A 72,089-nucleotide genomic window follows, 5' to 3' on the forward strand; every position below is an offset into this window, starting at 1 on the left:
GAGAAAAATCTCCACGATTACATCTTTCTTCCTAAGACTTGTGGAAGGTAGTTTCCATGTAGGACTCGCTTGGAATGAGAGTAACTATTAAGGGAGTAATAAAGCTTAAATGAACTAAAAAATGGAGGAAAGTGATGGAGGTTGGAGATAGAAATGGAGGAAGATAATGTAATAGTCTATTCATTAAAGGGTAATAATTACCCACCTCCCCCACAAGTAATGCATTACCTCCATATGGAGGTAATAATTCCTCCCTCACCACCTCTTTCTACCTTCTACAACCACCACAAATCACCAATCTCCTTCCATTTCTTCTTATTTTAGCCTCTATTACTCCCTTAATAATTACTCCCATTTCAAGCGAGCTCGTAGTATTACTTGCTATCCATGAACACTTGTGGTAAGAAATTGCTCTAACTTATGGTAGACAGTCATTTTGTTAGGGATGCGATCAAGGATTTAATAACTCTCCCATCATATGTTGGTGCAAATCAGGTACAATTTTGAGACAATTACCAAAGCATTAGGCACAACGTGATTTGTAAGTTAGACGCTCGTAATCTACACTCTAAGTTGAGGGGTGGGTATGACAGAAATCATACAAGTCATATCTTAAATTGACATTTTTACCGAGTAACATTATAAGGTAAAAACATTTTTACAAAGAAAATTTAAGGAATTAATTGAGATATCCGTTAAAATAACATTTATAAAATAGACACGAACATAAAACGTATAAAATCATATCTTAAGTTGACACAACAAAATGAGTACAAAATAATATATCTCCATTTAAGCAAATTAATTGTATAGAAAGAATTTCGATTTGGCACAATTCTATTCTATTTTTTGAAGATTGTATTCCCCCTATAAATTGACAGCTTTGGAGTACCCATTTTCCATCACAACTTTAAAACATAACATACTTATCTTTCAACATTCATAATCATGGCCAACAAGGTGATTGGCTTTGCCCTGGTGGCGGTGGTGGTTGTGGCAACACTAATGGCAGCGACAGAGGCGGCAACATGCAGCCCGGTGCTTCTAGCCCCATGTGCACCGGCAATACTATCAGGAGAACCACCATCAAAAGAGTGTTGTACCCAATTGGCATCACAAAAATCATGCCTATGTGAGTTTAAGAAGAATCCTGCTTTTAAGAAGTACGTTGATTCTCCTAATGCTAAGCGTGTGGCTTCCACCTGTGGTGTTACTGTTACGTGCAATTAACCACATCATATCCTGTACTTGATTAAATCTTAACAAGTTTATAATGCAATAAAGCAGAGCATCATAATCGTGATCTTGATCTTGATTTGTAGGGCGCATGTTCTCGTCTTCAATAAAATTGTTGTTACCTTTGTATGCCAACCAGACCTATTAATGTTATCAATATATAAGTCACAATCATCCAAGTGAAGCAATTAAATTTAACCACCCATCAAAGAGTAATATGCAAGTATATTTATAATAAATAAACTTTTATTACTAATAATGTCAGCTAAGAAATCAAAACTGGAAAAAAACTATATCCTACTATAATATTATAATCCTAGGAATGAGGAACCCCAAAATCAATCCAAATTGAACCAATTCACATCCTAATTAGACATGTACATAAAATTTGAAATAGATTAAACTGAATATGGCATAGAAGACTCCAGAATTATCCGATCCAAATTACACATGAACTAATAGAGTCAAAACTAAAATAGATTGAACTAATAATTTGAGTTAACTATGCAAATCTAATATTAAACAAATATATTTTTATAAGCAGTCCAAATTGATAATCTTTTTGATTTTTAACACTATTTGTGTAAAATGAAATTCAAACAATTTACGTGACTTTTGTGGAAGTAAGAACCATTTAAACCCCAAATGGGAGTAGGTAAACTCGTCAGGGTTTCGGCCATGTGTCTTGGCAGTGGTATAAGTCGTATGACAATATAAGTTACCTTTTGAAATTGCAACAGCATACTCAAAAGGGTGGACGTGTGTACCATATAACAAATTCAAGTTCCATTCTCTACCCATGTTCCTAGGCCGACCTAATAAGGGTCCTTAGTCAAAATCTTGTTCATTAATCAGCTAATACAAAAATTATTACAAATATGTGCCAACGCCAAAGAACAAACAAAAATTTATAAAACTGTATGCACACACATCTTAAACCCGAAATAAATAGACTACTTTATCACATATACTCGGTAAAAAACTAACATCTTAACCAACAATTTAGCGGAACAAAAATAATTCAGATCATTAAAAATTGCAAATCACGAATTCTTGTTTACCATCTTAAGCTTAAGATGGGTGAAATGTGATCGAAAAAAAAAAATTGCCTAGGAACTAAAAAAAATAACACAAATTCTCATTATAGACGGACACTATCCGTCTATACGTATAGACGGATACCATTTCCCCTCACAAAATACCCATTTGTCATAAAGTGGGAAGCACATGGGGGGTGCCCCACCTTGTCCCTCCTATCCATTTTATTAGAGGTCTTTACCCATTTATACGCCTCACCCGTCTATACCAAGACCTATTGAAAAAATAATTGTCTTATCAATACAAGTGGGACATTACTATACTAGGCTCATCATTCTAATTTATACCCATCTTAAGAGAGACTAATTGAGTATAATTAAATATAATATTGTTCACCTCTCCATTTAGTTTCTATTTTTTCTTAGAAAAATAAGAGAATATTGGCTAATCATTTTCTAAATGTCATATAGGCTCTCAATTGCACTTAATAAAGTGACTAATTTTAATTTGATTAACCAACACCACTAACACTCTCTCACCCATGCGCATCAGTTCATCACACAATCCACAAACAAGTGTCCCCTAATCATGCTTTCTAGCAGCACTCATACTCCACTTTATTCACACAATTCCTCTATAAATTCCGACTTCCACTACTAATCTCTCTACTCATCACACTCTCCTAAATACTTTCCTACACCAACTTCTAAACTCAACCATATTCACTCAAACCTAACTATCATGGCCAAGAATGTCGCTATCCTCACCATAATGGCGGTTATGGTGGTAGCGGTGCTACTAGCAGAGGCACCGATAACGGTTGAGGCAGTGACGTGCAGTCCGATTCAGCTGAGCCCATGTGCTCCGGCAATTGTGTCTAACAAACCACCAACAAGCGCGTGTTGCGCAAAATTGACACAGCAAAAGCCATGCCTTTGTGGTTACAAGAAGAACCCTGTGCTTCAAAAGTACGTCAACTCCCCTGGTGCTAAGCGTGTCGCTGCCACTTGTAGGGTTCGTGTTAGCTGTTAAATGTAAAATGCTTGACTTTACTACTACCGTTATAATTTACTGGGTTACGAGTACTAGTTACTACGGTACCACTATAAAGTGCTAATCAAGTGTACTAAGTTATGCCCTTGATTACAATCATATCATTACGTTGTAATCAAGGATGGTGTGTGTTTTCTACTATATATACTAATAAAACGTGAGTTCTCTTCTTATGTTTCATGTTACGCTGAATTATGTCATTTGTTCGTTTCAAGGTGGGCCACTAAACAACGTAGACGATAAGTAATCCACAAAAAATTCAAACCTTGTAAAGTCATAAGCTGTACCATTGAACAACCTTTCCACACAAGGGCGGACGCAGGATTTTCCTTTAAGGAGGCACGATTTTTTTTTTTCCGTCGCGGAAAATATCTTTTAAAAATATGGTTGCGATAAACTCGGAAAAATCGATTATCAAACAATGGAATTTCACGGTGGATTTTTAACATCCTTGATGCAGAATTAGTAAATTTCGAATGAAAATAAATTATGATTTAAATATAATAGAAATAACCATAAATTTCTGGTTTATCAATTTTAAAATTCCTCCTATAAACAAGAATGAGAGTTGTAAAAGTGGTACTACCTTGAGAAGGTTGATAAAGACGGTGGGGGTTCGAACCCCACCACCAGCATAAACATTTAATTTTATAACCGCTGACTTTCGAGCTACTTGCACTCAATTCAATTGTTCACATTAGAATCATCCACAAAACAAAATAAAAGAAAAAAATGAAGAAGTTGGTATCTGAAAGGCCTTTAACTCGTTGTTTTATTACCTTTTTTAAGGCCGTTTAACTCTTTAAGCAGAGTGAGCAGAACAATAGACGCTAGTACACTACCAGTCTACCACCCCATCCAAGCAATGCGAAAAATAAAAAACTGAATTCTTTGTTAAATTTCGATTTTTTTTTCTCTAATTTTTTTTATTGCGGTATCAAGTTGCCTTCTGAATTTCAAAAAAATGTTTGACCATTCTAAATTTCTAATTTTGGCTCCACTATATCTAAGCTCTCTTTTTTACAAACAAAAGGATAACTGTAAACAACTCATACGTCTTCTTTCAATACCAAAGGTGAAAAAAAATTACTTCTCTAGACTCCCTATGAATAGACAATTGTTCTAGACTAAAAACTTGTTAACAAAGTTTGGTGTTTACTAGTAAAAAAAAAAAAAAAAAAAAAAGAATTACAAACCAGTTGATCTCTGACTTTTCTCTATGTGACATGTTCCTAATTTCCATTCAACTTCCCAAGTCTATTAGAGCATCCACAATGGTAAGCTAGTTGCTACTAGTTTACCATTGTCACATAAGTTTTTCAAGCTACAACATTTTTAAGCTAGAAACTACTACAATGGTAAGCTACTAGTGTTGTGGCTTAGATGGGCCCATATGCACAACAACATTTCTGAAAATGCAATTGTACTTTATGCCTATTTCCACGTGTATTAGTTTAGTTGGTAGATTTTTTTTGTATGACCATTTGAGCTACTAGCTCCATGGAGCTAGTTGCTCAATTTAAGCTAGTTCAATAGGAGTACTCCAATGGTTAAGCAAGTAGCTTGAAATTTTTTTTATTTGCAAGCAAGTCCTTTTGGGTAACCATTGGAGATGCTCTAAGACTTAGCTAAGCACCTAATCTTAAGATGGCGTAACCTGACTTTCAATCAATCAAGACTTGATAGTATTTAAATGTGCATCATTAATTCATATTATAGGTCAAAGATAAGTAGGACCAATGTGACATCAAAATTGAAAAGAATAATGAAATGAAGATATCAAAGTTTCAGACATAAATGGACTACAAAAGTAAGCATTACATGCAAAAGAATAACTTACAGATTCAGATTTCACACATATATCAGAAACCTCCTTTGTTTCCATGGATACCACCTACATCATTTTTCTGGTGGCCTTAACCATCCTTCCTGCAACACAATGTCAACAAAGCGACGAGTTCAGTATATGTAGTAAAACATTCAATTGTGGGAATATAACAGGTTTAAGCTACCCATTCTATGGTGAAGATAGGCCACAGTATTGCGGTCATCCTAAGTTCGAGCTCTTGGGCTGTAACCAATCTATTGAGCCTATTCATATGATGATCTTATCACAAAAGTTTTACGTGGTAGGCATCAACATCATGTCTTCTACCATGAATGTTTCTAGGGAAGACTACTACAAAGGGTCTGGATGCCCATCCTCCACTCTAACCAATATTACAATCGATTTCTCTATCTTTCAGTACACGCCTTCAGATACAAACATATCCCTTTTCTATGATTGTGCCTCGAAATGCCGATTTTACCCTTGTCCTGTAAGTGGAGGAAAGTCTAACCCAGTTTGTTTCATGACTCAAAAAATGATGGTCCAAGGTAACATCTCCGGTGTTATATGCCCCAACAATCTTTTCCTTCCAGTTCACGTTTCAGATAACATAGCTATGGACGAAGAACAAGGTTACTTGCCTACAGCTTCTGTGGATGGTTTCGAGCTTAAATGGAGTGCAGACAATGTCTTATGTGAAGAGTGTCTTTACACACGAGGGCAATGTGGCCATGATACCAACTCGAATAAGTTCGTCTGCTTTTGCCCCAATGGCTCCAACTGCCCAGGTACTACTAAGTCTTCTCATTTCTCTACCAAGATTGTTTCTCCTTTATTTTTATTCACGTTCTAATTCTAATGGAAGATGACACCAGGACCAATAATAAAGAGGAGGCACAGAAAGCTCCATATCGTACTACTCGGTAATATACCTAATTTCTAATGTTATGTCAATTCTATGTTTTACATGTTTGATGCACTCCCTCTCTGTCATTGATTTCCTCCACTTCCAGCGATGGCATAAACATTTACGGGAAAAAAATAACGCACCAGTAAAGAGGAGAAAGAAATCAGAATAAGTGTGCCGCTTAAAAGAGAAATAATTGGAAGATATCAAAGAAATAGGCTGAAAAGAAAATTTGAAAAATATCAAATAAATAGAGGGACTTTATGTAGAGTAAAGTGATGTAGATAAAAGGATAAAATGAGTATCTTAGTTTCTCTAAAGGCTTTTATAAAAATTGTCTTGCAGCTTGTTTCTCAGCGTCAGGGGTGTGCATTGTACTAAGTTTACTCCTGTATGTCAAAAGAAGAAGAAACGCTTCAAAAGACCGAGAATTACAGGAAAGAAAGGTTGATGTCGAGGCTTTTCTGAGAAGTCATGGATCTTCAGGTCCAAAAAGATATACATATACTGATCTTAAGAAGATCACAAATTCCTTTCAAAACAAACTTGGTCAAGGAGGATATGGCACCGTCTACAAAGGACGGCTTCAAAATGGCAACCTAGTTGCAGTAAAGATGCTACACAAATCTAAAGGAGATACAGAGGAGTTTATTAATGAAGTTGCAAGTATCGGAAATACCAATCATGTAAATGTGGTCAAGCTCTTTGGGTTTTGTTATTCGGGTCATAAACGAGCTCTTGTGTACGAGTACATGTCCAATGGATCTCTAGAAAAGTTCCTATTCACAGGCAACAACTATCATTCACTCGGATTGGAAATATTATTCGAAATTGCTATTGGAGTCGCAAGAGGATTAGAGTATCTACACCGAGGGTGTAACACTAGGATATTACACTTTGACATTAAGCCTCACAACATTCTTTTAGATGACAACTTTTGCCCAAAGATTTCCGACTTTGGACTAGCCAAGTCTTGCCCGCAAAAAGACAGTATTATACTATCGATCTCTGAAGCACGGGGAACAGCAGGGTACATTGCTCCAGAGGTATTCCTTAAGAGTTTTGGTGGTGTCTCCCACAAATCAGATGTATATAGTTATGGGATGTTGGTCCTAGAGATGGTTGGTTGTAGAAGAAAAGCTAATGTTGAAGGTGAACTTAGTAGCGAACAACATTTTCCTCAGTGGATATACAATCAGCTTGAACCCGGGGAGGAGACTAACCAAGAAGGGATCGTAAGCAGTGAGGAAATAGAAATGCAAAGAAAGATGATTATAGTGAGCTTATGGTGTGTACAGACCAATCCTTCGAGCCGACCAGCTATGAGTAAAGTGGTGGAAATGCTCGAAGGAGGCCTTGATTTACAAATCCCGGCAGCATCCGCCCTATTATCAGCTTCTCTAAGGTCACAACACTAGATACTAACTAAGCGCAGTGAACTGGCAAAACGAAACTCAATTGGAATATTTGTGAACTGATTGATATGGTATTATTCAATTCCTAGATCAACTGGTCTAAATTTAGTAAAATAAGTAGCTAGCTACAGGCTGCTTACATGATGTAAATGTGGGAGAGATTATGCATTTTGTTTAAATTTTTCTTATAGAACTCGAGATAACTTTACCTATTTGTATAAATTTGACTATTGAAATCATCAATCAGTTTCTTTCAAAGATCTTTTAAGTAACTAAAGATCATTCCGAACAGCCCACTAGCTGGTCATTGCATAACCAACCATATCAATTGCAAAACATTTTAAGGCTTCAAACCAACAGCTTACTGCCCGTCTACCTCAATTTTACTCAATTACCGAATTTTTGTTGAGCTTTATGATACCGTTTCTAATCGCGTCAAGTATAATACCACTTGTTTATATAAAACAAATTTTTTTTTCCTATGCATTCTTATATACACAAGTGATATGTACTTGACCCGTCTTAAGCTTAAGATTGATAATCTTTTACCTTGTATATTTTATTACGGAGTCTTTCCTAATCTATTATTCCTTAGAGCTTATAATGTATCTCCGACTTATTTTATTTCCTAACACCCTCTCTTACCCACTTTGTAAAAAATTATAAGCTTGCAACAAAATAAAATAAAATAGTACTCCATCTATTCCACTTTTATTGTCCTCTTTTCTACAAAACAAAATAAAATAGTACTTGACCATGTCGACCTACCAACTTAACGGTGAGACATCGCAGCACCCGCGTACCAGCTAGGGCAGAGTACGGATCGGATATCCATATTAGAAATCCTGAAGTTAGATATCCAATATCCAAACCAAATGTCTCGGATATCCAATGTTCGGGTATCCAAAATAATCGGATCGGATGCGGATATCCATATTTTTGAATTTACTTTAAAATTAAGTTTGAAACACGATTATATTCATAGTTTTACATGATGGATTTTCTTTCGTATTCTTATTCCAATGTTCTCGCTATAAAATTGAAGTATCACCTAGATATTTCTCTAATATTTTAAACATTAATTAAGTTGTTGTATCACATAAAATTTTATTTTCTCGAAATTATACTAGAAACTATAGTTTCGGATCAGATCGGATATCCAAATGTTTTAATTCTAATATCCATATCCAAACCAAAACCAAAGATTTCGGATCAGATATCCAAACCAAACTTAACTTTCGGATCGATATCGGATCAATTTGGATAATCGGATTTTTTGCTCAGCCCTAGTACCAGCTCCTCTCCGTGTGCAAATCTCCCTAGGACTATCACCAACCATCACCACCCAACGCCCCTATTTGTCGGCGCTGGCAAACCCTCTCACATCACCACCGGCGAAGCCCAAACAACCACCGCTGGTGCCTAAACAACATTTGTTTTTGTTTCCAATTTCGTTTTCAAACACTACTAAAGCTTAGGGTATGATTATTGGTAAGACTCCCCAAAATCTTAAAACTCTGCCACATCATTTTTTCACTAACTTTTATTATTTATTTATTGTTCAGACTCACCTCAGACTTAACTCAGATTTTATACATTATCAGTCAGACTCACCTCAAACTCTACTTTTTCACTTTACTTGAGAAAATATGGGGTTTAAGAAAAAAAAGACAAAAATAATATAACACTTGTCTTTCTTTCATTGGATGTCTTCTTTTAATAGTGGGGTCAAGACTCATGTACAGTCTTAAGTTGAGTCTTGGATTTCCAAGACTCAACTTAAGACTTTGTCAAGACTTTATTAAGACTATGATAGATTATTGGTAGTCTTGAGTGAGTCTTGACTTAATACTCACCAAAATCTTGTCTCAAGACTACCAATAATCTTACCCTTATTTTCCCCAAATTTTGTCAATTTACCGACGTTAATTAATTTATGGCGTGGGTAACTTATAATTTAGTCTTCATTCTCGTTTTTTACTTCCTTTTTTAGTCTTCATTTAAAACAGCATTACAGTTTTCTCTCCTACTCCACTACTTTTCTATTTATCTTCTCACTCCCCTCCTCTTTCTTGTGTTCTTCCTGTGGCTCTCATCCATACAGTGTTCTAATTCCAACGACTTAGGACTTGTTTGGTTGACATAAGGGAATTAAAGTTCCCGGGAACTTCAAGTTCACATGAATTTCCAATTCATGTGAATTCTCAAAAAGTGTTTGGTTTGCATGTGGGAAGTTAATTCATGTGGGAAGTTCCAATGACCAAGGGGGGGCTTGGTGAGTGACTTCCCACATAATGGAGGAAGTAGATTCATGTGGGAAGTTCTACTTCCCATGATTTTGGCAACCAAACAATATCATGGTTTTACACTTCCTAGGAAGTTTAAAATCCCATGATTTTAATGGGCAACCAAACAAGCCCTTACTTAATCCAGAAATGTCAATCATGAAGACTCGTTATTAAGACATATTTGTTGATGATGACATGCCCAATTTAATCGTGTTTTTAAGTGTACCATTTCAGAAATAATGCAACCTCCTAAAGCAAGAATTAATCAATGTCAAAGTCAAGATTGGTTGATAATTTGTTACCCAAGATTTAGAGTCGTTTTGTCAACCTATGCAAAGACGAAAGGGTAGAATACATGTAATGGTAACAGTCAAGCATACCGTCATCACGGGTAACAGTGTGATTGACTATCGCGTTTGACCCGTCACAGTTGAAGCAAGTCTTTCATCTTGATTATTTCACTCTTATTAAAATGGGTTTTCCTAAAATGTGTTCAAACTTATCTTTGCTTTTGTAAAACAAAGTTTGTTTTTTCCCATTTCTACTTATAGTTAGTTGACAGTGTATCTTCTTATGTTTAATACCCGTCTTTATTGGAAAGAAATTCTACTTGGTTGGTGTGCACGCCTAATTTTTACCAGAGAAATGATAAGATATTGAAACTTAGATTGTGTTTTTGGAATGAGTTTGGCAAGTGTAGTTGTATGATGCTGTATTGTCATACCACAAATTAAAATTGTTCAAAGTTCGGATCCATTCACATAAGTGCTATCTCTCTTATTCTGAGTTGTAGATAAGAAGTGATGAATAGTGTTATGCTAGTAGTACACACTATGGTTTCTGTTAGTATAAATAATTTTCGACCATTTTTTTATGACGAGCGTTTCATTTCTAGTCCGGAACTACTATCTTCCTGTATGTCTTCTCACTTGAGTTGCTATGTTACATTTTGAATGCTCAATTCCATGCCTGCTTTTCTTGTTTGTTTGTCTTGGTAATTTTTATGAATTATATTTGTAGGGCTATTTACTACTTAGTTGTTGGACTCAATATAAGTTGTATGATGGATTCTTTATATTTTAATGGTTGGGCTAAATACATTATATGAATTGGGCTTGTTGTGTTGAATTTGTTGGATTTGACATGAGTAAATTGTTGGTCTTCACATGACCAATTCTTTGGGCCTCACATGGATAGGTTGCTTGTTGGGCTCATAAATGATTTACTTGAGTTGGTCATATTTATATTCCGTAAATTTCACATAACGTAAATTATTCATTATCGCTTATTATATTTTATATTTTATTTTAATCGGCATGTTAAAATATGAAATGGAATACTTATTAATATAATACAAGTATGAGATATTTATTATAAGTAGTTACTTCTAGTGAGTCGTACTCTAGATAATGTCTAGTATTGTTCGGTTGTGAGAGTCTTGGTTCTACCGGAATACTAGGGGTGAGCCTGAGGCCCTCTAGTTGCGATATGAACGTCGGGAGTGATGTTCCCATCCGTACTCATGGTGATGCAGACCATAAGTATGAATGTGACATTATCATCTCGACCCTGAGTCTTGGTCCTATCGGATACTAGGGGTGAGCCAGAGGCCCTCTAGTTGCGATATGATTCGTCGGGAGTGATGTTCTCATCCGTACTCATGGTGATGCAGACCGTAAGTATGAATGTGACATTAATCATCCCGTCCCTGAGTCACGGTCCTATCGGATTTTAGGGGTGAGCCATAGGCCCTCTAGTTGCGATAAGGTCGTCGGAATTGATGTTCTCATCTGTACTAATGGTGAGATGCAAGCCATAAGTATGAATGTGACATTAATAATCCCGTTCTATGTGCTTGTTTGTTGTGCTTGTTTGTTGTACTTGTTTGTCGTATTTGGCCATGTTTTAAAGGTAACCGCTGAGCCAGATACTTGTTTGTTGTGCCTCGGACACGTTTTAAAGGTAACCTCTGAGTCGGGCACTTTTTTGTTGTATTTGGCCATGTTTTAAAGGTAACCGCTGAGCCAGATACTTGTTTGTTGTGCCTCGGACATGTTTTGAAGGTAACCTCTGAGTCGGGCACTTTTTTGTTGTATTTGGCCATGTTTTAAAGGTAACCGCTGAGCCAGATACTTGTTTGTTGTGTCTCGGACATGTTTTAAAGGTAACCTCTGAGTCGGACACTTGTTTGTTGTATTTGGCCATGTTTTAAAGGTAACCGCTGAGCCAGATACTTGTTTGTTGTATTTGGCCATGTTTTAAAGGTAACCGCTGAGCCAGATACTTGTTTGTTGTGTCTCGGACATGTTTTAAAGGTAACCTCTGAGTCGGACACTTGTTTGTTGTATTTGGCCATGTTTTAAAGGTAACCGCTGAGCCAGATACTTGTTTGTAGTATTTGGACATGTTTTAAAGGTAACCGCTGAGCCAGATACTTTATGTGTTGTGCTTCGGACATGTTTTAAAGGCAACCTCTGAGTCGGGCACTTGTTTGTAGTATTTGGACATGTTTTAAAGGTAACCGCTGAGCCAGATACTTTAGAGGTCGTGCCTTGAACATGTTTTAAAGGTAACCGTTGAGGCAAGGTACTTAAGGACTTGTGTCTCGGACATGCTTTAAAGGTAGCCTCTGAGCCGGATGCTTTGCTTATTATGTGATGTTAGTAGTCCTATTTCGTGTATTGTATGTTATCTGGTTTTCAAAGTTCATGGTTAGGGTTTCCATTCACATGTATTATTATGTAACCTTGTTTATCCGTGACATATGATATTCTATAGTGTTTATAGTTGTATTGTCATTTATGACGTTTCGGTTGGATGGTTTCACATGGATGTATCATATGCCTTATCTATGATTTACTATGCATGTTTTGAATTATAGTCTGAGTGCTTGCATCAAATAGTTATATTCATGATGTTCTAATATGTTCTTGTTTATCTGTGTTTCGACATTTTGTGGCTGGGAGAACCTTGAGTTACTCCCCACTGACTGTGGCGTTCATGTTTACATGAATGACAGGTTGTGAAGACGCTTACGTGGGGAAGACGTGTGGGCTAGCGAGAACTAACCCTTGGACCTTAGTTTGCTAGTTTAGGAACCCTTTATTTGTTTATTCGTGGGATATCTTTTCCCCGCTTTCTAGACTTGGGTTGTAACTTAAGTTTGTCTATTGTAGTATTTGTTTCATTTCTTTTTGTTACCCGCGTGTTAATCTTTAACTAGTAATTTAAAAGTTTTTAAAATCTCATAAATTTACGCTTTAATTTATTGGTTATATTTTCCGCTTTATCGCGGGGTGTCACACTTTATACATAAAAAACTAAAATTTACATAAAAGTTCTATTCACATAATTTTGAACAATTTTAATTGATTTTGAACATAACATATGATATAATTTGAGAACTTAGTATTGATTGTTGCATTATTCGAATAAATTTTAACGTTAAACCTAAAAGAATTAATTTGAGAAAAAATAATTTATTTTTATTTATAAGTAAAAATATTAAAGCTTATATATAAATTATATTATTTTTTTTTAATTATAATAATAAAATTATAAAATAGACCGCGCGAAGCGCGGAATACTACCTAGTGTATACTCCCTCTATTTTTCTATATATGACTTTCTCACATTTCGAGACACACACTTCTCTCTTCAATATCTCTCAAATTATATGTTTAAATATAGTGATATGTATACTCATATGAAAGAGTTTTTCACAAGGAATGTAATGGTATAATTTTTATAATTTTTTACCAAATATATTTTTGTAGATATTAAAGTCAAAGGCTCGCCTTGAAAAAGCAAAATGTCATATATTAAAAAATGGAGGGAGTAGTATTCTTCACTCGTATCGGCGACTTTCACCGCAGGAATATTCAAAGTAGAGGGACTTTTATATTTGGTAGTTAACCTTTGACTGCCACTACAAGTCCACAATGTTATTGTCTTCTTGCTGGGGTAGGTGAAAGTCTACAATGTGGTTGGCATAATTTCAGTTTCCATATAATTATGGAGTATACTATATTTGTTAAATTAGCTTTTTCAAAGTTACTTTAATAATTTCGTTTTTAAGTTCCAACCTTTTAGAACACTAATGTCAATAATTTACTGCTTAATTATTGAGTAAATTAATAATTACTTTTTTTTATATACCACTTTTCTAAAATAACTCACTTATGAAAACTTCTTAATAATTTATTCTCATAAAATGTTCTCAGGTCAAATATTGCACCCATTTGCACTTTAAGACAAAAAATATTTTTTTAGGACCGTTTTGCCCCTGTCTTCTTCCCCTATTTGTAAAAGATGTTCTGGACTTTTAATTTTGAAGAAGCATAAAAAGCCAAACACTGTTACATCAATGTTAACATCCAAATAACAAAAGTAGATTGTTCTTTCACTAATGTTCCGTGAAATTCCCTGCCAATCAAAATCCATCACCATACTTTAAACTTATTATTATCCTAATTTTCAAGCACCATTTTCCACGCCCTCTTCTTGCCTCAACAACGCATATGCACAAATGACACAATACACCGACCGTGGTCCATTTCCACCGTCTGAAGTCGATTTGCGCCGGCCTCTGATACGCCGGATGAAGCTTGATTGGATGGGGATAGCTCGTGGTGAGCACGAATCTGGGCTGCTTTGTGCTCGAGTTTGACACTGTTACGGTACTTAAGTGACGGGGTGTTGAATTGAAGGTGAAGGAGCTGCTCATGTCGGAGTCGGGTGGCTGCCTAGCTGGTGGATGTGAACGGAGGAGTAGGTGGTGGTTGCATCGCATTGAAGCGGTATGGCAATCGAGGTTCGATTTCGGCAGTGGAATGATGGCTTCGTGGGTTGAATGGTGGATTAAGTGGTTAATTGTGGGTTAATAATGGAGATTAATAGAGTTTGGGATTAAGTGGAAATTTAGTCAATTGAAATTGAAAATGACGAAGAGCTTGGAGTCGCCCACCGCCGGCGATGGGTGTTGGTGTGGTAGTGGTAGTGGTAGCCGCATATTGGTGGTGTATGGTTATGGAGGATTGGAGGAAGTAAGGGAGTTAAGGAATATGAATGATAAATGAAGAAGATGAACATAGAAAGGTATTTTCGTCATAAAATTAGGTTTTAAATCAGAAAATTCAAAAATTGACGGAATATGTCACCGAATCGTCCAAACGGGTGTAATTTTTGACCTGAGAATATTTTATGGTAGTAAATTATTAAAAAGTTTTCATAAGGGAGTTATTTTAGAAAAGTGGTATATAAAAGGGAGTAATTATTAAATTACTCTTAATTATTTGTTCGTCAAAATAATCCAAATAGAGCATATGTACACAATCTAATACGGAGTATTACAAATTTAATTCGGAGAACATGAGTGAAGAGTTTAGGATTCTAAGTACCTGCCCGAGATTTTTATTTTCATATTATAAATTAGTAAATTTACTAACACAAATTCTTATGAGAGATCACCACTCTCATAATATGTAATTATAATTTAATTTAATTTTTATCTTTTTCTTTTTGATTACTTTCTACGGGATATGGCAATACAATTTTCTTTTTCATTTCCATATCCGTATAAAAATTTGCCCTATAATAATAAGCAAGATTTCTGCCCTAAAATACCGCTCAATTAGTTCATAATAAACCGCGTATAAAAACAATAAAATTCCTATACCACATACAACTTCAATCATGTCCGTCGTTCACAATTAACCAAAAAAAAAAATACCAAACTAAACTCTTAATATGGAGTTTTTGATATAATATTCATTGATTAAGTCTGGATCATGCTAGCGGGCACAATATTTAATAGCCCATATTATAGTTAAAAATTTAAACTTAATTAAAAATTATTGTATCTTAATTATAATTAGCTACATTGATTTAAAAATTTAAAAGTTTTTGATATAATATTCATTGATTAAGTCTGGATCATGCTAGCGAGCACAATTTTTAATAGCCCATATTATAGTTAACAATTTAAACTTAATTTAAAATTATCAATTATTAGTATGAAAATTTATGAATCAATTAATAAAAGTCTCCATTTTGGTGAGATCCGATTGTCTGTCTCCAATTTCGGAGTTTTTTTCTGTCCTTTATATCATTCTAGTGTTTTGTTTTATTGGAAATATAGATAAGAGCGATTTGTTGATGATTTGTCATACGATTCTACAATTGATACGCGTTATTCGCCGACGATCTATGGTGCCGATAAAAGGTAAATTTTCTCCATCAATGAATCAAACGAAGGATCCCCTTAAAAGTTACATGAAGAGAGCGATACAAGGACGAGCCGAATTGTCATATCATGTTTTGAGATCCCTAGTTTTAAGAGAGAAATTTGTCCTTTGGCTTCTATTAGATTTGTTGTTTTCGATTATACCTATCTCTTGTAGGTGCCTTTTGAGGATTTATTAATGAATTAATTTTTTTGTTCAAAAAAAAATTAATTATATCTTAATTATAATAATTAACTACATTGATTTAAAATTTTAATAATACACCCGTAAATTTCAGGGGTTTAAAACTCGTTTATTTACATTTGAATACTCCGTTAATAAATAAAGAGAAATGAACAGATGATTGGGAGGGAATGAGGAAATAATTCCGATTGTCTGATTTTGTTGTGTTCTTTAAACTATCCCGCCTTATCCATTCTTACGGCAATTTAAGCAAATGATCCCCTACAAACTCCATATATTCCCTAATCTGTACGCCATGATCTTAATCATGGTTTATTTCCGGTAATTCGGTTGACTTTTCTTTAATCAAGCTTCTTTAGTACGTAATTGTGATTATGCTTTTTAACAATGCACTGTAGCTGTTCGACGATTTGGACCTCGTTAGTCTCTGTTTAGTTCCCGTGTTGAAACCATGATCTGTATCCACCTGCTATTAACTTATTATTACTACCATCGATCTACATAATACGGAGTATTATTTTGTACTAACTCCTAAACTACTCCGCATTAAACTTTTTCCCATGTTCCATAGACTCTGGTCTGTTTGTTTTTTTCCCTTAATATTAGCCATCTGGGTATTACTCCCTCCGTCCCGGTCATTTGTTGTCCTTTGGTTTTGGCACAAAGACCAAGGAAAGGGGAGATGACCAATTACAAAATGACAAGTGGAATAAATTGAGTGTAAAGGATCAAATTACTCATCAAATTCATTCTTAAAATAAAAAGGATAACAAATGACTGAGACACCAAAAAATGGAAAAGGACAACAAATGACCGGGACAGAAGGAGTAAGTTTCAGTGGGATGTATCAATCATGATTTATTATTGGTGGATAAAATAATTTTACTATTATATAAGAAAAAGAAACACAAATAAAATGTAAAGAAGTCTTTAGTAAAGTTTATTCCAATCACATAGTAGTTTGTAGACTATAAGCAGTATATACAATAAAACAAATTAATTGAATCAACTACCATGAACCAAAATCTCACCTCCTTTCTTCTCTTCCATCTCTTTCTTTGAAAATTCCCTTGATACACAATAATTCAGAATATGAACTTTTTTTATAACTTGCCTCTAATAATACTTTATCTCTTGATATTTGTTTTTCCTATATGTTTCAGCAGTAGTAGCCTACAATGGTATAATAGTTGTGGGACAAACTTTACTTGTGGCAGTGTAAGTGTTGGTTTTCCGTTTTGGGGAACTAGTTCGAGGCCAAAGGAATGCGGGTATCCTGAATTTGAGCTCAGCTGTGAGGGTGAAATCAAGTCGACCATCCAAATTGCGGAAACCAAATTTTACGTGTTAGATATCGATCAAACTGCTAAAAGCCTCAAGATAGCGAGGCAGGATTTGAGTGAGGGGCTTTGCTTGACGAATTTTCAAAACACAACCATGAATTTCGACCGATTTTATTACCCTCAAGCATCACATAACATCACACTTTTATATGAGTGCCCTCCTCCTCCTGGTGAAACTCCTAAGTATTCGGGTCAATTTTATTGCAACATTAATGGTATTAATGAGACAATTGGATACTGTCAATCCGGAGCTACTGGCCCAAATGGATGTAGTAAGAGTGTTGTGGTTCCAGTTCAAGCATCATTAGAGGCAGATATACTAAACGGTACCTTGGATTTGAGTACAAGTCTTGATAAGGGGTTTGTAGTAAATTACAAGGTATCAGAAGAGGATCAAGATTTGTGCAGTAGTTGTAATGTGTCCAAGGGTCGATGTGGCTTCAATTCGAGCAAGAATGATGCTACTTGTTTTTGCCCTGATGGAACTTATGGAGATGTACCTTGTGGAAATAAATCACAGGTTTCAGGTTTGTGTTCGAGCAAGAATGATGCTACTTGTCGCTCATCCCAACCACGTGAGTATTATTTTTTGGAAATGAATTTCCCAGGAACTAAAGCTTCACACTTTTCTAAAGATGGTCTTTCCATTTATTTTTATTTTTTCTTTTTAGGAAATTCCACGTTATCTCCCTAGGTTTTTGGGTTTCCTAAATTCTACCCCTGCCTTTTATATATTCTAAATTGTACCCTTGAACTTCTTACTTATTCTCCATCATCCCTCCTCAAACAACCATACCTCAATGACTCACTAATGTCGTATCACCCTCCTTTCTAAGGTAAATAAGTAGGTTTAATGGTAACTCGAATGGTAAAAAGTCGATTTAATGGATCAATTAACATACTAAGTTAGCAAAGGTATCAATAATATCACGGTATGGATTGATGTACAGAGTTGAGGAGTATATATAAAACTTCAAAAAGGCAGGAGTACACAGAGAAAATCAAAAAACTCGGGGGTATGGCATAGAATTTCCCTTTTTGTTTTTAATTGTCTTGCAAATCTTTTGGGACTAAGGTTTTGATGTTGCTATAGTGTCTTTCCATCAATTTATATACATTTGTCTAATGGAAGATGACACCAGGATCAATAAAACAGAAGAGGAGCAGAAAGCTCTACATTATGCTGCTAGGTAACAACCCAATTTCCCATGATATGTCAATTCTATGTTTTACAAGTGTGATGTTCGCAATTTCATTGATTTCTTCCCCTTCCAACTACGGCACAATCTTGAAGGAAAACAATAAACGATGCACTAGTAAACAGGAGAAAGAAATCAGAACAATTGGGTCACTTATATGAGAAAGAACTGGAAGTATCAAAGAAATAGGCTTAAAAAAAATTTGGAATATATAAAATAGATGGAACTATGGAATGACTGCATGTAGAGTATTTTCTCTAAAGGCTTCCATTTCGATTGTCCTGCAGCTTGTTTCTCGGTAATAGGGGGGGTGTGCATGCTCCTAATTGTACTCTGCTATGTCAAAAGAAAGCGCTCGTCAAACGACCGAGACCAAGAGGTTTCTCAACAAGAAAGAAAGGTTGATGTTGAGGCTTTTCTGAGAAGTCATGGATCTTCAGGTCCAAAAAGATATACATATACTGATCTCAAGAGAATCACTAACTCCTTTAAAAACAAAATTGGTCAAGGAGGATATGGCTCTGTCTATAAAGGACAGCTTCAAAATGGCAATCTAGTTGCAGTAAAGATGCTACACAAATCTAAAGGAGATACAAGGGAGTTTATAAATGAGGTAGCAAGTATCGGAAATACCAACCATGTAAATGTTGTCAAGCTTATTGGATTTTGCTATTCGGGTCATAGACGAGCTCTTGTGTACGAGTACATGTCCAATGGATCTCTAGAAAAGTTCCTGTTCAAGGGCAACAACTATCATTTACTTGGATTGGAAATGTTGTTTAAGATTGCAATTGGAGTCGCTAGAGGGCTAGAGTATCTACACCGAGGGTGTAACACTAGGATATTACATTTTGACATTAAGCCTCACAACATTCTTTTAGATGAGAATTTTTGCCCAAAGATTTCCGACTTTGGACTTGCCAAGTCTTACCCGCAAAGAGACAGTAGTACACTATCGATCACTGAAGCACGGGGAACAGTGGGGTACATTGCTCCGGAGGTATTTCTTAAGAGTTTTGGTGGTGTCTCCCACAAATCAGATGTATATAGTTATGGGATGTTGGTCCTAGAAATGGTTGGTTGTAGAAGAAAAGCTAATGTTGAAGGTGAACTTAGTAGCGAACAACATTTTCCTCAGTGGATATACAATCAGCTTGAACAAGGTGAGGAGACTAACGAAGAAGGGATTTTAAGCAGCGAGGAAATCGAACTGCAAAGGAAGATGATGATAGTAAGTTTATGGTGTGCAAAGACCAACCCACATAGACGACCAGCAATGAGTAAAGTTGTGGAAATGCTCGAAGGCGCCGTTGAGTTAGAAGCTCCTGACGCATCTTCACTATCTGCTTCTCCAAGGTCACAGACAATTCCAGATCAATTGGTCTTAAATGCAGTAAATAAGTAATAAACTATTTACATTATGCGCTTGTTGTAGTTTTTCTTAAAGAACCTGAGCTTGAATTAATTGTATAAATATGACTACAGAAATCATCAATCAGTTTCTTTCAAACTTGTTCTAACCTCTAAGCTATCATTCTGAACAACCAACTAAAGCTGATCGCTATTAGGGAACATGTTATTGCTATACAATATATTACAGAGATAAATAACTATGTATCTTGTTTATGTTAAGATAATATTACGATATTTATCTCTGTAGTGTATTCAGAATAATATAGTCCCTACTCCCTAATAATCACTGCAAAAAGAAAGTACTGTACTGCAGATGCATTTATACCATGATTTAGGACGAATGATTTCAGTGAGGGACAGGCATGATCAAAAGCTTAAAAAATGCCGCAAGAGAACTTACTGATAGGAGTAATAGTTTGAGACTTTGAGTTTCCATTCTGAGGGGGATTTCGTACAAATCCAATCACTCCTTAACCATAAATATTACTCCAATATAGTTCCCAAGCCGCAGATTCTTGCAATTCGTAGATCTGTTAAGAAAAACTCGTTCAATAAGTGAATGACAATTGACAACAATCAAACAAAACAATAATAGACATCTCAATTGAAGGTAAATCCCAAGTAATGGAACCAAATGGGTAGAATTAATATCGACTTTACACTAAAAAAAGTGACGCTTAATTCGAGATCATTGTGAAAAACCCAATTATATGGAGTAGGTAACATGACAAATTGTTGACAACAGCCCCCGTCAAAACCGCAGCCCAAACTTGTTTTTTCGTTGGCTAACATCTTCATCTTGAGCTAAATAAATTAACATATGCAGTAGTTAATAAGCAACCTCCGAACAATTTAAACGTTTGGTATTAGTACACAGTCGTCTTAAGGCTGAATATAATCACATGAATACAACAAAGGATTGAGTACTATAGCACACAAATTTCGACCAATTAGACACATTGTTACCAATTCATTGATCACAAATTCACAATAAGCTCCCAACATCGGACAAAATGAAAGTGCCAAATCAATCAATTTCACAGATTGTATATCTATACACAAGCGGCGGCCAAGAAAAAATGCAGCAAATTTATATAATTCTCCATTGTTCCTTGTAGGAGAAATACAAAGGTAAACAATTGACTGACACGCCAAAAATGGAATAGGTAAAAAATTGACCGGGAGTGGGACGGAAGGAGCATTATTACTTTTGGTACGCTTTTGTATTTCTCGTATAAAAAATAGTACGGAATATGAAAATCAAACAAGGAAACTGAACGAAAAAAAGGACCTTACGCCATATAAGTATCAACCAAATTAATCAGCGTTACTATCAACCATAAAACGAGCCCATATACCGATATACGCCACGGAGAGGTATTGTCAATGATTCTCGATTATGTACACCATCCGACCCAATCATTTGTTTACGTTTTTTTATTCTTTGCAAGGGGTATTTTGATCAAATGTAAATAAATGATTGAGATGAAAGGATTATTTTTTAATCATCTGTTTTTTTTTTTTTAATGAAGGAATAAAAGTTTTTTTAGAGGGTGGATTCGAAGTTGAAGGTCGAGAAATTGGAGTCATTTTGGGGGTAAAATTAGGGGTATGTAGAGGAATGGTGATGGGAATCATGATTACTTGAGTGAAGTGAGAAGAACTGTTCCAACATCGTGGAGTGGGAATTTCAGAAACTCAGAAATGGAGGGAAACACTCAGCTTGTCAGCTATACTACGTAGGCCAACTGGCCAAGCAAGTTTTGGTATATACTGTACTTCATTACTTCGTATCAAACAAACAACAGCTACTCCAACTAGAGGACGCAACGGCACGGCCCGGGTCCCGCCCCGTCATGCCTAGCAACAATTTTGGCTCGGCCCAAGCACTCGTGCTTTCGGGCCGTGTCGTATCGGTCCGATTTTCCCTTCCCCCACCGTGGCCTGCCCCTTGGCCCGGGCAAAGTCGAGTGTGCTGCCCGTCGTGTTTCAGGTATTTTTAATGATTTTTTAATTATTCACCCCTAAAACCGTCATGCCTGGCCCATCGTGCCTCGTGCCGGGCCTAGGCACGGGTTTTTTGAAAATCTTGATGTCGCGGCCCGCCTCTTACCCGGTCATGCCGGACCCGGGCCACCACATTTTCTTCATTGTGCCGTGTCGTGCCCGTGCCAAACTTGTGCCGAATTTGTGCTGCCCGCCTTGACCCGGCCCAAAATGCCTACTCTACCCCTATAGCATAGGAGATATAAGTCCAATAAATGGGTGCAATTTTTTATCAGAGATTGTGATGGGAGTAGATTTCAAAAATTGGTTAATATTCTCCACAATTTTGAATGGATCAAAAAATGAGTTCCTTCAACTTACATCTAATTCTTTATCTGATCTTATTATGTATTTTCCCTATATGTTTTAGCAGGAGTACCTTACAATGGTATGATAGTTGTGAACAAAACTTTACCTGTGGCAATGTTAGTGTTGGTTTTCCCTTTTGGGGAGGTAGTACGAGGCCACAGGAATGCAGGTATCCTGAATTTGAGCTCAGCTGTGAGGGTGAAATCAAGTCGACCATCCAAATTGCCGAAACCAAATTTTACGTGTTAGATATCGATCAAACTGCTAAAAGCCTCAAGATTGTGAGGCAGGATTTGAGTGATGGGTATTGCTTGACCAAGTTTCAAAACACGACCATGAATTTCGACCGATTTTATTACCCTGTAGCATTACAGAATATCACACTTTTATATGGGTGCCCTCCTCCTCCCGGTGATCCTTATAGTGGTGAAACTGTTAAGTATCCGGGTCAATTTTATTGCAGGATTAATGGTGTTAGTGATACATATGGATACTGTCAATCTGGAGCTACTGGCCCAAATGGATGTCATGCGAGTGTTGTGGTTCCGGTTCCAACATCATTAGAGCCAGATATACTAAACGGTACCTTGGATTTGAGTAAAGGTCTTGATAGGGGGTTTATGGTAAATTACAAGGTATCGGACGAGGATGCAGGTTTGTGCAGTCGTTGTAATGTGTCAAAGGGTCGATGTGGGTTCGATTTGAGTGAGATAATATTACGATATTTATCTCTGTAATGTGTCAAAGGGTCGATAGGGAATATGTTGTTGTAATAAAATATATTACAGAGATAAATAACTATCTTGTTTATGTTAAGATAATATTACGATATTTATCTCTGTAATATATTTAGAATAATATAGTCCCTAATAATCACTGCAAAAAGAAAGTACTGTATTGCAGATGCATTTATACCATATCAATCGAAAAAATTAGGAGGGTTCAAACAAGCTCCATACTCCCAGTCTCCCTCTATTTTACTGAATTGGCCAGTTTTCCAAAATCTTTCTCACAATTATAGCGTTTGGGACTACTTGAGTGAATTACGGGGTTCATAACATTCAACGTGAATAAAAGAAAACATTACATATACAGAAAGATGCAATAGCTGAAAGCCTGAAAGTACAAGAAATTAGGAAACAAACATTTTGCTGTCATCAGAATCATAGTCACCCCCAATACCCGATGGTCACTAACTCACTATTGGTGCAAGCTTTACGGCTTTAATCTGAAGCATTTCAAGTGCTTGACCTACCACATCTTTTAGCTAAAGAGCTTGCTAATCTGGATTTGAAATGTGGCTGTAAATTGTGAATTCCAGAAGAAGCCGGCCATCTGGAATATCTATCAAGCCTACATTAGTTGGTTGGATAGGGCTTACTTATTCACTAACGTAATGGTGATGCTCGGCCTAAAGTCATTTAGGTCAAATGATTTCAGTGAGGGACAGGCATGACCAAAAGCTTCAAAAGTGCAACAAGAGAACTTACAGATACGGGTAATAGTTTCCATTCTGGAGGGGGATTTCGTGCAAATCCAATCACTCCTTAACCATAAATATTACTCCAATATAGTTCCCAAGTCACAGATTCTGCAATTCGTAGATCTGTTAAGAAAAACTCTTCAATAAGTGAATGACAATGCCTCAATCAAAACAATTATAGACATCTCACTTTATGGTAGATCCAAAGTGGTGGGCTCAAATGGGTAGAATTAATGTATACTTTAAACTAAAAAATAGACGCTTAATTTGTGATCATTGTGAGAAATCCAATTATATAGGTAACAACAGCCCCCATCATTTATCGGCTAACATCTTCATCTTGAGCTAAATAAATACGGAGTATATAGTTTACATACAGACAGAGGTTCATTTGAGCCCTTAGTCGCTAATAAATTAACATAGGCAGTAGTTAATAACCAACATCAGAATAATTTAAAAGATTTGGAATTAGTCGCTAATAAATTAACATATTATTAAGGCAGAATATAATCACATGAATGCAACAAAGGATCGAATACTATAACACACAATTTTCGACCAATTTGACGTCTCTATGTCTGCACCTTAAGATTGTTAACTAAAGTGAAAAACATGAGTTGCAAGTAGTTTTGCCTGAGCTAAGTCTCAAATCATTGACGAAAGATCAAGGATTGAAAATCAAACGAAGAAATAGTACGAATATGAAAATCAAACGAAGAAATTGAAGGAAATAGATATACCTTTACACCATATAATTATCAACCAAATCAATCAGCGTTACTATCGACGGTAAAACGACTCCATATACGGCACAGAGAGGTATTGTCGATGATTCTCGATTATGTACACCATCCAGGCATCCATCCCAGTCATTTTGGGGTATTTCAATCAAATGTAAGCAAATGATTGGATGAAAGGAGTATTTTTTTTAATCATGTTTTTTTTAATAAAGGAATATAAGTTGTTTTGGGGTGGATTGAAGTTGAAGGTCCAGAAATTGAAATCATTTTGGGGGTAAAATTAGGGTTTTAAAAGGAATGGAGGTGGGAATCATGATTACTTGAGTGAACTGAGAAAAACTGTTCGAACTTGGTAGAGTGGAATTTCAGACATGGAGGGAAACTGGAAACACTCGGCTACCCTACGTAGCCCAAGCAAGTTTTGGTCTCGATCAAACCACACAAATACTACGAGAGTACGAGATAGTAGATTGGATCGGAATAGACGGTTTATTTTTTTAGGCCGTGTTTGGTTTGGGAGTAAAGGAAGGGAATGACTAGGGGAGTAATATATAAGGGGGCAAGGGGCGTTTTCCATGTATTATTCATCTCTCGAATCTATTACCTTTATTATAAAGGGGTAATACATTACTCACTCCCTGGATAATGACTAAGGGAGTAAAATATCTACCCAGTAATCATTACTCATACTAGTATTGGTACCATTAAATTTTTTTTCATTAAATAAAATTACTTAAAGTTGCATAACCCATAAATTTATCACTAATATATTTTTCTATGACATATCCTAAAATTACGAAGAAATAAATTATGTTGTTAATATTTTACTCTTATTAATGAAACAATAGTAATAACATTTCAGTACTTACCCGTAATCATTGTTACTTTCACTACTCCGCCCGTAATTATTGTTACTATCACTACTGCCGCATTAATATTGATAATTTCACTACTCTCACCGTAATTATTGTTACTTTCACTATTGCTGCATTAATATTGATTATTTCACTACTCTCGTTGTTGTTGCTACCACTTTCACTAATCTCGCTGAAAATATTGTTACTTTTACTATTCAAATGAGTGATTACTCTTTACTACGAAGTATCATATAACTATATCCAATGTTACTACAATTTTTTTCTTAACTGACGAAATTACTTTTACTACTTAGGCATGCAATTTTAAGAGGATTATATATTTATATAAATATATTACATATATGCATTAAATCAAATCGGAAGAATTATGCAATATTATATATTATGGAATCTAACTTGAATTATATATAACCTACTTATATTATATATTTGTATGTTAAATAATTAACATCTTTATACATCTACTCATAAACTATAAAGTTTAATAAAATTGCATAGATTTTAAATTTAATATATAATTTTATGATGATAATAATTAATACCATAAGTGTGCATGTTTATACTAATTAATTATTTTATTTTAAGGAAATTGACCATCTTCTAGTCTTCTATAAATATTTAGGAAAATTACCAAACATCTTCTTTCTTTTAGTCTCCTTAAAATTGACCATCTTAATTAATTATTTTATTTTAAGGAAATTGGCATGTTTTAGTCTCTTACAAATGTTTAGGAAAATTACCAAGCTTCTATATAAATTAATTTTAACCCAAACTATATAATATTTGCATTGTGATCCCTTAATCGGGTCCATCACATGGTGTTAGTGATTTAAAACTATATAGTATAATTAATTTGTATAACTTTGTTTAATTACATTAAGGCCCATTGGTTTCTGGATTTAATATATAGTACTAGTATGGATCACGTGCATACATGCGCGGTATTCATAGTTATTTTACTTTATAATGTATTATTTAAGATTTAAAATTGACGTACTATTAATTTTTCATATTTTAATATGAGGATAAAAAATTGAAATGTAAAATTAATTAAAATAATTAAGTAAATTCATGAAATGTATATTTTAATGAAATTTTTCATCACAAAACTAATGATTACAATTTATAAATTTTCTCAAATAATTTTAAAGATTTTTTTTGTCAAGAAATTAATAATATAAGTTCATAATTTTTTTATACGAATTAAATACTCGTACTTGGTAAAAAAAATTATGGGAAAGTAATAATATCAAATTTTTCGGTTTTTCATATACGAATTTTAGATTTATACCACTTTTGTTTTATTTTTAAATTAAAAGATTATTATTTAATTAAAAAAATATAATGATTAAAGATTATATCTTAACTAAAAGATAATAATTTAATAAAAATAGAGTTTTGTTTCCTTATTTAGCCAACTTCCTTTGAGGGAAAACTATTGAAAAATTTTATTCTCTTATAGTAGTAAATAAAGGGGAATGCAAGTTGAAAAAATATTATCTCATTTTTAAATGTCATAGAATTATTTATTATATAAAATAAATCAGTATGGCCTAGTCAAAGATAGGATATAATGAAGCCCAAAGCCCAATATAGAGCAACTCATTTAGGCGGGAAAACTTGAGAATCTCTTATTCTTTTAGTTTAAGGGGGATTGATATGTCAAACTTATCATCAATCAAGGAAACCCAAGTAATTAACTTCCCCAGTAATTATCACCTAATTAAAATTTACCCCATAATTATTCCATGCATATTAAGGTGTTGTTTGGCCTTGATTATGTAAAATATTTTTTTCTTTTTATGGCTTGCCTGGAATCCACGAAATAATCAAGGAGTAAATTTTAATCGGGTGATAATTACTAGGGAAGTTAATTACTTAGGTAATGAGTTCCTTGATAATAGATTTGTCATGTAAGAGTAATGATTATTGAGGAGATGCTTTTGTATGTTTTATTATTTTAGAGAGAGAAAGTATTTTGGGCTAAATAAAAAGATTTGGAATAACCCCTCTATTTTCAGCCAATGAATAATAGAAAGTTAGTCCATAAATTTGCTTACTGAAGGAAATTGGTGAGGCTGGCCGCCTCGTCATATTTAACGGCCTCACCGAATCCGGCCTCTCTCTCTCTCTCTCTCTCTCTCTCTCTCTCTCTCTCTATATATATATATATATATATATATATATATATATATATATAGGAAGGATCAACTAAGGCCACTTATATATTTGAGTCCATAAGTCCTTCTAAGGGCCATTGGATCAAGGCAATGGAAGGCTAGGATTTGATGTCAATATGTGGCTACAAATTAATCCATCCACCTTTTCTCTAATTAACTCATCAATTCAATAAAACAACCTCACTAATCATTCATCATCTCATTATCACAATTCCTCCTCCTCTCTCTACATCTCACTTTTCTCTCTTCTCTAAAAAAAACCCCAAAATCCCAAAAAACCAAAACCCAAATAAATCACCCACTCCTCTCATCTTCATTCACCACCACCCACCACCACCCCACCCGACACCAACTAACCACCCACCACCCCCGCCGCCGCCACCCCACCGCCGCTGACTCGTTTTTTTTTTTTTTTTTTTTTCACCTCGTTTTTTTTTTACCTCGTTTTTTTTTTTTTCGTTTTGTGTTAATTTGTATGTTTTGAGTTGTTTTTTCCATTCATTATTTTTTTTTGTCTTTTATTTTATTTTAGTTGTCTTTTATTTTGTTAGTTCTCATTTTTTATTCATTTTCCTAAATCTCTTCTTGTTATACGTTTTTTTTAAGATTTCGGGTTTTAAATCTCGATTTTTTTTTGTGAGATACTTTTTTTTCATCTAAGACAAAAATGGAGTAAAGTTATACAAAAATGAACCAAAGTTATACAAAAATAGACCAAAGTTATACAAAAAAAGACTAAAGTTATACAAAAATTGGACTAAAGTTATACAAAAAATTGGACTAAAGTTATACAAAAATGAACCAAAGTTATACAAAAATGAACCAAAGTTATACAAAAATGGACTAAAGTTATACAAATATGGACTAAAGTTATACAAATAAGGACTAAAGTTATACAAAAATGGACCAAAGTTATACAAAAATGAACCAAAGTTATACAAAAATGGACTAAAGTTATACAAACATGAACCAAAGTTATACAAAAATAGACCAAAGTTATACAAAAAAAGACTAAAGTTATACAAAAATTGGACTAAAGTTATACAAAAAATTGGACTAAAGTTATACAAAAATGAACCAAAGTTATACAAAAATGAACCAAAGTTATACAAAAATAGACCAAAGTTATACAAAAAAAGACTAAAGTTATACAAAAATGAACCAAAGTTATACAAAAATTGGACCAAAAATTGGACTAAAGTTATACAAAAATGAACCAAAGTTACACAATTTTGGACTAAAGTTACACAAATTTTGGACTAAAGTTATATAAAAATGAACCAAAGTTATATAAAAATGAACCAAAGTTATACAAAAATTGGACTAAAGTTATACAAAAATGAACCAAAGTTATACAAAAATAGACCAAAGTTATACAAAAAAAGACTAAAGTTATACAAAAATGAACCAAAGTTATACAAAAATTGGACTAAAGTCCATATTTGTATAACTTTAATCCATATTTGTATAACTTTAGTCCATTTTTGTATAACTTTGGTTCATTTTTATATAACTTTAGTCCAAAATTTGTGTAACTTTAGTCCAAAATTGTGTAACTTTTTGTATGAATTTAGTCCATATTTGTATAACTTTACTCCATATTTGTATAACTTTATTCCATATTTGTATAACTTTAGTCCATTTTTGTACAACTTTAGTCAATTTTTGTATAACTCAAGTCCTTATTTTGTATAACTTTAGTCAATTTTTGTATAACTCTAGTTCTTATTTTGTATAACTTTAGTCCATATTTGTATAACTTTAGTCCATATTTGTATAACTTTAATCCAAACTTGTGTAACTTTACTACAAAATCTCATAACTTTAGTCCAAAATCGTATAACTTTAGTCCAAAATCGTATAACTTTAGTCCAATATATAACCGAAATCCTAAAAACCACCAATACTAACTTTGAACCAACAATACTAGATCAAAATGTCAAAATGTAATATAAGACATATAAAAATGTGAACAAAAATACCAATTAGTCAAAAAAGTACGATAAAAAAACTTCAATAACAATAATAAAAAATTAACCAATAACAAAAAAAAAAATCAAATCACAAAAAAAAACAAAAACCAAACCAAACAAATAGTATAACTTTAATGTTTTAAGGGTATAAATTTAGTCATAAAATGTATAACTTTAGTCATAAAATGTATAACTTTAGGCATAAAATGTATAACTTTAGTCGTAAATAGTAAAAAAATCAAACAATTAAAAAAATAAAATCAAAACATAACACAAATCATAATGTTTCAATGGTACAACTTTAATCGTAAATAGTATAACTTTAATGTTTCGAAGGTATAACTTTAGTCGTAAATAGTATAACTTTAATGTTTTAAGTGTATAACTTTAGTCGTAAATAGTATAACTTTAGCAAGACAGATTTGAAAAAATATAAAACATGATATCTAAAATATACAAATAACATAAAATCAAACAAATAAAAAAACTTAAATAACAATAATAAAAAACTAACCACTAAGACAAAAAAAACCAAATAACAAAAAAATACAAAAATAAACCAAACAAATAAAAACCAAAAACCACAAATCTGAAATTTAAACAATAAAAATCAAAAATAACCAAATAACAAAAACCAAAAAACAATAAGAAAACCAAATAACAATAAAACAAAACCAATCAGAAAAAATAAGCAAAAAAACCAAGCAAACCATACCAAATATAAAGTAGATCTAGACAAAAAAAAAAAAAAGGAAAAACGGATCTGATAAAGGAAGAACGAAAAGGAAAAAAAAAGGAAGAGAGGAGGAGCGGCAGTGGTCGATGATCTAGACAAAAAAAAAAAAAAAGGAAAACCGGATCTGATAAAGGAAGAACGAAAAGAAAAAAAAAGGAAGAGAGGAGGAGCGGCAGTGGTCGATGCTGGCGGTTGACAGTGGTGGGTTTTATGTTGGTGGTTGTAGCGGTGGCGGCGTGAAGGTCGTGAGTGAGGTGCGGCGTGAAGGTCGTGGTGTGTGTGAGGTCGTGGTGTGTGTTGCGGCGGTGAGGTCGTGAGTGAGGCGCGGCGGGCAGGCGGCAACACGAAGGGAGAAAGGGGCAGGCGGCAGCACGGTGGTTTGGTGCGGAGGTGGGGTGGTGGGCGGTAGTAGGAAGGAAGGAGGATTTGAATTTTTTTCTCAGATTTTTTTTTTTGATTTGTTTTTTGTTTTGGTTTTGTTTATTGAGAGAAAAATGAGAGAGAAAGTAGAGAGATATGAGGAGTTTGTGATAATGAGGGATGAATGTTTAGTGAGGAGGAGTTATTGATAATGAGTGAAAATGGATTAGTGAGGAACTTAATTGCAATGAGGAGTTAATTAGAGGAGATGAATTTCTGACCATCCATTGAGATCTAATCTCAACCTTTCATCCCCTCCATCCTATGGTCCTTATAAGGACTTAGGGCCTCATAAGATGTAAGGTCCTTATAAGAACCCTTCTCTCTCTCTCTCTCTCTCTCTCTCTCTCTCTCTCTCTCTCTCTCTCTCTCTCTATATATATATATATATATATATATATATATATATATATATATATATATATATATATATATATATATATATATATATATATATAGTGAGCATCCCATGAGTCTAGCATCTTAGATGAGTCTAGCATATCAATAAGAACCGTTGGATCTTATTGATCCAACCGTCCTGATTATAACACGTGTGCTTATTTTAAAAAAAAAAAAAAAAAAAAAAAAAAAAAAAAAAACTAGGCGCGATATATAAAAGAACGACACATTCATTATTCATCATAAATTCACTTTCTTTTCTCTCTCTAAAACGCCCGTATCTCTCTCAAAAACCGCTTCACGTTCTTTTTCTTTGGCGCTTAATTCACTAAACCATAAATTTTTTCCGAAAATTTTATTACATCAAGCAAAATCGCATTAATCAAGTGAAGATCATTATTATATTTACTCGAACAATCGTTTGAAGATGACGAAGAGGTATAAAATCGCTCTATTTCATTATATTGTTTTTAAACTTATTTCGCCACTTCATGTTGTTCTTTGTTCTATTATTGTTGTTATTGTTGTTGTTTTTAGTGTTGATTATACTATTTTTTCTTCAAATAAACACCGACTTAGGGTTCTTATTTTGCTCAAAGCAGGAAATTGATTTTTCCGCGAAAAATTAAGTTATTATTGTTGTTGTTGTTATTCTTGTTGTTGTTAGTCTTGATTATAGTGATTTGAAGCGTTTATTAATTGATCGAAGAAAGAAATTGAGTTTTCAGTAAAAAATTAGGTTATTACTGTTGTTGTTGTTGTTATTGTTGTTGTTGTTAGTCTCGATTATAGTGATTTGAAACGTTTATTAATTGATCGAAGAAAGAAATTGAGTTTTCAGTAAAAAAAATTAGGTTATTACGTTCTTGTTGTTAATGTTCTTTGTTTTGCTCGAAGAGAGTAACGATTTTCTCGTTCTAGTTTTTCGCTTCAAAATTAGGGTTAATGATTTGTAATAAATGAGCAATTAATGTGTATTACCGTTACGCTTTCGATTGAATTATTTGTTCGTCGTGTTGAGTTATTTGTGATTTGATTTGGGGAATTTTCATTTTCCTGAAGTTAATAAAATTTACGAACAAATCTACAAGAATAACAATATTCTTGTAAAAACTGTCATAGTAAAAGTGTATCCCCTATCGTTTTAAAGAGTAGCAATTGCGTCTGTAACAGTGTTACTGTAGTTTTATATTAAAACAATTGTTTGACAATACTGTAACACTGTCTCATTCTGTGAGGATACTATCATTCTTATTCCATTCCACATTCTTTCTAAGACTCGTCCACCATCATTCCTCTTGATTAGTAATAGCCGTAATTGTTTTAGTTTTAATGTTATTCTGTTTTGGTTTTTTGATAAACAATCTCGGAAAGCGGAGGTAGTACCTGAAAAATCGATGTCGATAAGAAGGCTAAAGTGGAAGCATCGGAAAAGACAAGCAAAAAAGCGCCGACATAGAAGCCTTCCAAACCGTCGGCACGAAAAAAACGTCGAAGCATCTCATGCTGATCAAGTATGTCCCTATAACTCTTCGTCGTCGTCTTGAGTTGATTTGCATGAAATGTCCCTTTTCCCGAAATTAATAATATTTCTCAACGATCTACATTGACAATGTTATTCTTGTTACACTATCGAGTAAAAGTGTATCCCCTATCCTTTTGAAGGGCAAAGAATTGCTTCAGAATAACGATGTTCTTGTAGTTTTATAACAAAACAATTGTTTGACAATACTGTAACACTGTCTCATTCTATGAGGATACTATCATTCTTGTTCCATTCCACATTCTTTGTCGACTCGTCCACCATCATTCTCGCTTCAGATTTAATAGTTGTAATTGTTTTAGTTTTAATGTTATTCTGTTTTGGTTTTTTGATAAACAATGTCGGAAAGCGGGCGTAGTAACCGAGAAATCTGCTTTGTCGATAAGAAGGCTAAAGTGGAAGCTTCGAAAAGACAACAGCAAAAAAAAAAGCGACACGAAGCCTTCAAAATGCCAAAGAACGAAAAACGTTGAAACATCTCATGCGGATCAAGATGTCCCTATAACTCTTCGTTGTGTTGAGTTGTTAGTGATTTGCATGAAATGTCCCTTTTCCTGAAGTTTATAATATTTCTCAACATATATACATTAACAATGTTCTTTGTAACAACGATACGAAAATAAATAGATACTACCCCTATCCTTTTAAAAAGCAAAGATCATTACCTATCAATGTAGTAGCTGTAATTGATTTACTTTTAATCTTATTCTGATTTTGATTTTTGGAAAAACAATGTCGGGAAAGCGGAGGTGCTTGGAGAAATCACTGCGACGAAGAAGGCAAAAGTAGCAAAGATCGGAGAAGACACCTAGCAAAAGGTGCCAACACGAAGCCATCAAAACCAACAAAGACGAAGGAAGTCGAAGCATCTCATGCATCAGAGTATGTGTCTAAAAATCTTTGCTCGACCGCAAGTCACTACTATTAAGGTTTATGATATATTGTCTCATTGTTACAGTAAAAAAGAATCAATTGATCTTTAAAAAATTATTCGACCGCCATTATTCGTATTCCATTTGTCATTTCTTCAACGACTTGACTACCATCATTCCTTTTCAATTTAATTGTTGTCTTTTATATTGTTATTTGTAAACTTCGATTTTAATTTTTGAAAATAACAATGTCGGGAAGAAGAGGTACCTGAGAAATCAGCTACCACTAAAAAGGCTAAAGTGGCCGCATGAGAGAAGCCACAGAGCAAAAAGGTGCCGACAGAGAACTTGCCAAAGCCGACTAAGAAGATGCGGACCGAAAAGCTTTCAAATCCTACAAATGAAAAGGCGACGAAGGTGCCTACAGAGAGTCTACGCTGTGCAACACCTCCTCCTTCAAAAAAGGTGCCAGTGAAGGAAAGTAAGGTGCCTCTGCGAAAAGGTCCTTAAGCCACCAAAGCGGTACCAAAGGAGCAGGCTGCGAATGTTCCGATCCAAAAAGTAAAAAAGAAACCAATGTGACCAGGAAGAAGGCGTGAGAAAAACCGTCGCATGATGTTCCAGTGTTGTTGAAGGAGCAATCGGTGCCCATTGAGAAGCAAGCAAGTGCACCTCCTCAAAAGGCGAAAGCGTACCAACGTCAAAGCGGCGACTAAGCAATCAAAATCGGTTGCAAAGGAGACAAAAGAAGAGGTGCCCAAAAAAGTTATCAGTAACAAAGGGTCGGACCAAAAATAAAGAACGGCCAAATCTGCAGAGTTGGTGACAGAAGAGGTGGCAAAGAAGGTGCCCAAACAAAAGATGGCGGAGAAGGTTGTACCAAAAAAGAAAGTTTCAGCGGCAAAAGAGCCAATAGCGAGAAAAGCTAGTAAGCAAGAAAGAGAGCGTGAAGGTGTACGTAAAAAGAAACCGACAAACGCAGCGTGCCAAAAAAGGTGGCGAAACAAAGAAACCAAAGACGAGTAACAAAAAAGAGACCTAGAGATAAGCCCATGTCATCTGAAGATGAAAGTGATAGAGATTATGAGGTTTCGGATGACTCGAGCGTCGGCTCAAAATGTCGAATGGGCTAAAACAGAGAAGAGACCAGCCAAGACGGTGGTGAAGGCTGAAAAAGAAGAGGTCTTAAAAAAGTATGTGTCTTTCTAGTTGCCAAAACTTGTATGTTTAAAGTTTCGATTTCGTTTCATTGTTACAAGAACACCTATATCTTTGTAACATTTTTATCTTTGTTTAAGTGCTACTTTGTAACATATGTCTTTGTAACATTGTCGATTATACTTGTTTGTTAATTGATCTTAGAAGGAAATTAATTTTCCATTAAAAAATTAGCTTGTTCTTGTTCTTCTTGTTATTGTTGTTGTTTGTGTCGATTATCTTGATTCGTAATAAATTTATCCTAACTGTTTTGCTCGAAGTGAGTAATTGATTTTCTGCGTTCTAGTTTTTCGATTCAAAATTAGGGTTAATAATTTGTAATAAATGAGCAATTAATGTGTGTTACCGTTCTCCTTTCTACTGATTTATTTGTTCGTCGTGTTGAGTTGTTTAAAGTTTCGATGTTACGATATGACTTTCTTTGTATCCTTGTTTTGTTGCTTTCTTCTTTGGTTTGTTGGCATAAAATAGTGTCACACTTTGTTTAGCGGTGGTGCTAATTTACACTTCCTTAATACAGTAGGATAAATACCCAACTAAGTGCAGGGCCCGATCGTTGGTTGATGTTATGAGCAAGTTTACCGTAAAGCAAAAGAAAGCCATTAAAGAAATTGGTTTTGGAGGACTATTGAAGATGAATATATCGTAGTCCCTTCCTGGCTAACAGACTTGCTTGTTGAGGCTTTTGATTGCGACAGTTTGAAGGTTCATGTAATCTGAAACAGAGGAGTTTGTCTTTGTCACGATATGATGTTCATGACCTATTTTTACTGCCGTGAAGGGTAATAATGTGGTCTTGACCGCGACCGGTCGCGGATCCCATCTTGAGGACACCGAGTTAAAAAACAAATGGAGAAGGAAGTTCAACATCTCTACAAAGAGAACATCAAGCTAGATTTGGTGACTAGTTGGTTTAAGAATAACAAGGGTGGCTGCGGTGATGAGTTCAAGCAGATGTTCGTTCTTTATGCGCTCTCCACTTTTTTAGCGCCGACTCCAAATTATTCTGTTGATTTCAGATTGTTGAAGGTCAGGACGATGTTGAAAAAATAAAAGGTTTTAATTGGTCAAAGTATGTCTATGAGAAGGTAGTAGAGGGCGTCAAGGGGTTGAAGACAGAACGGTTAAGTGTCTTTGTGGGTGTATTGTGGTGTTTGCTTTGTTGGCCTACATTCACCGGTTTGAGTTCCATGGCGAGGTACAACCAACTGACTTACCTCTGATACAGCATTGGACAGATGAAAGTCTTTCAAAAAGAGTCAAAGACGAAGGAAAGATTGGTCTCTAGGAACTAATGAGATGTCGAAACTGTCTATCCTATTTGCCTTGGCAAGGATCCCAGTGAAGGTAATGTGGCAATCGTCGTGTAATATCGTCACCGTAATATGGTCACCGTGATATCGTTCTTAATGGCTTTACTTTGTAATAATATTATCATACCTTACTATATTGTTAATTATTAATATTAATTACTAATTACTAATATGTTTCGTAAATATGATGGGCGAGAATCGATGAAGGTGAGGATGACGAGCGCGTTTTTCTTAAGAGTAATGAGGGAAGGGAGTACATCTTGATGGAGAAGCTTCCCGGCATTGAAACAGATGCTTAGAGTTGAAGGAAAAAGTCTGTTGATGTGAGTTGTTTTTATAAATTTAATTGTCTCCAATTGTTCAACTCCCAAATCTGGTATCTAATTCATTTCTTTCTTTTTGGTCTATTGACTTAGGAGACCGACCTGATGTTGCTGATGTATATGAGGGATTCCAACCTTGTTCACGAGAGATTTGCTCAGCGACTGAAGGTTTTCGAATCAAAGCGAAAACATAAATCACCACTAAAGCCTGAATACCTTAAATATGCCGAAGATGTTGTGCGAAAGGCTCAATCGTTGAAGAGGAGGGCGAATGACTTCCCGGTATATACAAGGTCCAAAGTCGAGGGAAGTTGGAACCATTTCCAACAGAGAAAAGTCCTAGGACAGTTAAGTCGAATCCCTGGTAAAGGAAGTATTGAAGCGATTTAAGTGAGCAACATCATGAAGAAGATGATGAAGAGGTTCATGACGAGGAGGACGAGCAAGATGAGATGGAGGACGGAGTGGAAAGTGACGATGAGGACGGGACTGATGATGGCAACGATGATGACGGGACCGATGATGGCAATGATGATGACGGGACCGATGATGCGAGAGGATGATGATGAGGACGGGGATGACGATGGCGGCGATGTTGAGAGTCGTCTTAAAAACAAGAGTCTTCAAGAGGGTGGCACGGACATAGATAACGATGAAGAAAGTGCCGATGAGGAGGAAGACGATGAAGAGGATGAAAAGGAAAAGGAGGATGAAGAGGAAGAAGACCAAGAGGACAAAGAGGAGGATGTAAAGGATCTTTGAAAGCCAATCTGTGAAGGTAATAGATCGAGTAACATGTTATTCTGTTATTACTTTTAGTTATACTTTTACAATAACACTTTATCTTGTAATATTTTATATATATTAATAGTTAGTAATATAATATTCAATTACTTACTTGTGATGCGGATGAAGAGGATGATGCGAGAGGAAAAGGATGATGCGGATGAAGACGATGATGCGGATGAGGAGGATGAATCGGCAAAGGTCAAGAGGATGACGGAGATGAAGAGGAGGAGGATGATAAAGAAGAAGAAAATGAAGACGACAAAGAGGGGAGTGGCGAGGATGATGAAGATGCATCTGATGAAGGTAATATAGTAACAATACTACAATAATCTAATCACTTGCACTAACACTGTTACATGATCGTTGTTATAGAGTTTTCATTTTACAAATAATTACTAATAATCAATTACTTTCCTTTTAGATGAAAACGATGATCTTGATGAATATGATGCATCCGGGCGGGTGACAAAACAACTAGCGAGCCGGAAGATGAATCGGTGAAGGTAATAGTGTAATCTTTGTTATAGCCTTTCTCATTCTTGGGTGCTTTTTTAACAAATAATTTAGTAATATATTTTCATTCATTATCTCGCTACACGATGACAAGGCGAGGCCGAAGGTGATGCATCGGGCGACTGAAGATAACCCAACTAGTGAGGCAGGTGAAGAGCCATCTCCTGAAGGTAATTGAGGAATCTATTTAAACTCGTTGTATTAGGCGATGTAACATCATTGCATCATATTCTTAATAATCGTTATAGTAACAATGTTACTTTGACGTAGTTTTAACGAAGTTTACGATTTATCTATTGTACCTTTTTTGGTTCAAAGATAAATTGTTAATATATATTGAATCCAATTACCTGTGACACGATGACGAGGAAGAGGCGGAAGTTGATGAATCGTGGCAAGCCTCGAAGACAACCCACCAATGAGGCGACTAAAGAAGGATCTCCGAAGGTAATAGAGAAATCTATTTGCACTCGTTGTATTAGGCGATGTAACACTTTATTAGCACTCGTTATTCGTAACATCGTTATAATAACGCTCTTATTCGTGTCGTAGTTTTTATCAAGTTTACAAAGATGATATATATATATTCAATTATCTCACTACACGATGACAACGAAGAGGCAAGATGATGCATCAGGCCAAGTTGAAGAGAACCCAACGACTGAGGCAGTTGAAGAAGGATCTTCTGAAGGTAAGTTTACAGTAACACTGTTAGTATAACTATGAGACATTGTTGATCCGAAAAACATTAGTAATTTATATTCAATTCAATTACTTGTGCCACAGATAACAAGGAAGAGGCCGATGATGATGCATCAGGCCAGGTTGTTGACCAACCAACCAGTGAGGGAAATGAAAAGGAAGATGACGATAAAGATGAAGAGGATGATGGGAATGAAAAACCAGATGAAGAGAACGATGATGATAAAGATGAAGACAATGCTGGCGATAAAAACGAAGATAACAGTAAGGAGGATGAAGCAACTGGTAATGAAGACGCCGATGGGAATGATGAAAAAGGTGAGGAAGGAGAAAAACCCAGTGAGGTGATGATGAGACAATTGGCGGCGAAGAACCAATAACTACTCGGTGCGATCGGGTAGCGAGAAGATGACGACGATGATGAAGTTGATATTGTCGATGATTGCAGGTGATGAGATCCCGTATGACAATTACGACGAAGATACTGGCGACCACTATTTGTTACATGTCGAAACAACTGAAGAGTGGATGCGCGTGATGGATCCTCGCTACGGCTGCACAATCGAATGTGGCCTACCAGCTCCGGATCTAACACTTGTGTCCAAGAGTATGATAAAACACAAGGAGATAATGGCGCCTATTCTTGAAGTTAGGAAAGAAACAATTGACTATTGTTTTATCGACGATGACGAGAACCTCTCAGATACGTGAGTACTTTATTTACTCTTGCACTGTGATAAACAAAACGTTTTACTTTGCAAGTGAATACTTTTCAACCGAATAGTTATTCTTTGTTAAACTATTACTCTATTAAAAGGTGTTCTGACTATTACATCTCATTGTCCAACAGGGAAAGGCTTGTCTCGTATGGGAAGTATCACTTCATTCCAAGGAAGATTTAACTTCATTGGCTCTGGTGAGCTTATTTATATAATGGTCACTTTGAATGTTGGTCAATGTTGCTGAATGACCTCATCTCCAGAAAGGTAGCAAGTGATACACCATTGAGGATCTTCATGGGCTTGGGTCAATCTGTATGTTACTGTAATAAATAAATTTTTATTCTTATTGATTTTGTGTTTCTATAATGTTTATTGACTTTGTATTTATATTTATTTTTGTAGGACACATTAGCAACGATGGCTCTTGGAAAACCCATTCAAAACAGACATTTAGAAAGTGAAGTTTTGCTGTCCTTCACACAATGGATCAAATACAACAAGAGTCCACTTTGAATTTCGATTTGTGATATGGTAAACCACATTACTGTTAATATTTTTTTTTTTTTATTCTTATATAAGTAGAGTGTATAGAAATTCTGTTTAGCAATGATATATATCTGCTTAATTGCAGATATTCATTCCACTCATTCTGGAGGACCACTTTTTCTGTGCTTGCATAAATTTCATGTCGAAAACCGTTGACTACCTAGACAACAAACCCTTATATGCCAGATCCCGAAAAGCAAAAATGGCAAGAAATGCGGTAAGTTTCTCTACTTACAAAGACAATGTTATACCTTTAAATTTCCATTAATAAATTTGGCAATCATAGTTACTGAACATAGATACAAGATAAAGATACTTTTTTTTGTGCGAGCAAATATCATGGGGAAAATGTTGTTAGAAATGCAAATTGCAAAAGGCTCCAAAGTGGAAAGTTTTCCACTTAAGAATGTGAAATTTAAATGGCGAGCAACTTTGCAAAAAACGTGGATTGTGGGGTTTTCATGATGATGCACATGGCTTTCTACACGGGGAAGGTTTTTGACTCGAGTGGGGATGAACGGAAAAGAATGTTGTACCGTCTTTGAAATATGTGCAATACTTGTTCTTAGCGACTTGAATCAAGTACGAAAAGAGGTGCAAGGGAGGATATCAAAATTCAGGAATGAAAGGGAACAGCTGAAGGAAAAGCTGCTGCAAAAAAGAAGGCTGGAAGAGAAGAAGGAAAAAAAGGAAGAGGAAAAAAAGGAAGAGGAAAAAACAAAGAAGCCACAGGAAAAACAAAAAGGGGAAGAGCCCAAACAGCCGAGGGTGAAGTCGGTTGCTTACAAGCATTCTCCTAGAGCAATTGGTGAAGATGAGGAGATAATATTTAAATTTCATAAAGATGATGTTATGGGATGTTCTCTAGGTGACGGTGAAATTGACGGTGATATATTCCTAGTCTCTCGAATTTATGAGAGCAAATCGAAATCTAACATCAAAGACAACTAATCCGAGAAGGCACGTTCTTGATTATGCGTTTATGGATGATATCGACTTCCACAAAAGGTAAAATACTTGTTGTTACTTTGTGAAAGTGTTATTCTTTGTGACACTCAAGTTTACAGAAAACTGGTTTTTAAACACTTTTTTATGTTACACGTTTCTGCGAAAACTCTTGAGTAATCGACTCTTATGGTTACTGTGACGGTGAGATCCTGGCTGCGTTTGGAGACAACAGGAGGTTGACAAGAGCTGATATACTCTCACTACGTCCTAGGAGTCACACAAATTGGATGGTGTTTGAATGCTGGTCTCTACTCTTGAATTATGTCGAGAACAAAGAAAAGAGGCACAAGGGCAAAGCAGGGGCAACCATACTTTACTTAGGACTAGGTCACATGGTAAGTTGCATCGGTGTTAAATGTCCGCTTGTTCAAGAACATATGATTCTTTTACAAGGGAAATCTAACCCTTACATTTTTTTTTTTTTAAAAATTACAAAGATGCTCTACTTGGTCGTGATGCGGGAGGATAGTGAACGATCGATATAAAGAACGAGTTGTTTGAAATTTGGGATAATTTCATCAACGCGAGCAAGGCAAATTACAGACTTGATGCCGAACTTATTTTTATACCTTGTTTGGGTGGCTATCACTACTTCTGTGTGTGTATTAATTTCCTCAACAAAGAGATTAGTGTGATCGACAATCAATCGTATGCTAATCGGGAGTCTTCATTCACTTACGACATCGCAATGGCAGCGTGATAAGTCCCCGAGTTGTCGAATTGTATGTTTACGATTCTGATTTGATTTCGATTTCATGTTACGATACGTCATATCTTTATAACGTTATTATGTTGTTTCAATGTTCTTTACACCTATCTTGTAACATTGTTGATTACACATTTCTTAGTTGATAGTAAAAGGAAATTAATGTTCTGCTTTTACGACGGGCGGTTGCATGAGTGACTACCTGGACACAAAGGGCGACGTGAGGGTAAATCAAATGCTCCGCTATCCTGTGGTAAATGTGAAGTTTAAATGGCGAAACGGGCTTCCGTATTTGAAGAGTCACCAGTATCACTATGACAAACCGTCTCCAATTTTTGGGATATGCAAACAAGTCTTCTTTGCTCAACAACACATTTTATCGGCGGGCATGTGCTTCCCAAATTGCTGCATGTTTGCTCATGGTTGACATCAACAAAATACGGGCTGAATTGTTGGACGCTGTTGAAATTTTCAAAAAATCAAAGAAAACAATCGGCCGGATATAGGCTGCAAGGAGGGAAGCGGCTAGAATGCTCAAAGGGAAGGCAACGGAAGATGAATTGTCAAACAAAGAACCACCGATTGAGAATGAACCGAAGCCACTCAACACCGAAATGCCCGTACTTCGTTTTAAAGTGAAAATCAAGTGATGTACTCTAAAACAATGTTACTTTAACAACGTAATAGTGGTCATCATAGACAGTGGAACATATTTTCGAATATTTTGGAATATATTACAAATAAGTTTATTCTTTATGTGATAACTTATTATATGCAGAATTCATTAACTATGTTATCAGAATAAAGTGACAGATTTCAAGAGTGAAAAGAGAAAACATAATTTGACGTTTTGAATTCTTCACTCTTGCAGCTGTTATAACTGCACTTCATAGGGAATACGAAACATGGGTTGGATAAGTTTCATGTCTGATTTTGTCTGTTGGAATTCAAAAATTAACTGTTTGTTTAAAGCATTTAATTTTGAAAACAGTTTTTAAAATGTTAAGTGTTTTTTTTTTTAAACAAAAAAAGTCGAGACAAAATGAAAATAATGTTACTGTAACACTGTGATAGTAATAAATGAAAATTATAATAAAAGATTTTGACGCTTAGAATTCTCCACTCTGCAAAGATTTATAACTGGACTTAATTATGGGGAACATGCACGTGGTTAACATCAATCATCATTTAAAAACAGTTTACAAAGCGATTAATAAAAGTGGTTTTTAAAGCGATTAATTTTTTTTTAAAAAATAACTGTTTTGTTTTTCACAATTATCTATAAATAATGTCATTGTAAAAAAGCACAATTATGTATATTCTTTAATGAGACGGTTTTGACGCTTTGAATTCTACAATCTGCAGCATTATATCTTTCTAAAATGATTTTGCACTTTGTTCAAAGTGACGTGTTTCAAAGGCGATTATTTTTTTTTTTTTTTTTTTTAAAACTGCTTTACATTTTTTTTCATTATCTATAAATAATCTCATTTTCATTCAACATTTACACTTCATTTTCTAAACAAAAAAAATAAGCCAAGACAAATTCAAAGGTTTTTCATGTCTAATTTTTTTTAAATCTTTTGTAATATTAAAAACCTTGCTCTAATTGAAGGAAAACAGTTTCTGTTTGTTTATAAATAGATTTTGTTTTCTCTAATTTAGGGAAAACAGTTTATTTTTCTGTTTTAATAGGTTTTTTTTTTTTTTGTTGCAGCAAGAGAAAAATGGAACGAATTCAAAGGAAACTAGAAGACACCAAGTTTGAACTGGAAGAAATAACAAGGCATAGAGATTCATTACTTGAGCAGGTTATATCATCTGATAGTAAGGTAATAGAAATGGTGGAACGAGTACAAGTGCTTGAAAATGACTTGGAAATGTCAAGCTCATATCAAGTTTCTGATGGCGGAAAACAAGTGTATTGGGAAACAACTAGAAGAAAATAAGTCAAGAAGTACACCAAACCGATTTAGACCGTCAATTTCTCCTTGGTGTTACAACTCTTAGGGAGTCATATGCTAAAGTCAACCCTTCGATTAACATGAAGTGGCCTCTTGTTGTCAAAGCTATTGAAGAGATGGAAGGTTACAGAAATAATCGAAAAAGGAGTTGCTAGAGGGCGAAAGCAAACTTCATTCTCCTCCGTGAATAAACGACTAAGAAGGGAGTAAAAGATTTAATATTTCCTTTATCTTTACATTACGATTTATGCTTCTTGTGACAACTTATATTTAAGTTAACTATCATTCTTTTTTCTAAGTGTTTCGTTTGTAATCAGTGTTTGTAACACTTGTTTTTAATGAATGACATCTTAATTCGGTTAATTGTCCAATTTACTATTTGAATTGTGGTATATTAAATTGAACAACGATTATATAACTATGTTTAAAATTGTCAAAAAACGCTCCTAAAACGGGACGGAAAAGGGTTTAGGGTTGGATTAGGCGGTACCGCGAAGCGGTTCCGCCTAATCCAACCCTAAACCCTTTTCCTTAAACAAAGCTTGTTCGTAGTACAACAGTGTTACAGTAAACCTTAGGGAAGTTTTAGGAGTCAAAACTAAACCTTAGGGAAGGACGGGTGATACCCTGTCGTGGACGGGATTTAAATTTGGGGAAAAACGCTCCTAAAACGGGATGGAAAAGGGTTTAGGGTTGGATTAGGCGGCACCGCTTCGCGGAGCCGCCTAATCCAACCCTAAACCCTTTTCCTTAAACAAAGGTTGTTACTGATAAAACCAAAACTAAACCCTAGGGAAGGACGGGTGATACCTGTCGTGGACGGGATTTAAATTTGGGGAAAAACGCTCCTAAAACGGGACGGAAAAGGGTTTAGGGTTGGATTAGGCGGCACCGCTTCGCTGAGCCGCCTAATCCAACCCTAAACCCTTTTCCTTAAACAAAGGTTGTTACAAAAAACCAAAACTAAACCCTAGGGAAGGACGGGTGATACACTGTCGTGGACGGGATTTAAATTTGGGGAAAAACGCTCCTAAAACGGGACGGAAAAGGGTTTAGGGTTGGATTAGGCGGCACCGCTTCGCGGAGCCGCCTAATCCAACCCTAAACCCTTTTCCTTTAAAAATCGTGGTGCGAAAAAACCAAAACTAAACCCTAGGGAAGGACGGGTGATACCCTGTCGTGGACGGGATTTAAATTTGGGGAAAAACTCTCCTAAAACGGGACGGAAAAGGGTTTAGGGTTGGATTAGGCGGCACCGCTTGCGCGAGCCGCCTAATCCAACCCTAAACCCTTTCCTTAAACAAAGGTTGTTACAGAAAAAACCAAAACTAAACCCTAGGGAAGGACGGGTGATACACTGTCGTGGACGGGATTTAAATTTGGGGAAAAACGCTCCTAAAACGGGACGGAAAAGGGTTTAGGGTTGGATTAGGCGGCACCGCTTCGCGGAGCCGCCTAATCCAACCCTAAACCCTTTTCCTTTAAAAATCGTGGTGCGAAAAAACCAAAACTAAACCCTAGGGAAGGACGGGTGATACCCTGTCGTGGACGGGATTTAAATTTGGGGAAAAACTCTCCTAAAACGGGACGGAAAAGGGTTTAGGGTTGGATTAGGCGGCACCGCTTCGCGGAGCCGCCTAATCCAACCCTAAACCCTTTTCCTTAAACAAAGGTTGTTACAAAAAACCAAAACTAAACCCTAGGGAAGGACGGGTGATACCCTGTCGTGGACGGGATTTAAATTTGGGGAAAAACGCTCCTAAAACGGGACGGAAAAGGGTTTAGGGTTGGATTAGGCGGCACCGCTTCGCGGAGCCGCCTAATCCAACCCTAAACCCTTTTCCTTAAACAAAAGAAATCGTATAACAAATTGTATAATATCATTCTTTGTAAAACTTAGGAAATATGCTCCTAAAACGGGACGGAAAATGGTCCTAAAACAATATGTATTCTTTGTATAAAATGTTGTAAGTGTTGTATAAAATGTTAACTATGATGTAGGAAAATCGAATGACTTTTTATGTGACATGTTATTGCCACAAAGAAGACACAATTCTACTTTTTTATTTTTACTTTGACAAATTATTGTCACAAAGAACACAAAATCCTACTAATTATTGCTAAGGTCACAATGTTACTTTGTAACATCATAACAAAGATCAAACTTTTTTCTTTTTAGTCGCTTTCTCGGCGACTACATCACTATGTGAAGAGGGCATGTTCTCTGTCGTGGGTAACTCTTTCTTTGCGGTATGCACATAGCCTCTTTGGCTTGGTCGCTTTTTCAATGGCCTTTGTTTAGCCGACTTCAATCTTTTTCCATTGCCCTTGTTGCGTGCTTGTTCCGGAGGGTGGATAGTGACTTGAGACGACGAGTCAATGTACCAACAAAGATCTCCATCTCTTGGTCTTTTGTAAGCGGTTCAATACATAACTTCTACCGGAACTCAACTAGGAGGGATGCTAACTCTTCCGTGTGTTCAACGGGTAAAGTTTTGAGAACACCAACTATCCGACGGAACTCGACCATACGTTGCACAAATGATCTGTTATCGACGTAGCCATATATGAATCCTCAATGACATTCCCATTCGAATCAAGCACGGAAGTAAAACAAAGAGTTACTTTTATCATGGTGAGAATGTTCTTGTAAGAAATTATGGTTACAATGTTATCTTTGTAAAACAATTATCTTGTAACAAGTCAAAATTGTCACTGTAATAATGTTTTCGAATCAAACCTGTTCGCTGCGTGTGTGTTATTTAGCCAACGATCTACAATGTACTTGCTTGGTATTCGCCCAATTCCTTTGCCCTTGTACACCCACAAAATATGCCTGCAGAGTAATCCAATTCTTTCGAACAGTTTACACTCGCATACTGCATCTGTGCTTCTAAGGTCCAACCTCACCTTGAAAATTCATCTGTCTCAAAGATCGATTACATGAATTATGCGCACATGCTCCTCCTTCTCAAAGTCATCAACACCACATGAATTGGCCGCCATTACTTCTTCTTGGAACACCTTGAACATAGCATGTGTGTATATAATAGCGCCATGCTTTTCTATAGGTAATTCTGTCTTAAGCTCAGGGAATGAGTGGTCGTTGTTATAATCATCGCACCTTCGTGTATAGCGCTGCTTTGGTCCATAGCAGATTTGGAACCTGGTTTTAATGCAACAAGGATTCGGCAACAAATTATTTATTTAACAATGAAACAATGGTATCTTTGTAACATACACTGTTCCTGCATCGTAAGGAATGAAAAAGAGGTGTTTACCTCATCCAAAATTCGACCAGTGTACCAAAGTGATTCTCATAGCGCTTGAAAAACGAATTTGTACTTTCTGATCGCTGTGTTGTTCTTAATATGCAGCCCAAGGCAAGGTCACGATGGTAGGCAGGAATCCAATGGTGTCCGTCGTCGAACATTGTAGTCAACCAATCATTATCTTCCACTCGAAATCAAATGACCTTCGCCACTTCTCTTCGAACTCCGACGGCTCCATATCAGGGTCCCAAACAACAGCGTTGAAGCGAGCAAGGAAGTCCGTGTCTCTGCAGAGTGCTGAACCAACTTTGTCCGTGATCTTTTGTGTAATATGCCACATACAATAACGATGCCTAGCTGTCTTGAAAACGAAGGAAAGCCTGTTGTATGCCGGCATAATGAAACAAAGACAAGTCGAACGTGATATTGACCAGTGATAGGGAAAGAGCAAGTGAGTAAATTATATGTTAGTAATTTAGTTACAGTGACATTGTTATTGAATAACCTTGTAAAAGAGGAAGAGATGGAACAAGTGGTAGTTGGAGTCGAAAAGTTGGGGTACAATAATCTTAAGTAAGTCTCATTACGAATAACATTGTCACACTATTACCTTCTTTATGCCAGGGCATTGATCCGTGATCATGAACTGTGGCTCTTTTTGTCCCATGGCAGTCAAGAAATGCTGAAAGGTCCATTGGAAGGAGATGTCATCCTCGTGTAACAGGAGACAACCGGCAAACAACACCGACTTTCTGTGGTGATTAACACCTGTGAATGGTGTAAAAACCATATCATACTTGTTGGTTCCGTAAGTAGGGTCGAAGCTCACAGCATCCCCAAAGAATGAGTAGTTTCTAATACATGTAGCATCAGCCCAAAAGAACTTTGTTAGACGGTTTTGCGGATCAACATCATAGGCGAAGTAGAACTGGGGTTGGGTTGCTTTGAGTTTCTCGAGTCGATCGATGAAAAGGTCAGCATCTCTTAACCCAATGTAGCACTTGATATCTCTTTGAAAGTTCTTAAAATCTATCAATGTAGCACCGATATTTTCATACCCATTGACAAGTTCTTTAACCTGTCTAAAGGTCAATCCAGCGCCAATATTCAACTTGGAGTTGTCCAAGATAAGCGTCTTCGGAACATATCAAGGATCGTGAAATCTTATCGAGATCTCTGTTACAGACGAGAGGTGAGACGATGATTATGGACTTGAAAAACTCGTCAATCATAGCCAGCCATCAAGGCCATGTAGAAGGGCAAATCTGACGTATGCTCGGCATCCAATTCTTGTGATTTTAACTCGCCGTGTAACTGTACTAGCTGTGGACGAACAATTACCCATATTCTCATCATCCTTGGTTCTGGGACGCCTTTTCGGTTTAGATTCCCCAACCCTTGACGGTTGCTGACTACGAATTTTTGGTGTGCAACACCACCTCGTAGTGTTTTCGTCTTGTGCTTCCGAGGGGTAAATCCGCATGCCCGAGCATAAACCTCGTAGAACTTGATTCCAGCCTCAAGGAGGCGAAAAGCGCACCAATGGTAGGTCTAAACTTGTGCTCAACCACACGCATCCAGCGCTCACCTCCATTAGGCGTGTGAGACAGAACAAGCTGATTATTTGGTTGAGGATTGGGTTGCTCTTGGACAATTGGCGTAGAATGGGGTTGAGTGACAGAACTTGAGTCCAGTAATACAAAAAGGGAAATACGAGTATTAGTGACCTGGAATACAACGGTGGTATTACAAAGAGTAACATTGTTACTGATAATACTAGTATTATGACAATGTAGTGACATAAGGATGGACGGAGAACAGAATATGCGAAGAGGATGGACTTCAATTTAGAACAAGAAACTAAAGTACATTGAAGTAACATGCGAGAATAAGAGGACGTCCGATGGTACAAAGATATGTTATATGTGCAATGGAAAATGAATATATGTGATTGTGTTACAAAGAACATTGATATTGTAACAAGTGAGCCTGTAAGCATTGACAAAGCAGAAACAGAATATACAGACAGGGGAACATGAATATACAAGACAGGATAAGAGGTTAAATATAATGAAATTTGACCGAATTTGAACGAGGAAATCAACAAATACAAGGATATTTGACCTAATATTTAAGAGAAAAGCAACTACGAGTATAATCAAAGGAAAGGAGACCGTAAATCAAGAAGTAGAAGTGAACGGATTTCATTTAAATTGAAGCAAACATAAAATCGATTAACCTAAAAAACTGAAAAGCAACAAAATAAAGACAAATATAATCAAAATTGACTAATGTGACGATAAAGCAACTGCGATTGTAAGCGAAAGCGAGAGAGAAACGCAAAATATGAAAATTCGATAGGAAAAACAACAAATACAAGGATATTTCACCTAATATTTAAGAGAAAAGCAAATACGAGAAGAATCAAAGGAAACGACATCGTAAAATTGAAGTAGAAGTGAACGGATTTCGTTAAAATTGAAGCGAACATAAAATCGATTAACCTAAAAAACTGAAAAGCAACGGAATAATGAAATTACAATAGCGAGTGATCAGCGACATAGAATCCAGATGAAATCGCGAAAAGCAAAACTGAAAACGAAAGGATTACGGAAATTACCTGTTTGCATGTTAATGTCGGTAGCAAAAACAAAGGAAAAAGCGAATTTGCAGCAAAAACATAGATTATAATCAAATTCGATCAAATATGACGGAAAACAACAACGATTATCATGAAAGCAAAGGATAAAGCGAAATTGCAAATTCAAGAGAGAAAACAACGATTCTAATCAAATTTGACAGAAAAACAATAACGATTATAATCAAAGAAAAGGATTACTGCGCGCAAAACTATTTTCGAGAGAATCGGCATCCATAGGAGTATCAACCATCAAGCAAAAGTCGAGAACGATTGAACTGTAGAAATAATTGAATGATGAATTGAAAAGTAAAATTATTTGTGTATATTTTTTGTTGGATTTGTTTTACGCGAGAACGAAGAAAAACAGAGGGAAATTCGTAGAGAGAGAAAAAGTGTGAATGAAGAGAGAGAAAGTGAAACGCAAATTGTAAGGTTATCAGCGTGAAATCTGAGCCTTATATAGTCTAATTATAATTTTTGAGATTTAATCTCAACCGTTGATTAGGAGTAGATCTAATGGCTGAGATTAAGATGCTAGACTCACCTAAGATAACTAGACTCACTTGATGCAATTTCTATATATATACTAGACTCACTTGATGCAATTTCTATATATATATATATATATATATATATATATATATATATATATATATATATATATATATTTATATATATATATATATATATATAGATTTAGGATCCGGTGAGAACGATCATTCGGTGCAAAAAGTGAGAACACGTTTATAACTTCCACAAATAACCCACGCCTAAGTGACTGACAACTCTTTTCATCTCTCTTCACACATTTATAACTCCCTGACATCACTGCCCATATCCCATCTCCATTGACTGTCATCGTCATCCATCGTCTCTGACACACCCATCACAAACTCTGCCACCGTCATCCACCGTCGCCACCCAAAGGCTCTAACTACGCCGGCGCCATCCTCAACGTCACTCATCCTTATCCTACCCAAACTTCCTCACCGCCAGTTGGCAGCCGTTTTGTCCTCACTTCCGACGCAGCTCGCCACCAACTGTCCCTTCTTCTTGCTCCTCCATCGTCGCACCAAACAACCGTCCCACCCACATGTAAATGCCCAAAATCAAACCCAAGACTTGCGTTTTCTCTCCCCCGTCTTTTATCTTCACCCACATAACTACCACTGCCTAACACTATATTCATAGCTGGTCGTCGCCACCAGCCACCACGATCAACGTCAGCGACATCACCATCCGCCCGATAGGTCACTGACGACGTCACTAACCACACAGAACGACGCCGGCGACCATGAACCACTCTGTATAGCCCCAATATACTGGCGAATTGATGCCTTCCCCGGCTAACTAACGTCTTTCCGGCCACCAACGACCTGCTTTCATCTTGTCCTTCATATCACACGTCACAAATCCGATCCAAAAGCTTCTGCCACCGTTGAAGATGTCGTGGTATCAACGACAATTATTGTCGACTAGCCTATACTTTGCGCATAGGTCCGGTAGCCACAACGAAATTAGTGTATCTGGGTTAATTATTGATGTATCTCAGATCAAATTCGATGTACCTAATGACTAATTTTGTGTATCTATGTGAAAAGTTCTGGTTTGAAGTGTGATAGACACAGTAACAACTAATCCACTATCGTTGGATTTGTGTTTGGCTGAGCCTTAGTTACTAAGGATTTCTGGGTTTCCTGATGATAAACTGGAAATGCAGGTACTATTGCGGGTATAGGAAGTTGAGGAGGCAAGTTCATATTAGGAAACAAGTCTGCGAAATTGGGCATTTCCGGCAGCTTTGGAATAGGCAGAGACGAGAGGTTAGGAAATGGTGGCCAATTGATGCCGGATAATCCCGACATTGTCGGCAGTTCAGCTTGAGAGACTGCTGGAATGTCAGTTAAACGTCGAGCTAAACTAAAGTCGTATTTCTAGTTGATATATCGATCGATGTATCTCAGATCAATTTTGTTGTACCTACTAACTAATTTTGCGTATCTATGTCAAGATACATCAAAATAGTGGTTAGATACATCAAAACTTACTGTAGATACATTGAATAGATGAGAACAAACGAAGGTTAAGGATCCGCCGGAGTTATGATTTATCGGCGTTTATGGAGTTCATTGTCGACGGCGACAACATACGATAATTGGTTAGGTTTGGGTTAGATAGAAAACAAAGAAATGGACAAACGGGTATGGTGATGCACTGATGTACCGACAAAAGGCCGACGAGGACGATGGTTTCGACGGAGTTGCGCTGGCGTCAGGGAGTGCTCGCCGTTGGTTTGACGTTTCTGGTGATTGTCGGCGGTGACGATGACGGGGCGATGGGTGGTAATGGATGGAGATGACAGCTAGGTGTGTTTGTGTTGAATGAAAATTAGAGGAGAGAGAATATGGGTTGGGCTTTTCTATTTAAATTTGGTGGGTAATTCGTGTGTTTAGTTTGCTGGGGTATTTGGTAGTGTGTTCTCACCGTTCTCACCGAATGATCGTTCTCACCGGATCTTGACCCTTATATATATATATATATATATATATATATATATATATATATATATATATATATATATATATATATATATATATATATATATATATATATATATATATATATATATATATATATATATATATATATATATATATATATAGAGAGAGAGAGAGAGAGAGAGAGAGAGAGAGAGAGATTGGATTTGGTGATTTTGGTTCTTATGGTGAGTTGGGGGAATCTCAACCATTAGATTAAATTAGAGATGAGTGGCCAAGATTAATCTTAGTTGTCATATAAAAGCATTGTTATTTAGTTTATTTTCTCTTTTTTCTAGTGCTACTTTTTTTTTTTTACTTTAATTTTTTTTTCTCTTTTTTTTCCCTTGTGTTATTATGCTTTTTTTTACAACTTTGATTTTTTTTTCTCTTATGTTTTTCTCTAATTTTCTCATTATGTTACCTTTTTTTCTTTTTCTTTTTTGTACCAAATTTTTTTTTGCTTGAATTTTTTTTCACTCTTTTTTTTTTACCTCGTGTTATTATGCTGTTATTGTGCTTTTTTTTAACTTGATTTTTTAACGACTTTGATTTTTTTTTTCTCTTTTTTTTTTTTACCACATGTCATTGTCTTTGTTATTGTTATTCCATTTGTTATTGTGATGCTATTCTCATTACTTTGATTTTTTTACGACTTTGATTTTTGTTCTTTTTTTACCACGTGTTATTGTCTTTGTTATTGTTACTCATTTGTTATTGTGATGCTATTCTGCTGTTACTTTGATTTTTTTTACGACTTTGATTTTTTTTCTTTTTTTTTACCACGTGTTATTGTGATGTTATTGTTACTCCGCTGTTATTGTGATGTTATTCTGCTGTTACTTTGATTTTTTTTACGACTTTGATTTTTTTTCTCTTTTTTTTACCACATGTTATTGTTATTCCGCTGTTATTGTGATGTTATTCTTCTGTTACTTTGATTTTTTTTACGACTTTGATTTTTTTTTTTACCAAGTGTTATTGTGCTGTTATTCTACTATTATTCTGTTGTTATTGTGATGTTATTCCGGTGTCACTTTGATTTTTTACTACTTTGATTTTTTTTTACTCATTTGATTTTTTACTCTTTTTTTACCGCATGTTATTGTGCTGTTATTCTGGTGTTATTGTGATGTTATTCCGGTGCCACTTTGATTTTTTTTACGACTTTGATTTTTTTTTTCTTTTTTTTAAACCCCGTGTTATTGTGCTGTTATACTACTGTTATTCTGCTGTTATTGTGATGTTATTCCGCTGTCACTTTGATTTTTTTTACTACTTTGATTTTTTTACTCTTTTTTTTACTTGTTTTTTACCATGTGTTATTGTGCTGTTATTCTGGTGGTATTATTATTCTGGTGTTATTGTGATGTTATTCCGGTGTCACTTGGAGAGGTTTCATTGGACTTTTCCACAAAAATATGCTTCTGAGTTATACTTGAGAGGTTTCATTGGACCTTCCTTTCATATAGTCTGCCAGCACTACAGTTAGCTCGCCCCCTTGGAATCTATAGAAAGAGACGCGAAATTGAGAGATTAGTTTCAAAACGGCATGCTAAATTGCGAAGCTAAACTTTGCAAAACATGTAACAGTAGATAATAGATGAAATAATAAGAACAGTAGATAATAAACTAATAAAACAATGAGAGCAGTAGATAAACACAAGAAACAATAAATGAACAAAAATCGACTAACCATAAATTTAGAAGCAGATAGCATCTAAGATGTTAGGATCTATGACGATTTAAATCGACGAAGCGATCTATAACGAAAGCCACCAATGAATCCGAAGCATAACTATTACTAACAGTAATTAATTCCACTACATTCGATGCTCCAAACAACGTGAAACATCATTAGAAGCAATCTACTTCAGAAGAAAATATCAAGTCCTGTCGTAAAGCATCCCTCAAGACATTAGCATCACAATGAAGTTTACCAAAGACGAGTACAATGTACAAACACAGACTATGAATAAAGTTTACGAGTGGACATGAGTTCCAATCACACATGGCATTCCAACAAACTGCTCATAAAGGATATCCAGGCATCCAGCTGAAAACCAAGACCATATTGATGTCGAATGACAAGCACTTAAATCCCAATTACATTCAAAAACTCTTTATTTCCCTTTCTTTTCCTCCCTTGCAATTTCCCATGAAACATCCTCAAAAAATGGACAACACAAGAGGATTCGCCATTTGCACTTTGATATTGGAAAAATCGAAGAACTTTATTTTCATGTAAACAAGCACCTCAACCTATATTGCCAATTCCCTCACACCACATTTCACATTATAACAAAAAATTACTATATGCCATGGTTTAATAAGACGACTAAATTAGATGACTACACTATCCAAACTTCAAATACAACACAAATTCTCTAAAAGAGACAATCTCTCATCCTAATTTTTTCAATAAACCACCCTAGTGACTAACTAATTAATCGTTACTTCCTCGTCAAATTACACACATGATCAACAATTCAACATTGCAATGAATTTCAGCCGGTCAGTCGCAATTAATACAGTTAACTCATCAATTCATGAATTATTACTAACAATAATTCCTGATTTCCTGTTACAAACATTTCAATTACATAACATAATCAACATCACAAAAACACCGCTAACTACATCAAATATGGTAACTAAAACCGCTAATTACCTCTAAACACAGAATTCCTGATGCACTCCATGTTCCAAACGTTTCAAATTACACAACATGATCAACATCATCAAATATTGAAATTAATTAACACTACTAATTACCTCATACAGAAAATACACTCCACTACATAGCATAATCAATAGATAATCAAACAAATTAACGAAATAATGATACAAAACTAAGAAAACAGCTAAATTACCTGCTTAATATCGCGTTCAACGCTAAAATTGCTGCGATTAAGATCGGACGCCATCCTTTCCATCATTATACATATGAATCCAGCTTAAATTCACTAATTTCTCCAAAATTTTCACTCAGAAATCAAGATTATCAACTAAAATTATCATTATCATCCATTTTCGAAACAATCAAACGATTCCATACTCTTCCATACGCATCAAATTTTTTAATTGTTGCGTTGAATTGGGGTAGAAAATTGTTTTTGTTTTTTTTATTGTTTCAATGGTTGGAGCTTTGAAGAAATAATGCTGAGAGAAGAGGCAGAAAAGTCAATAAGAGGGAGAGTGTGTGTCTGATGAAATGGAGAACGCGGAAAGGAGAACGAACGAATTTTAAATTGTTTAGTTTATTTATTTATTTATTAAATCTCAGCCATTTATTTGCCTTTGATCTAATGGCTGAGATTTTCCAAACTCACAACTCACCGTAAGAACCAAACTCACGAGATCCCGCCTCTATATATATATATATATATATATATATATATATATATATATATATATATATATATATATATATTTTTGGGATCCTATGAGAACCATCAAGATAATGAGAACAATGAGTGTAACACCCCCATATCCAGAGGAGCCTTAACTAGGCCTTCCTTAGCATATAAGGGCATTACCATCTCGGTTGCCCGAGGAAGTAATAATCAAATGTCGATAAAAGAACTATTATGTTGTATTACAAGTGATTTAAAGCCAACAAACGATATAAAAGATACAACTCAAAGACTATTCTCTAATGCTATCAAATCTCGTGAAGACTCATCCCTGCCCGGACTCCAGCTATCAACAACATCATCACCTGCTAAGACCGACTGCTCACCATAAGGGATCACGGCAGACACATAAACAAACAAGACAACCACACAAGGTCAGTACTGAGATAAGATACCACAATATCAAATAACAACTATGAATACAGTACAACACAATCGGTCACACACACAAGCACACCCACTCCAATCAATCTCCATCACCGATTGTCCACTGGACCAGCCCTGCCAGTGGGGGACCGCAGCCGTACCCACCAAATCCCCGCTCATCATACCGAGCGATAACCCTGTCCCATTAATGTGCACATCCTCTTCCGTGGCGGGTTCCACGAAGGGCGAAACTAGGGCGTGAAGCCACTCCCGCAAGTGACTCCACTCAGCCGAGAACGCATCTCGAGAACCAAAGACAAACAATCACAATCACAACCAGCAACCGTCACAACACAATTACGATATCTCAATATACAACAACCACAACGCAACCACAATAATCGACACACTAGACCATCTACAGCAACTGAGTAGGCGAACCTACCTTTAAGCAACTGCAACCAATCCATGCCAACATATGACATATCCAGCAATCAAGCAAGGCCTATAAGCACAACACGATTATCTATTACTACCAAGCAAACCCTAATAGCAAAGATGAGGATAGTGATGATGATTATGACATACCTATAAAGAGAAACCCGGCAAAAGACCGCTACCCGACTCAAGTGACGCTCTCCTAAGGCACAAGGATCTTCAAAAGGCTTTCATGGAGGTTTTATGGTGAAGGGAAGGGAAAGAGGCGACCAAAGGATAGGAGGAATGTGGCGGAAATAATTTGCGGATTTAACAAAACGCGATTAAAAACCCTCGCTGAAAACTCGATACTCGATCGAGTACCCAACATACTCGATCGAGTGACCCCCTACTCGATCGAGTAACCTAGCTACTCGATCGAGTAGCCTCTACTCTATCGAGTACCACTCATAACTCGTAACCCAAGATAGCCTTGGCACGCATTTCTAAGACTATTCCCGCTCCCAATGTCAGTCAACGCTGGTCAAAGGGTCTCTAAAAGGGCGGGTATTACAATGAGAACCACTCACAGCCCTTAGATCAAACTGAAATTTGATGGTGAGATGAATATTGATTAAACATATTCTAATTTGTCAAAAATTGTCGAACCTCCAAACCCAAGACTCATTCATTTTCCAAATTTCCTTCTCTTTCATATTTTTTTTCTCTGTTCGACTATCAAATCATTCAACACATTCCATCTCCTGCTTTTCTACGTTCGATCGTCACAAATATTCCGATCAAAATCTTCCACGCTTCTTCCAGCAATGGATCCCGGTAGTTTGATGAGGTAAACTTTCGATATTGATAATTATTTTTTGTCGAAATTAAGGTTTATATTTTTTCCCTTTGTAATTTTTTATTTGTCGATTAAATTAGTTGAATTTAGGCCTTGATTAATGTGTTAAAGTCGTAATGATGAATTATAGTTGGACTAGATTAAATTGTGATGGGAAAATTTATTAAAGTTTGAACCTGTTGATGTGAATTGTTGTTTGATGAAGTTAATTGATCAAATTGTGAGTATGGACTATGGAGCAGCTAATTAAGCATTTGGACTCTTAAATGAAGGTCCTTATACCTTGTAGCATCAAGATTTGAAGTCTAATTATGATGTTGTTTCGTCTTAGGAATTAGAATATACGCAATTCTCATTAGGCTAGTTCAGTAGTTGGACTAGATTATCGCGGTTTTACTAGTTTTAGATAACATCTCCAGTTCCTAGTAAGTTACTTGATCAAAACTTGATTTTCACACATTTTTCCGTTCATTAAAGGTTGAATGTCTCTAATTCTTTACTTCTGCAGTCAACTTGAAAACGGTTGTCCTGGCATTTTCGTGATGTCTGTGTCTACTAGATCACCAAAGGCATGTGGTAACCTTATAATCAACTCTTATTGCCTGAGAAAATGCGTCGTCTGTTTTTGACTCTCCAATCTTACACCGCAGATATTCGGGAGTTGTTGGTTTGAAAGGAACTGTACAAGTTGAGCGAGAGAATGTCGATGGGCAACATGGTTACTTGGTATGCTAAAAGTCTAATGTCGCGCTACCAACATATAATTTTAGGGCAATCTTCATTTTTTAGATGAATATTTGATCTTGATCGTATTTGCACCATCGTTTCAGGTCTCTAAATTTAATACTGATGGGCAATGCAGCAGCTCCTTCTACCCATTCAAAGGTGGGGTAATCAAGAATTGAAAACTTTCTTACATGATATCTCACAGGTTAGTCCAAAGGATAAATTGATACCAGAATAATGAGTTAAAAGTACATAGTATCGGCCATCGGATACCATCTACGCGAGTACGCGTTGTAAACTTTACATGACAAATATTGAACATGATTTGTTTGCATACATCCAGCGACCATATAAGTGATCCTCGACTGTCATTTGTTGAAGGTGCCCGTGATGTAGCAGTTCTAGAGGCGATGCTTGAATCCGGAAAGAATAATGGAGCCGTGGTACCTGTCAAAAGATTTTAATCGCAATGGAGTCATGGTACCTGTCAAATGTGCGCCGTTTCGTCTTTTTTTTTTCTCTCTCTTTAATCCCCTTTTCAATGACTTTTCCGGAAAATGGTACCTCGGAGTTGGATAATCCTACCTCAACCCTTTTCCCCTAAAAAGGCTTCATTCTTCCCCTCTAGGGTGTCTTTTGGCCTTGTTCCCGTTCGAATGACAATAAGGGGAAGGGTCCTAATTTTAATTATATGTGCATGAAATAAGATTCGATGTGCATGAAATAAGGTTCTATGTGCATTAAAAAGTTCTTCAGTTGTATTAGTTGGTTATATTATGTTGCTAACTACTGTTGGTTAAGGACATTAATTTTAATTCTATGTGCATGAAATAAGGTTCTACGTGCATTAAAAAGTTTTTCAGTTGCATCAGTTGGTTATATTATGATACTATTTCCTATTGGTTGACGACGTTAATTTTAATTCTATATACATGAAATAAGGTTCTATGTGCATGAAATAAGGTTCTATGTGCATTAAAAAGTTCTTCAGTTGCATCAGTTGGTTATACTATGATACTATTTACTTTTGGCTAAGGACGCGTTAATTTTATATGACCATGAAATAAGATTATATGTGCATGAAATAAGGTTCTATGTGCATTAAAAAGTTATACAGTTGCATCAGTTGGTTATATTATGATACTAATTATTGTTGGCTAAGGACGCGTTAATTTTATATGGGCATGAAATAAGGTTCTATGTGCATGAAATAAGGTTCTATGTACATGAAATAAGGGAAATGACTGCGGAGGAGATTTAATGTATTTAACGGCCTTTTTTTATGTAATTACAAGACATTTTAGTGTATCTATTACATATCTTACTAATATGTGAGAAACATTTCAGTGTACTTATTTCACTTATTTCGTATTTGTATTTGTTTAGCGTACTTTAAAGGCTATTAGCTCAATGGTAGAGCAATGTGCAAATTTTGCACAAAGGTATGGGTTCGAGTCCCATATAGCCTATTAAATCTCAAAATCTCATGATAAGAATGTGTCATGAACTCATGATGCGAGCACTAAAATACAACTATGATTAAGGAGGCCATAATCATATTCGGGCAATGACGTGCAGACCATGATCAGACTCAAGCGAGAAGACAGCAACAAAGAGATTGATGAGCGAGTGTAATAGCTTTATTAGCTTTGCAGGGATTAGAAGTTTAAGATAAGCATACAAGCATTTCACAGACTAGCATATGTACCAAAACTATTATCATACATGCCATACTTGAAATAGTATTACCAATTACATACATAATTTTTCAGTAAAAGAAATAATGGTGTATTTCATAGCCAATATGGGAGTCGAACCCACATTTTGTGCATAGCACAATGCTCTACCATTTGAGCTAATTGGCTTTTCGAATAAGTAAAATGTATACAATCGTAATGTTTAAACAGTAATGACTATATCAAAGATATTATAAAAGGTAATGTTAAGCCGACAAGTACCACATATTAACTTCATCAATCAGAGCTTTGCGCATGTTAAGCCTTTTTCCTTCTGTCATATCCACTTCTTTTTCACCGACCCTTTTCGGTCAAAGCATCAATCGGTGACCCTAAAGCCAACTTGGCCATTCGAGTGCCAAAGCTCATTGCAGACAACTTATTCTTCCTAACCCAAATGGCAATAATTGCAATTTGTACTGATCAGGGCCTGAACTGTCAAAAACGTTCTAGCTTAAACTTTTCAGGCTCATTCCACAGTTTAGGGTCCCTGTAAACAGCCCATATGTTAGTCAGTAACATGGTGCCACATGGCACATTGAACTCGCCTACCGTGCATTCCTGGGAAACTTGGATGACACGTGACTACGTGAGGTAGCGAAGCGGTCAGCAGAAACATCCCCATCCCCTCGAGATTATATTTTGAAGGTACTTGTAGTTCGAAAGATCAAATTCGATTGCTACTACAATTTTAACACACTAAGTTATCGGTGTTGTATCTTTGTCAGAGTGTAAAATACTAAAGTTAATAAGATAGCTTAGTTATAAGCCATGATACACGTACCAGTAGGAAACCTCAAGATGATAAGACGCCATATTTTAGTTTCGTTGCAAGCGCACAACAAGATAGTTGAGTTGACAAGCTGTTTACAGTGACAGAAAACAAACAACAAAAATGTAAAACCTTTACTGATCAACTTCTCAGAAGAAACTGAAAGAAAGATAACAACATATATCACCTGCTTTATAATGCTTATCCAATCTGTTTTATCCGGCCTCTATCTCATACAACGGTACTGCACGCCTGCACTATTCATTTGTACCAGCCTGCGAAAGTTCAATGCTACGCACTGCATAAACGAGTCAAGCTGAAAACACCAACAAAAGAAAGCATATCAGAATAACAACATATGTATGGATTCATTCTTCTTCAGGGAATTTTGTGTGCTTTTCGAGGATGTAGAAAGTCTCGTCTCAATGATTTTAAGGACCATTGTCGAAAATTTAAAATTACTACCTCACAACAGTTGTATTGCAAAATTGCAATTCCGGAAAACAGAAAATCAATCTGTACATATATTGTAAACACCTCACAACAGTCCCTTTAATTTGTAACCTTTAAAGTCAATCTGTACATATATTGTAAACACCTCACAACGGCATAGGCCCCAAACAACCGCTAGAACCAACAATGCAACCGATATAGAAACAACTATTGTTACAATGATTGACGACTTCACCGTTGTTTTCTTGCTTGTCTCCGAAACTACAGGTAATGGTGATTTTGAAGTTAGAAAATTGTACTAGTCGTCTTAAAATCACAAATACAACGAAATTAACTAACCGTGATCCATTGATGGAGGATTTGGCGGAGAATGAACTGGAGGATTGACTGGAGGATGAGACGGAGGAAAAGTCTGAAAATAGCCGATTATTCAAAAACGGACCGATCTTGTTGAATCTCAATTACAAACAATGATACACAAAAGCCTACTCTGCGACTATTTCAATCGAAGTAATTTATCGATATTACAACAAAGTAATTCCGGATTGTACTATTTATGAACCCTAATTTACTTCTATTCCAGTCAAACTAATTCAAAATTGCCTCAATTTGGGTAAAAATCGAATCAATCATATAAATTTTACATAAAATCATCATGCTATTGTTATAACACGGAAATGATATCTTCAAATTACAAAATTGAATAAATTTAAACAGGAAACTTACCTTTGTCAATGGTGGTGAAGGAGGAGTGCGGCGGTGCTCGATGACTGTGAAGAAGGAGAAACGCGCTGGTCGGCGATGGAGAATCCGGTGATGTGCGGTGGTCGGCGACGGGGAATCTGGGGATATGCGGTGGTCGGCGACGGAGAATTTGGTGATGTGCGGTTATGGAATGAGGAGGCGGAGACGGAGAAAAGATAGAAACGTTTGGTTTTTGATACAGTCGTCCGTATTATTATTATATCCAATAGTGGTTCTCATGGTTCTCATTATACTAGTGGTTCTCACCGGATCCCGACCCTATATATATATATATATATATATATATATATATATATATATATATATATATATATATATATATATATATATATATATATAATTAGGTTCAAGTTAGTCCCCTTAGATTAGATGAGTCCATGAGTCCCATTATAAACCTTTGGATCAAAAAAATGAAGGGCTAAGATTTCAGAAAAAAAAAAGATGAGATATAAATACAAAAAAACTCTAATTCACTCTTCCTCACCTATTCATTCAGTCACTTTCCCTCCTCTCTCTACCTCCCTCCTCTCTCTCTCTAACTCCCTCATCTCCTCTCTTTTCGGCCGCCCCTATCACGCCACCCTTGCCACACCGCCTCCTTCCTCTCCTCTGCTGCCTCCCTCGCACCACCCGACATCACCATCGCACCCATCGCACCCATCGTGCCGCCTGTCCCTTCACCCTTTTTTTTCTTTTTCTTTTTCTTTTTTCATATCTGCCACGCCGCGAACCACCCGACATCACGCCGCAGTTTCTTCCCCTTCTCCCACGCCACCACGTCCATTCTCCTTTTTTTTTTCCTTTTCAAATCTGAGAAAGTAAGTGGTGGTTGTTGGTTGTTGTTGTGGCTTATTTTTTTTCCTTTTTAGATCTAGCCGCGGGGTTCGTGGGTTATTTTTTTTTTCCTTTTCAAATATGGCCGCGGGGGAGGGTGGTGGAGTGGTTTTTGGTCGTGGTGGTTGTGGTGACTCATGGTGTTGTCTTTTTATTTTAGATTTGTTTTTTTTTGGGTTGTTGGTGGAGGTCAGCGGTGAACCGTGGTGGTGGTGGTGGGGTGGTGAAGAGGGGGCTGTCGTGTGGTTGTGTTTGTGTGTCTTTTTTTTTTTTTTTTTTTTTTTTTCAGATCTGGCCGCGGGGTGAGTGTGGTGGAGTGGTTTTTGTTCGTGGTGGTCGATGGCGGTTGTGGTGACCAATAAAGTTTCACTCTCGGGCTCTCGGCCATTAAAGTTTCACTCGTATATCGTTGAAGTTTCCCTCCTAGACCATTAAAGTTACAAATTTTTTTACATTATTACATAAATTCAATTTTTGATATTGAAAAAGGACTAAAAAAACTAAAGTTTCACTCGATACCATTAAAATTTCATTAGTTTAACATTAAAGTTTCACTAGTTTAACATTAAAGTTTCGTTCATAAATCAGTGATATAAAATAAATATTAGTCACAATTAAATTATTACATAATTCAAATTTGTATATTAAAAATGGCCTAAAATAATCAAAGTTACACTTTTAAGCATTAAAGTTGCACTCGTATACCATAAAGTTTCACTCAAAAATCACTTAGATTAAATAAACATTAGTTTCAATTACATTATTCCATAAATTCTACAGTAATTTTTTTTATGAAAAATGGCCTTAGGAAAAATGGACTTGCACTTTTAAGCATTAAAGTTTCACTCATATACCATTAAAGTTACAGTCAAAAATCAGTTAAATTTAAAAAATATTAGTTATAATTATATTATTTCATAAATTCAAATTTTTATATTAAAAAGTGCCTAAAAAAATTAAAGTTACACTTTTAAGCATTGAAGTTTCACTCGTAAAACATTAAAGTTATATTCAAAAATGCATAAATTTAAATTTTTATTTACAAAATAACTTTAAAAAATTAAAGTTACAATCGTAAAGATTTAAAATTTCATTCACAGATTAAAGTTTCACTTATAAAACATTAAAGTTTCATTCTAAAAAGTGCTTAGAAGTTTCAAATCTCAACCATCAATCTTAAGAAGATCAATGGCTTAGATTAGACTTAGGACTTTCACCATTTTAGGTGGACTTTCATTTGAACTTCACTTTCTATATATATATATATATATATATATATATATATATATATATATATATATATATATATATATATATATATATATAAAGATCCTAAAGTGAAATCACCATATTTTTTTGAAATCCCATGAGTCACACGCTATACAAAAGAATATCACGAACTTACACTAATATACACAAACCATTCTCTGATGGATCCACTTCCTTTCATGTTAGTCAAACCATTTTAAAACTGTGTTGCATCTATGCTATTAAAAAAGTTGCCTTACTCCATATGATAAATAGACAGCTCATCCATTATATAGAATTCAAATACATATCATCCGTCCGCTTTTCTGCAGTAATATTTTTTTTCTTCGTGCACTCTCTGTCCATGGCCATGGCGTCCTCAAGTTCAAGGCGGTGGCGTTGCTCCGAGGAGGACGGACAAGAAATCCAGAGTATTCATGAAGACAACAGATTACTCCAACTCATTCTCATTCACCAAAGTCCAAAGAACCTCTGAGGTTTTCATTAAAAGAAATCCAAAACATTGTCCGAGTAGTAGTCTTAAGATCCAAAACTATTGTCATGAACGAGATCTTGTTGCTCATATTTGCGAGAGTGCTTTGTCAGTTTGTCTGCTAATGAATTCTGACAATCTGACTAACAAAAATTGAACTGACCAAGAAATTCCATAAGAAGTGTTGTGCAAAACCTACGCCAAACTAACCTCTATCGAATCAATAGAACACCAAACGATTCACGGCACAAGCTACCTTATCCTGTTGCTTTTGAGGGCCAAAATGATTGTTATGTTGAATGGTCTCATAAGTAAGACCCGTAAGAATAAGCTTCAGTGGTGTGATATTGTATAGTATAAATTGTGATATTGTTTATTGAAAGGTGTGATATTGTTTTGTATAACTCGTGATACTCTTTTACTAGACTCAGAGACTCAGATACAATATCACAGGTTATACCAAATAATATCACAGCTTAGACTTTAAAAAAAAAAAAATTCAATTTTTTTTTTTTTATTCATAAAAAATTCGTGATATTTTTGTGTACAACGTGTTATACATAAGTGGACTCACGGGACTCAAAAAGATAGGGTGGACTCATGTGATCCTAATTCTATATATATATATATAGAGAGAGAGAGAGAAGAGATCAACTAAGGCCATGTATATGTATTGAGTCCATAAGTTCTATTAAGGGCCATTGGATGGTGAAAATGGATGGCCAAGATCAACCCCAAAAAAGTGTGTTTAATAGCTAATCTCACCATCTCTCTCCTCTTTCACTAATCCACTTTAATTAATCACTAATTTACTATATATTTGTTTTCCACTCATCCATTTCTCTCTCATCTTACACATTTCACTTCTCTCTTCTCTCAAACTCTCAAAAAAAAAACCCAAATAAATAAAAAAAAACCCAAAAAATCCAAATAAATAAAAAACCCAAAAATCCAAATAAAAAAAAAAACACAAAACACCCAAAAAAATCAAAAACCAAAAAAATCAAAAATCCAAACAAATAAAAAAGTTCTCTTCCTCTACACCACCACCCCACCCGACACCACCCACCGCCACGACCCACCGTCTCACAACCACCGCCGCCGCCAACCCCACCGCCGCCGCAACGTTTTTTTTTTTTTTTTTTTCGTCTTGGTGTTATTTTTTATGTTTTGAGTTGTTTTTTTCATTCGTTATTTTTGTTGTGTTTTTTTCATTCGTTATTTTTGTTGTCTTTTATTTTGTTTATTCTTGTCTTTTTATCTATTTTCTCAATTCTCGCTTTTTTTTACATTTTTTTCTTAAGATTTTGGGTAAAATAAATCTCATATAATAAGTTAATTTTAATCTTTTGAAAAAATAACTTTATTATCTCGTTTTGTGGTGGTATGTGGACTAAAGTTATAGAAAAAATGGACTAAAGTTATAAAAAAATGGACTAAAGTTATACAAATATGGACTAAAGTTATACAAAAATGGACCAAAATTATACAAAAATGGACCAAAGTTATACAAAAATGGACCAAAGTTATACAAAAATGGACTAAAGTTATACAAAAATGGACTAAAGTTATACAAAAATGGGCTAAAGTTATACAAAAATGGACTAAACGTATAACTCCACTCAGTAAATGTATAACTTATACTCAGTAAATGTATAACTCTAGTAACGATATGACTAACTTCTACTCAATGAATGTATAACTCCAGTAGGAATATGTGTAATTTCAATGAAAGTATAACTTTTGTTTTTGCATTTCTCTTTGTTGACAAATAAAAAAAATATAAGTATAACAACAAAAAATAACAAATAAAAACCAACACTATAAATTTGAATTTACATAAGTACTGTTTGTATAACTTTAGTCAATTTTGGTATAACTTTAGTCCATATTTGTATAACTTTAGTTCATTTTTGTATAACTTTAGTTCATTTTTGTATAACTTTAGTCCTTTTTTTGTATAACTTTAGTCCTTATTTGTATAACTTTACTCCATTTTTGTATAACTTCAGTCATTTTTTGTATAACTTTAGTCCAAATTTGTATAACTTTAGTCAATTTTTGTATAACTTTAGTTCATTTTTGTATAACTTTAGTCCATTTTTGTATAACTTTAGTCCATTTTTTGTATAACTTTAGTCCTTATTTGTATAACTTTAGTCCATTTTTGTATAACTTTACTCCATTTTTGTATAACTTCAGTCATTTTTTGTATAACTTTAGTCTAAATTTGTATAACTTTAGTCCAAAATTGTATAACTTTAGGAATATAAATTCAGATTTGAAACCAACACAATAAAAAGATGAGATTAAAGTCCATAATAGTACAACTTAATCATTTTTTGTATAACTTTAGTACAAATTTGTATAACTTTAGTCCCAAATTGTATAACTTACACAAATTTGTCAGTGAAGTTGCATAGTATAACTTCAGTCATTTTTTGTATAACTTTAATCCAAATTTGTATAACTTTAGTCCAAAATTGTATAACTTTAGGAATATAAATTCATATTGAAAACAAACACAATAAGAAGATGAGATTAAAGTTACTTTAGTCATATAGTCCAAGTTTATGTAACTTTAATGTTTGAAGTGTATAACTTTAGTAGTAAGTAGTGTAACTTTAGTAGTAGATAGTATAACTTTAGTTGTGTTCACATATAGATCTGAAAATTCAAAATAAAAAAAAGAACACAAATGTAAATTGTAAACAAAAACTATAAAGTAGAAAAAACCGTAAATCTCGCCAATACTAGATCTAAAATAAAAAACCGTATTTTATGCGTATAACTTTAGTCATAAAGAGTATAACTCTAATATGGCAAGAGTATAATTTTAGTCGTAAATAGTGTAACTTTTCTTTTTTCATATATAAATCTCAAAATTTCAATTATATAAAACCAAATCTGAAATTATTAAATAACAACACTAACACCCAATAAAAAACCAAATCTGAAATTATTAAAAAAAAAAGAATACATATTGGCTAAAGTTGTACAAATCTCAATAACAATAACCCGTAAATCTAAGAAAAAAAAACAAACAACAAAAAAAAAACCGAAAAACAATAACAATCAAATAACAAAAAAAAAACCAAATAACAATAACAAAAATTAAATAAATCTGAAAATATAAAAAAACCAATTAACAATAACAAAATAAAGTAAATCTGACCGAAACACTAAAAGGGTTGTCGGGAGAAAGTAAATCTGAAAAAAACCCAAATTAACATTCTCCTCTTTTAAATGAAAATACCGCGGTCAAACCGCTGTCCATTCTCCTCTTTTAAATTTAAATAAAAAAAAAAACCAACCCCAAAGAAATGACGAGAAGATCTGAAAAATGTCGGGATCTTAACAATAAAGAGAAATAAAGGTGGTGGTTGGAGGAGAAAGGAGGTGGTTGTTGTTGGTTGTTGATGGTGGAGTCGGGATCTGGGTCACCGGCGGGTAAGGAGGGTGCTCGTGAGGTGTGTGGGGTCGTCGTGTGTCGGAGATCAAGGAGTGTCAGGGGAATGTCGGGAGAAAGTAGGGTGGTTGTGGGTGGCGGCAATGGCCGCCTTGGCTCCGAGCAGTGGTGTGTCAGGGGAGGGAAGAAGGAGATGTAGATGGTGGTGGTGTGTCAGGGGAGAGGCGGCAGGAGGATGGTTGTCGGGAAAATGGCGAGGGTTGGTTGTGGCGGAGCCGCGTTTGGGTGGCTATGGCGAGGGGGTGGTTGTCGACGGCGGAAGGAAGGGCGCAGGGCTGTGGTGGTCTGGTGAGGAGTGGTGACGAAGGTGGTGGGCGCGAGTGGTGGTGCGGTGGTTACCGAAAAGAAGAGGGAGAGGTTGTGTTTTTTGTTGTTTTGGTTTTTGTTTGTTTTTTTTAGTTTTTTATCATTTTTTTTTTTGAGAGAATGAGGGGATGAGAGAATTGTGATTAGGAAGAAAAATGAGAGAGAAAGAGTGAATGAGAGAAGTGAGAGAGGATGAGTGAATGAGGAAGTGAGTTGGAAGATTAGAATGGTGGAAGAGTTATACAAAATTAGGAGGAGTTATACAGGTTTAGGGAGGGAGATTAGGGAGGTTCATTTGTGACCCTTGAATGAGATGTAATCTCATCCCTCCATCCCTTCCATCCTAAGGTCCTTATAAGGACTTAGGGACTCATAAGATGTAAGGGCCTTATGAGAACCCTTATATATATATATATATATATATATATATATATATATATATAAAATTAGGATCACATGAGTCCACCCTATCTTTTTGAGTCCCGTGAGTCCACTTATGTATCACACGCTCTAGACAAAAATATCACGATTTTTTTTATGAATAAAAAAAAATTATGAATAAGTTTTTTTTTTAAATCAAAGTTATGATATTGTTTAGTATAACCTGTGATATTTTATCTAGTCTGTGAGTCCAGTAAAAGAGTATCACAAGTTATACAAAACAATATCACACCTTACAATAAACAATACCACTGGTTGTACTTAACAATATCACAGTTTATATACAATATCACACCACTGAACCTGCGATACGTTTTCTAAATGACTAAAAAGCAAAGCCAAACTGAGATCACAATCCAAAATCCTATGATGTATCAAACTGACATAAATGGTGTACGCACTTGTGTAACTTGAAGGTGAACAAATAGAGACTTGAAGGTGAACAAATAGAGACAAGCTTTTTGGTCTAAGCTAGGTTGTTGTAGTAGTTAATGATGTTTTGTGGAAAGGAGTCTGAATCATGTAATATATTTGGCAGGGTTGCTTTTCTGTCTGTACATTTTCCTGACTGAAGGGACTCAACCATAAGGAATTCTCATCATTTCCTTGGAATATTTAATGATCAGAGGTTCTTGAAATACAAACATAAAAGCTAACAACTAGTATCGACATACACGAGGAATATCGAACTCCACATGTTCCGTAAAGAATTGATTTCAAATTATTTGGTACACGAGATCGACTCTCTTAATTGGAAGCATTACATGAGTATTAATGATGTTAACAAGCAACTTAACTCTACACAGTTTATTCCTTAAAACATGTTTTTTAAATTTCCAAGACTCGATTATACGGAGTGATAATCGAAGTAATAAAGGTGTTGTACGGCAGTACAGCCCGTGCTTGTACACCAGGACATTTTTAAGCTTTAAGAATTATCAAACAAGTTGAAAGTCGGGTGTCCACCAAAATAAACTCATGATCAGCATCCCAACTTTAAACATAACTGGTACAGTACAAGACAACGAAGGACATACATTTTCACAACTCTGTCTTTGTTTATTCAATTCGCGATATTCTTGTATACAGCGTGTGATGCATAAGTGGACTCATGGGACTCAAAAATATAGGTGGACTCACCGGATCTTGCATATACACACACACACACACACACACACACACACACACACACACACACACACACACACACACACACACACACACACACACACACACACACACACACACACACACATGAACTTATCTCACCTTTTCCACCACATCCTCCAATCCTCCACAATCATTCATCCAACAATTCATACAATACATCATCCAACATATACAATTGAACGTTAATAAACAGATAGCGATCCCATGACACTCCATAGTGACCGGTTCAAAGTTGTATGACGAGTTCTCGATTTTAGGACGTCTCCCAAGCCTTTGCATGAGCTCCTAACAACTCCTACCCGGGTTCATTTTAGTTTGACTCCCTAGATTCATTAGGTTCATTAGTTACAAGTTCCAAAATCGTTGTTCTGATACCACTTTGTAACAGCCCCATACATCAAGGTGCGTTACCAGGACCACCTTAGCCATAAAAGTGCTACCATCTCGGTTACTCGAGGCAATGTATATCAAATTGACCATAAAGAAACATACTTAATTAAATAAGTTTAACTGATTACATGTTCAAAACCCAAAACTGTAAAATGAAATACAACTGTTCCAAAAACATCAAACCAACTGAAAGAAAACTAAGTTCAAGACACAGCGGAAGACTCTAGTGACACATGATGACTCCATCCTAGCTATCCCTCGTGCAAGCCATCTCATACCTTCTCAATAACTGCTCACCATCCCCGAATGGATCACCACCGTTTTTAAAACATTTAAACGGGGTCAGTTACTGATTAAACAAAACAAGATACACAAACAACAATACACAAATCACCCAACTCCGTCACAATCTCCACACACCTAACTACACAATAAAGTGTTTAGTCCTGCCAGAATACCCATTGCAACAAATAATTCACGCCGCCAGTGAGGGCCGTAGTCGTACCCACCAAATCTTCGCTCATCTATTCCAAGCGAAAACCCATGTTCCTTAATGTGCACATCCCCTCCTGTGGTGGGTTCCACTGAGGGCGAATCGAGGGTGACAGGCTAGTCGTGTACCTACCAAAAATAACCAACTGGCACTAACTAGTATAGCTAGAGAAGTCGGGTCGATCTCCACAGGGAGGCAAGATATCTGTTAAGGTCCGTCTATTTAAGTCACAAAATGGGGGGTTGAATTTGGTTTACTAAACTAATTAAGGTTTGAAGGAAAGAGCAATAAGGAAAGAGCAATAAAGACAGGAAATGTGATAAAAGTGATCAATAAAGAAAGAACATGTCAGGATTTCGGTTCACTATGGTAGTCCGATGACTCAACTGCAAATAGCCTAGATAATTTTACTGTGAGACGGATACTGGAAAGGTCCTTCTGGTCCACTTTCTATCCTAGATTCCACTAACTTAACTTTCGTCCTCGTTAGGGTGGTCTACTGTTCATAGTAGGTCTATTTAGTCCAATCTTCCGATCCAGGAGTAAATTTAACCAGATTAAAGGGTAACTTAGAAGCGTGCACTCAACTAAGTCGGTATTATAATTATATTGCCATGGGTACAAATTCTCACAAATAAATCATCTAGCCTATTCGCTACATCGTCACAATTCTACCATAGCTCCCCTAATCCCAACATGAAAGAATTTAACTACGCATATCGTTAATGTTGTCAATATTAATAATGATGAATGAACTAGTAGTAAACATGATGAAATAACAAAAAAATGGCATAAATGAAATTAGGGCAGAAATTAATGATAAGAGAAACGAGGAAATTAAAGCAATAAAAACGAGATTAAGATTAATAAAGAGAAGAAGGATTACAATCACAAGAATTCCGGCGTAAAGAACGACCAAGATCCAAGCAAATAAATCCGAGAGCAAAGTTACAGTGGAAAGTTTAAGGGAAAGATTAAAGAGTAAGAGTGGCGTTCTTAGTTGAGTAAAATGTAAATATAAACCTAATTACTCAAAGCTTAAATAGAAAAACAAAGTCCATTAACTAAGTAAAGCAACACGGGTTAATTAAGCCCGTGAAAACTAACAACCTCTCGATCGAGTAGTTTAAAACCACTCGATCGAGGTCTTCAGCATAAAATCCTCTCGATCGAGTAGAAATGTTACTCGATCGAGGAAACCCCTAAAACAGCATTTCGATCGAGTAGATTAAAGTACTCGATCGACTTCTCCAGCACATAAAACCACTCGATCGACCAAGTAAACCATTCGATCGAGTGTTCTTCCTCCAAATCAGCTTCAAACTCGTCGCCGACTGCTTCGTTGACCATTCCTTCACGCATCCCAATGCAGTATCTCGCTCTAGCATTCCCGTCTCCTCAAAATGCATGCAAAACAGGACGAAAAGAGTACGGTTCCACCACTTTCAGGTTCATTTCTGCAAAACAGACAAAACAAACCAAAGTACCCATTTCGGGGCATATTGCAATACAAAATAGTACAAAAGTACATAGAAACACGTGCAAAATAAGACTAAAAAGGCTATATAAAATGCACGTATCAAATCTCGCCAAACCGTACCTTTACTCGTCCTCGAGTAAACTAAATGCAAACTAAAGGAACGGAAATGAAAACTCAGACCTAGCTACAATTTGTCTATTTGAACCAATTTAATGCAACAGAAATCAACAACTATAGCTAAGCAGTCAATATGCAAACGAATTATAGGATGTTC

At 35.6% G+C, this 72,089-nt stretch overlaps 2 protein-coding genes and 1 long non-coding RNA gene across 5 annotated transcripts; 2 read left to right on the forward strand and 1 right to left on the reverse strand.

The window, feature by feature from the left end:
* Positions 1–670: 670 nt before the first annotated feature.
* On the reverse strand, positions 671–25,210 carry LOC141604376 (uncharacterized). Its single transcript, XR_012526083.1, has 5 exons — positions 24,727–25,210; positions 23,994–24,109; positions 20,549–20,678; positions 5,168–5,256; positions 671–1,377 (listed from the first exon to the last, which is right to left on the reverse strand). It is a non-coding gene; the product is annotated as an uncharacterized LOC141604376 (long non-coding RNA).
* LOC141604360 (LEAF RUST 10 DISEASE-RESISTANCE LOCUS RECEPTOR-LIKE PROTEIN KINASE-like 2.4) lies at positions 5,211–7,567 on the forward strand. Its single transcript, XM_074422962.1, has 3 exons — positions 5,211–5,943; positions 6,031–6,078; positions 6,408–7,567. Exons 1-3 carry the CDS (start codon positions 5,211–5,213, stop codon positions 7,478–7,480), a joined length of 1,854 nt encoding a protein of 617 aa, XP_074279063.1. The 3' UTR covers positions 7,481–7,567.
* LOC141604323 (LEAF RUST 10 DISEASE-RESISTANCE LOCUS RECEPTOR-LIKE PROTEIN KINASE-like 2.4) lies at positions 17,152–20,247 on the forward strand. 3 transcript variants are annotated; one of them, XM_074422959.1, is made up of 4 exons: positions 17,152–18,111; positions 18,487–18,552; positions 18,679–18,726; positions 19,023–20,247. In XM_074422959.1, exons 1-4 carry the CDS (start codon positions 17,286–17,288, stop codon positions 20,138–20,140), a joined length of 2,058 nt encoding a protein of 685 aa, XP_074279060.1. In that variant the 5' UTR covers positions 17,152–17,285; the 3' UTR covers positions 20,141–20,247. The 3 variants fall into 3 exon arrangements, with proteins under 3 accessions (XP_074279060.1, XP_074279061.1, XP_074279062.1); XM_074422960.1 differs by lacking the exon at positions 18,487–18,552 and having other exon boundaries at positions 17,153–18,111; XM_074422961.1 differs by lacking the exons at positions 18,487–18,552; positions 18,679–18,726 and having other exon boundaries at positions 17,153–18,111.
* Positions 25,211–72,089: the final 46,879 nt, after the last annotated feature.

The sequence above is a fragment of the Silene latifolia genome, chromosome 1, assembly GCF_048544455.1.
Source record: "Silene latifolia isolate original U9 population chromosome 1, ASM4854445v1, whole genome shotgun sequence".
Taxonomy (NCBI): domain Eukaryota; kingdom Viridiplantae; phylum Streptophyta; class Magnoliopsida; order Caryophyllales; family Caryophyllaceae; genus Silene; species Silene latifolia.

What these genes read in the sequence shown, in the direction of transcription:
- LOC141604360 (XM_074422962.1), top strand. Translation starts at nt 5,211, where the DNA reads ATGGATACCACCTACATCATTTTTCTGGTGGCCTTAACCATCCTTCCT. An exon ending in CAATGGCTCCAACTGCCCAG is followed by an intron (nt 5,944 to 6,030) that starts GTACTACTAAGT and finishes AGATGACACCAG; the next exon opens with GACCAATAATAAAGAGGAGG. An exon ending in GCTCCATATCGTACTACTCG is followed by an intron (nt 6,079 to 6,407) that starts GTAATATACCTA and finishes ATTGTCTTGCAG; the next exon opens with CTTGTTTCTCAGCGTCAGGG.
- LOC141604323 (XM_074422959.1), top strand. Translation starts at nt 17,286, where the DNA reads ATGAACTTTTTTTATAACTTGCCTCTAATAATACTTTATCTCTTGATA. An exon ending in GAAAATCAAAAAACTCGGGG is followed by an intron (nt 18,553 to 18,678) that starts GTATGGCATAGA and finishes AGATGACACCAG; the next exon opens with GATCAATAAAACAGAAGAGG. An exon ending in GCTCTACATTATGCTGCTAG is followed by an intron (nt 18,727 to 19,022) that starts GTAACAACCCAA and finishes ATTGTCCTGCAG; the next exon opens with CTTGTTTCTCGGTAATAGGG.